Source organism: Polypterus senegalus, chromosome 6 (genome assembly GCF_016835505.1).
Source record: "Polypterus senegalus isolate Bchr_013 chromosome 6, ASM1683550v1, whole genome shotgun sequence".
Taxonomy (NCBI): Eukaryota; Metazoa; Chordata; class Cladistia; order Polypteriformes; family Polypteridae; genus Polypterus; species Polypterus senegalus.
The window spans coordinates 180,369,990-180,442,078 of record NC_053159.1 but is presented as its reverse complement, the minus strand read 5'-3'; the positions used below and the strand labels follow the sequence as shown (position 1 = coordinate 180,442,078).

The following is a 72,089-nucleotide window of genomic DNA, read 5'->3' as shown; positions in this document are numbered from 1 at the left end:
CAGGCATTGTCACGATGTAACTCCAAACACGGAATCAAAATTCAATGTGATATTGACTAAAAGTTAATTCCAAATACTGTTTTTACTGAAGTGTTATAGCAAAAGTGTAACTTTAAAAAGTATTTGCATGTTCATTTCAAAGCCAAATAGAACAAAAACCTATAATGCAATATGAAACACAAATTTCTTTTGATTTATTACGTTTTACTATGGTTAATTACTCTGTAATGTAAAATAGTTAGTTCTATTATGCATATGTAACAATTTCCATGAAAATTACAATCTCTTTAAATTGAACATCTGCTTCCAACAACAACAACATTTATTTATATAGCACATTTTCATACAAAAAAATGTAGCTCAAAGTGCTTTACAACAGGAAGAATAGAAAAATAGAAGACACAATAAAAAATAAAAATAAGTCAACATTAATTAACATAGAATAAGAGTAAGGTCCGATGGCCAGGGTGGCCAGAAAAAAACTCCAGACGGCTGGAGAGAAAAAATAAAATCTGCAGGGATTCCAGACCATGAGACCGCCCAGTCCCCTCTGGGCAATCTACCTAACATAAATGAAACAGTCCTCTTTGTACTTAGGGTTCTCACGGAAGGACTTGATGATGATGGTCACGTAGACTTCTGGCTTTCAGTCCATCAATGTTCAAGGGAAATCATGATGCTTTGAGTAGGTGGTGGTGGCGCAGGCCGCCACCACAAAGAAACCGGAAAAAGGAACAGAAGAGAGAGTTGGGGTCAGTACGGATTTTAGAGCCACTACGAATAGTTATTATGATGAACTGAACATACAGAGTATCAGTATTAAGTTAAAGTGAAGTTAGGAGAAGGCCATGTTAAAGTAATGTGTTTTCAGCAGTGTTTTAAAGTGCTCCACTGTATCAGCCTGGCGAATTCCTATTGGCAGGCTATTCCAGATTTTAGGTGCATAACAGCAGAAGGCCGCCCGCCTCACCACTTCTTTTAAGCTTTGTTCTTGGAATTCTAAGGAGACACTCATTTGAGGATCTAAGGTTATGATTTGGAATATAACATGTCAGGCATTCCGATATATAAGATGGGGTGAGATTATTTAAGGCTTTATAAACCATAAGCAGAATTTTAAAGTCAATCCTGAATGACAAAGGTAACCAGTGTAGTGACATCAAAACTGGAGAGATGTGCTCGGATTTTCTTTTCCTAGTTAGGATTCTAGCAGCTGCATTCTGCACTCGTTGCAAGTGATTTATGTCTTTTTTTTGGGTAGTCCCGAGAGGAGTGCGTTACAGTAATCTAGTCTACTGAAAACAAAAGCGTGAACTCATTTCTCAGCATCTTTCAATGATATAAGAGGTCTAACTTTTGCTATGCTTCTTAAGTGAAAAAATGCTGTCCTAGTGGTCTGATGAATATGCGATTTAAAATTCAGATTACAGTCAACAGTTACCCCTAAGTTTTTTACTTCCATCTTAACTTTTAATCCTAATGCATCAAGTTTATTTCTGATAACCTAATTGTATCCATTATTGCCAGTTAATAAAATTTCAGTTTTCTCTTTTAGTTTGAGAAAATTACTATTCATCCATTCAGAAATACCAGTAAGACATTTTGTTAGTGAATCAAGAGAGTCGGGGTCATCAGGTGCTATTGATAAGTACAGCTGTGTGTCATCAGCATAGCTGTGGTAGCTCACGTTGTGCCCTGAGATAATCTGACCTAACAGAAGCATATAGATTGAGAAGAGCAGCGGACCCAGGATAGAGCCTTGTGGAACACCATATCGGATATCATGTGTCATTGAGATGTGATTACCACAACTAACAAAGAACTTTCTCTCTGCCAGGTAGGGTTCAAACCAATTTAAGACACTGCCAGAGAGGCCCACCCATTGACTAAGGCGATTTCTAAGAATATTGTGATCAATGGTGTCAAATGCGGCACTCAGATCTAAGAGGATGAGAACAGATAAACGGCCTTTGTCTGCATTCACCCGCAAATCATTTACTATTTTACCGAGTGCAGTTTCTGTGCTGTGATTTGTTCTGAAACCTGACTGAAATTTATCAAGAATAGCAGGTTTTTTGAGGTGGTCATTTAACTGCATAATGACTGCCTTCTCTAGAATCTTACTTAAGAAGGGCAGGTTAGAGATGGCTCTAAAATTTTCAAAAGCAGAGGGGTCAAGATTATTTTTCTTGAGCAGGGGTTTAACTACAGCAGTCTTAAGACAGTCCATATACGCAAGCGGCAGAGCCGCAAAGTGGCTAGCACGTAGCGCCCACCCGGGTGTTTGTAAGTGAAGTGAGCAGCAGGCAGAGCCCCCTAGTATTTTATCAATGTAAAATTTTGGTTGGAGACCATTTACAATAATAAAGGAAATTGGAAAGGACATAAATACAGGTATGTTTTTCATAGCATTGTATATAAATTTTAGACTGGTTTAAAATACTAATTCCAACTATCCTACTCCGTTTTCTGAAAATGATTGTCCTGTAGACAAATGATGACAATTGTATTTGGATATAAGATGTCTGAAAGCCAGGTCCATGATATATGACAATGCATCCACTTCAAAGACTGATGAAGAACCACAGTGGAAATGTAGAAGTCAAATGGAATGGAACAGATTTACTGATAAAAAATAATTACAGCTAAATATAATAGGAGTAGTATTAAACAAGAGGAGCAGCAGCTCTGACAGCTGTTGAATATTTATGAATATTGGTCGGAGCCATGATTCCAAATCCAAACATACCAGTTCATAAAGTGTGGATTTATGCAAGTAGCTGACTGTGGTGTATTGAGATATTTTTGATTACTTTAATTCCTCGGTTTGGCCAGTGAGGTTATGAGTAAATTGTAATAGAAATGTAGCATACCTCCAACAGCAATAAAAAATGGGTCAGATTCTTCACTGCCCAGTTAATGGATTGATTTTTTAGTTTTTGAAAGTAGAGCTACAACCCATCCAAATAAAGACAGGCAAGAACCATAGTACACGGGTTCTTGTTCAGTTAATAGACTCCTTCATTGCTGTCAAACAAACACGCCACAGTGAATTTTTGTGGAAGTGAAGGGTATTGTTCTTGCAACTGATCTCATGTCAGTATAACATGCGACTGACCATTTACCACACAAAATGGCTGCTCCCAGTTTGCAGTCAAGAATAAGTTAAATAAAGTAGAATTTGGTTAGACAGTGAACCCTGAAGGACACCCCATCTGACTGGAAGTACTGTCTTCAGACATCTGCACAGGTTAGGTAACATTTTCAGGTTTACACAGCGTGCTAATGCTGGGGTTTGAACCAATAATCTTGCACTTCTTACAGCACAAAGTATTGGCCACAGGCAACACTACATATATGTCAAGCAGGCTTACACAAGCCTCTGGCACTAGAAGAATTTAATAACAATAACCTTTTGAAACAAACATAACCAGCTTCTTTGGAAACTGAGTGGCAGTTTCAATTTATACTTACTGTTGTAGCACCTTAAGGGTCTGGGATAAAGAGGAAACCTTTAAAGAGACAGCGAGAGCGGTGGCTTGATGATTGTAATGTTCTACTGGGAACCTCTAATCCCCAGATGTAATTCTATATTTTGGAATTAAATCTTTAGTCAGAGTTAAAGCACTGCTTCCTTCTATCACGTGATAGGCAATAATGCAAACAAAATCACACAAATAGAATAGAACTCATGAATAATAATAAATATTGCGAAGGAACCTGTGTGGTTTGCAAACAAAAAGGTGAAGTATGAGAAAACTGCATGAAAAGCTTGAATCGGCACAAGTAAACCGTTGAGTTACTGAAATGCAGTATGTAACAATAGTCTGGATGGGCATCACAATTTGGAAATGTAATATTTGCCAAAGAGGCAGCTACTGCATGTGTGGATTGGAGTAGAAAAGCAAAGCAATCAAGACGAGATGTAAATAAAGAGAATTAAAAAGAAGCAATAATTCTTAGTCATCAGAATGAAGAAATAAGTGTTTGTTTTGTTAAACAAGGCATTATGAGGATGGTAGCAATGTTGGATGGTAACAGTGAGATGGGGTTTTTAAATTTATTACAAAGTCAGTAGAAAAACTGTACAAACTAGAGTAAATTAAGTGAAAAGAGATGAGGAAGAAATTAGATCTCCCTAGTGGGGAAGAAGGTAGCTTAGAAAACTGAGAAAGACAAGAATTGGGAGCAAGACAATGTGTAAGTGAATTGTTCTTGCTAGTGGTTAAGGTGCTGTGCACCTAAGAAGGTATGACTTCTTGCTTTATTTTATTTCTGGTCAGAGTGTCATATAGTGTAAACAACTGTTAAAAACATTTTATTTTGTATACCATATGTCCATGCACTCATCTTAAGTTTATATAATCTCTCTATTATATAAAAAAAATCCTGGGATGAGACGACTTTTTCAGATAGATAATTTCAAGTCCCACGAGACAAGACTTTGTGCCAAGAGATTTAACCACTCCCAGGGCCGGAAATTTAAAGGCAAAAGAGTAGAAGACAAGTAGAACGTCATAAAGAGGTTAAAAAACGTTGGCACGATACACATGCACAGCAGGTTAGAGATAATGAAAGTACTAAAATATGAAAGTCTCAGAAAAATGATAGTACAGATTGCATTAACGCAAACAAATGTAAATTATTACTCTGTGAAATAACGGAAAAGCGAAAAGAGATCGAATATATGAACATGGGTGATATGACAGAAAAATATCGAATTGTTCGGCTTTAAACTTTAAGTAGGACACTTTTAGATTGTCTAATTTGTGTTTGCAATCTGGAGGGGAAAAGTAGTGTTCCCAATGAAAAGGCGTATCCACAAGAATTTAAAAGATTTGTGTTTGGTGAAAGTGAAATCCTCATATGAGAGCGGGAGAGACATGTAGTGGCTGGCACGTAGCGTAGGCCGGGCGGGTTGGCAAGTGAAGCGAGCAGGGGGGCAAAGCCCCCTAGTATATCTATAGTTTAAACCACATCTTGTTTAAAATATTCTGTGTTTTACATTTTAACAAACTATATAGTCTCAAACTCAAATCAAGTAGTTTACTTAAACCAGTTCCTACTTTTTGAGCTTGCTGTTATTTCTTACTTTATCATTTGTTCATCCAGACATTTTTAATAGGTATAGTCACGCCCTACAGAAAACTAAATATATCAGTATTTTTTTTTTAACCTTTTATACTATTTAAAAATAAGGTAGAAAAATCAAAAGTTATTTAAATGGCATCATGTTGGTAGTGTGCATTGCCAATGCCTTATGGTTCTAACCCCTTGGTTTAGATTATACACCCAGTGACACTGCCTGTGCAGAGCTTTTAATTGACTTGGTTTTTTTAAGATTTAGTCCCCTGAATTTCTTCCTTATTCCTCATGCCAGCTTAAGTGAAAAATTAAAGAAAACGTACCAAGTAATTGCAACACAAAAACTAACTTAATCAGTTTTAACACGAAAAGATGCAGACGAATGAAGAGAAGCAGCGGGCCGCTAGGGTGGAGAAAAGAAGAGCTGCTCTGGAGGCAGCAAGTGCATCCGCCTCTGAGCAAACGAATGCTAAACTACAGAGAAAGAGGATGGAAACTAGGAATGCTCAAGTCAAGTGCATTCACTCCACATTATCATGCAGTGTGCCGTTACTGGTTTACAGATATTGTATGATGGGCACAGTTTGCTGGTCATGGTTTGGCTCATTTTGTATCTTATTATTGTTTGGTTGTTAATTAAGGAAAATGAAACAATTAAGGGGTCAGAGTCTTCAAGAGCAAGTAAATTAAAATTAACTCAAAGAAGTTAATTAGTAGCAAAAACAAGTCACCTATTAAGAAAAGGGTTAGAATGAAAACCTGCAGCTGGAGTTGGGGACCCATAGTCATAGTAGTATTGTTATGAGTACAGAGGACAGTTTTCACGGGTTTATTCCATCAACTCCAGCTTTTATCCTGTATGCTAATGTCTTGATTGTTAATTTGATTGGAAATGTGTAATTTTTGTGCAGAGAGTTCCTCAAGTTTTCAGCTACCTCAAAGAATAAAGCCAGCCAAAGGTCAGAGTTTGGAGAAGTTGTTGCTCGTGGTTTATTTACACAAAAGTGCTAATTGAAATTGAGGCTCAACATTAAGCTTTAAAAGTGCTTGCTAAGCATGGAAACCTGGCATTAACCTTTGTTTGCCATTTTTAAAAACCCATATTTGTAGTAATTAAGATGCTCTGTAATAATATGTCTGCTTCCTTCTACTTTTAAGAACAGTTTCTCAGTAATTCACCAATAGTCCAGAACAATTCCAGGGCTAAATATTGACAATTGAGATTGTTCACCATTTTGTGGCAATTAATTGGTTTTGGCCCCTAGTTGCCAATAATATCAAACACTTTAGTGTTGCACAGGTGTTTAGGCCAAATCCAAATTCTTATGGCCAGTTTTCCCTCATTTTGTGTATTTAAATGTGTGTAGTACAAGGTAACAAAAAGCACACAAATGAAAGGTTTGCTGTGCTTAATTGATATATAAAAGTGCAAAAAATAACTGGTTTTGAAAAATAAGTTGGTAATCCTCCTACATGCTTAATAGGGAAATAATGCATCATATCAGAGAAGCTGTATAATAATGGAAGTGTAATGTGAGTGCAAAGCTGCCTTTCAGCAAATATATTCAAGAAGTAGAAAAGAGAAACTGTAAACTCATTTCCTTTTTTTTTTAATTTTTCAACATTGACCATTCTTGCATGTATATTTGTTCTTACTATGTGTTAATGTACCAGCAAATTGAATTTGGTATTCATTTTCAGAAAAAAAAGCAAAGATTCCCTTTTGCACAAGTTATATTTGAATTGTGAACACATCCATTATAATTAAGTCACTGCTGGCAATAAATAGCAGAAGTGAAAACAGTAGTTAATTGTAACATAAGTGTATATCAATTTTCCTCATAAGGCGTTTTGAAGAGACATTTTTTGGTAGCAAAAACTTTTTTTTTTAATTTTTATTTATTAATTTTATTACAATCAATACATAGCAATCAAGTTTTACAAAAAAAGAATTATGCTAAGAACAGATCGATCCCCACCCTTGAGAGAGAGAGCAAGCCAAACGTGTAAAATTTAAGGCTTTAAAAATACCTAAATCAACAAATTCTCTGTGCTTTATAAAATCATTTCAAAATATTACTGATTAGATCCTGCCATGTTTTGAAAAAGTCTGCACAGATCCTCTAACTGAGTATTTGATTTTTTCCAATTTTAAATAATATAACACATCAGTTTCCCACTGACTTAAAAGAGGAGAGTTTGGGTTCTTCCAGTTTATCAGAATAAGTCTGCGTGCCAACAGTGTAGTGAATGCAATCACAATTTGTTTGTCTTTCTCCACTTTAAGACCCTCTGGAAGAACCCCAAACACAGCTGTTAATGGGTTAGGAGGGATTGTGAGTCCAAGACTGTCTGAGAGGTAATTAAAAATTTTTGTCCAGAATAATGTTAATTTGGAGCAGGCCCAGAACATGTGACCTAGTGAGGCTGGGGCTTGGTTGCAACGTTCGCAGGTTGGATCATGCCCTGGAAACATTTTGAGAGTTTTAGTCGAGACAGATGTGCTCGATATATAATTTTGAGTTGTATAATTGTATGCTTTGTGCATATGGAGCTTGAGTGAATTCTCTGCATTGCTACTTTCCACTCCTTTTCTGATATATTAATTGAGAGGTCATTTTCCCAGTGTCCTCTTGGATCTTTGAAAGGAAGGGATTGTAAAAGGATTTTATATATTGTAGAGATGGAGTCTAACTCCTTGAAATTGAGCAATAATTTTTCCAGCGTGGATGAGGGTGCAAGATGAGGAAAATCTGGAAGGTTCTGTTTAACAAAGTTCCTGATTTGAAGATAGTGAAAGAAATTTGTAGCTGGAATGTTAAATTTGGAATGTAATTGTTCATAGGATGCAAAGACGTTGTCTATATAAAGATCTCTAAGCAAGTTAATTCCAAATTTTTCCAGATATTAAAACTGCATATGTTTGTGAGGGTTGAAAGAGGTGGTTCTTTTGCAGGTGCCACAGAAAGAAGCTTCTCCGTCTTAAAATGCTTTCTACATTGGTTCCAGATTCTAAGTGAGTGGAGCACAATTGGGTTATTAGTGTATTGCCGATAACGTGTGTTTATTGGAGCACAAAGCAAGGAATACAAAGAAGTACTGCAGGATTTTACTTCTATTGCGGTCCATGCCTGTGTATGTTCTTCTATTTGTGTCCAGGTTCTTATCGACTGTATATTTGCCCCAGTAATAAAACTGGAAGTTAGGTAGAGCCATGCCGCCTTCTGCCTTTTGTCTTTGTAGGGTCGCTCTTTTGATGCGTGGATGTTTAGAATTCCAAATAAATGAGGTTATTGTTGAATCTAATTGCTTAAAGAACGATTTATTAATGTATATTGGTATGTTTTGAAATAAAAAAAGGAGCTTAGGAAGAATATTCATCTTAACAGTGTTAATTCTTCCAGCTAGTGTGAGATGAAGGGTTGACCATCTATGCAAGTCTTGTTTAATTTTTTCCATGCAGACGACAAAATTTTGTTGATAAAGAGCTTTATGTTTACTTGTGATGTTTACCCCGAGGTATTTAAACTGTTCTGCAATGATAAAAGGAAGGGTGTCTAATCTAATATTATATGCTTGAATTCACCGAAAGAGTACACTTTTATTCAGATTAATTCTGAGACCAGAGAGCTTTTGAAATTCTGTGAGTGCTGCTAAGACTGCAGGCACAGAATTTTCTGGGTCCGATATATACAGTACCATGTCATCTGCATATAATGAGATTTTCTGTTCCAGTCCTTCTCTGCTAATCCCCTTTATCTGATCAGTATTTCGACAATGTATTGCCAGTGGTTCAATGGCAATTGCAAACAGCAGTGGTGACAAAGGGCATCCTTGTCTTGTGCCACGCTCTAGTTTAAAGTAGTCTGAGCAAATGTTATTGATGCAAACTGAAGCTTCTGGGTTAGTATACAGTAATTTAATCCATGCACAAATGTTCGGGCCAAACCCAAACTTCTCCAAAATAGTAAAAGGTATTTCCATTCAATCATGTCGAATGCTTTTTCTGCATCCAATGATAATAATATTTCTGGGGTGTTTGATTTAGTTGGTGAGTATATTACATTAAACAGGCGTCAAGATTTGAAGATAAGTGTCGGCCCCTAATAAATCCAGTTTGGTCTTGTGATATTACTGAGGGGAGCACTTTCTCCATCCTTCTAGCTATGATTTTAGAGAGTATTTTAACGTCGTTATTCAGAAGTGAAATTGGTCTGTATGATGCACATTGTAATAAGTCCTTATTTTGTTTTGGAAAGACAGTGATTAGTGCTTGGCGAAAGGTTTGTGGAAGAGATTGGTTATCTCTGGCTTCTGTAAATGTTGCTAATAGGAGGGAGCTAGCTGAGCGGAGAATTTCTTGTAAAACTCTGCAGGGTAGCCATCAGGGCCTGCTGCTTTTCCACCTTGGAGTGACTTTATAGCATCCAGTAATTCTGATAATGACAGAGGTTTATCGAGTTCCTCCACACTAAAAGCTCAATTTGTGGTATCTGTAATTTATCCAGAAATGCATTAGATTGTATATTGTCTTCTTTAAACTCAGTAGTATATAGGGATTTATAGTAGTCTCTAAAAGTGTACATTATATTTTTGTGTTCATGATTTTATCTCCATTCGTGTTAGTAATTACCGAGATTGCGTTATGCATATCTTGCTTGTGAATTTGTTGCTAAAAGCTTATTAGCTTTCTCCATGTTCATAATAATGATGTCTGGATTTGTAAATTAGTTGTTCGGTTTCTTTAGTTGTCAAGAGGTTTAATTCTGAATGTAGAGCCTGCCTCCTCTTATGTAGAGTCTCGCTTGGTAGTCTGGCATGTTCTTCATCTATTTTAGTAATTTCGCTTTTATCTCTGCTACTTTCTTCGCTTCGGATTTATTTCTGTGGGAAAGATATGAGATAATCTGTCCTCTTAAGAAGGCCTTAAGAGTTTCCCAGAGTATTCCTGCAGAGATCTCAGGGATGTATTTGTCTCTAGAAAGAATTCAATTTGTTTGGATATAAATTCAGTACAATTCTCGCCAGCTAATAGAAGCGGATTGAGACGCCATCTGCGGGTGAGTGTATGGGGCTTAGTAATTTCAGCTCCAAGATCATCGGAGCATGGTCTGAAATAACAATAGCATCGTATTTACAAGATTTAATCTTAGGCAAGAAGTTATTATCTATAAAGAAGTAATCAATCCTTGAGTAGCAATGATGTACTGGTGAGTAGAAAGAATATGTTCTTGAATTTGGGTTTAAAACCTCCAGGGATCTGATAAGTTGTGATCAGTTATAAACTTTGTAATTATCTTTGCGGTGTTAGTTGCCGCTCCCCTGTGGAGGAAGTCTTATCTAAAAGTGGATTTAGAACACAATTAAAGTCCCCAGCCATTATAAGTTTATGAGTGTTCAGATTGGGAATGGATGCAAATAAATTTTGTATAAATTCCTTATCATCAACATTAGGTGCATAAACATTTATCAAAATCATTTTACAGTTAGATAAGTCTCCCATGACCATCACATATCTCCCTTCAGGATCCAATACTACATCTGATGCTACAAATGGTACTGTTCTATGTATGAGAATTCCCACCCTCTAGTTTTCTTTGTAAAACTAGAATGGAACATTTGGCCAGTCCAGTCTTTTGCAGCCGAACTGATCCTTACTTAGTAAGTGGGTTTCCTGTAAAAATACTATTTTAGCATTTAGACCTGTTAGGTGAGAAAGTACTTTCTTTCTCTTTAATTCGTGATTCAGGCCTTTAACATTCCAGCTTACGAAGTTAACTGTCCCATCATGGAGACACTGATTCTGAGTTTTTGATGTCATTTATAGTCTTAACTGGAAGTGAAATAGTTTAGGTCTTAATTTCCTATTCCACCAAGAGTTGTTGCCATGCAGCTTATTATTACGTTGATAGTTATAATTATAAAGATTGAGATGATAGATTAGATATAGATCAAGCCTGCTCTCTTTCTCTTCCCCCCTTAACCCCCACCCTCCCTTTTTGCCTCCCCAGGTGAGGCTAAAACCCACTTCATGCAGTCCCAGTCCTCTGACATACCCAGAGACAGAGCACGTCCAAAGCACATCAAGCCCCCATGCAGTGGCGCTTTAAGGTTAAAAGATAGAGATATCTGTTACCAATATAGTCTTTAAAAGAGGAAAAAAAAAATAATAAGATTTTTGCACTTAATATATATATATAATCTTCAGTAATTTTAGTGCATTAAGATGATACCCCCAGATAATAAACCCAGGTGATGGTGTTAAAGATGTGTCCAAAATAAGCATAACAAGTCTTAATGCAGTAATAGCAATAACAGTAAACCAAGGGTATGATATTGAACAGTCTCATTTAGGGTACACATGAAATAATTAGAAAAGAAAAAAAAAGAGGAGGAAAACGTAATTAAGCACAATAAAACATAAACATTTAGCGCCCTAGTAATACTAAGTAATAATAAGTAATAAGTAAGTAATAATAAGAATATGAGAATATATGCTGATAAAACCCGTATTTTAAAACAAATAGATCAGACAGTAGATTATTAATCCTAGCTTTATCATTTACCGCCATGACTCACAATTATGTATCAGAATAGTCCCGGGATCAGCTTTCTTAATTCATTTTCTGCTTCCTCCTTGCTAGCGAAAACATAGAAATGACCCTGCCATTCCACTTTCAGTTTTGCCGGATACAGGAGGCCATATTTGACATTGGCTTGCCGTAGCCGCTGTTTAATATTCAATCAATCAATCAATCAACATTTATTTATATAGCACATATTCATACAAAAAAATGTAGCTCAAAGTGCTTTACAAAATGAATAGAGAAATAGAAGACACAATAAAAGATAAACATAAGTCAACATTAATTAACATAGAATAAGAGTAAGGTCCGATGGCCAGGGTGACAGAAAACAAAAAAACTCCAAAAGCTGGAGAAAAAAATAAAATCTGTAGGGGTTCCAGACCAAGAGACCGCCCAGTCCCCTCTGGGCAAAATATTATAGAAGGCTGCGCGTTTAATAGCTGTTGCTGGAGAGAAGTCAGGGAAGACACGAATGTGGCTATTTTCATATATAATATCTTCCTTTTTTCTGAGGAGTTCCATCACCTCTGACTTAAATGATAATCATTCAAAACGAACTATAAAAGATCTTGGTCGGGGTCTGACGGTGTTTGATCCAGACGCACGGTAAGCCGCTGCTATCTCAGATTCTGCTTTAAAGTCGCCCCCGATTATTTTAGAAAAAAGTTCAGTTGCGAATTTCACAGGGTTTAAACTTTCTCGATTCTCCGCAGGCCTTCAATTGCGTAATTGCGTAACTGAAGCCGCGGACCTCCCGCCTTTTCCAGGTTCAGGTAATCCTCTCCAATCGGCGAAGCATCCACATCTGCACTCACGACGCACCTTCGCCCCTTTTCCCTCTCAGCCGGCGACGATGTAGCGGACCGTGGTCCCGAGGAGTCTGTACTTTCGCCCATCTGATCCAGGTCTGTCTCTGAGAGGCCGTATCTCGAGCTAGGGCATGCTGATCGCAGCTTGGATGTAGCTTTAGTCTTCGATTCTTTCGGACCCCCCTTCTTGTTGGCCATGTTTATATGTGTTTACATATACTGTAGCGGTCCCTCTCGGGTTGAATAAATACAGGATATCTCAGAATAATAAGCAAATAATATGAAAAATAGCACCACTGCTAGCGGAGCTCCACTTCAGACGTCCATCTCTCGCATCAGACGAGACCAAAACATTTTGATAGTTTAAGCCAATGCCACATTCTATGACTTCTTGTTGGAGGGAATGTCAGACTTGACAACTGCAGTACCTGATGTTGTTGCCTGTTCATATTAATTTATGTGACTAGTAATGGCTGGGGCGGTCAAATCATGCGATTGTGTAATGACTTTCCAGCACAGTTTCATATTTCCATAGTATCACGAGTTGTCTCTGAGAAATAATAACATGCTGCCTGACGAAGTCGGTGCCCGAGTGAAGGTTTTACAGGTGCAGTCTTTTTTGTTTTTTTGTAAAACACAGTGAGCTTCTCTTCTGTTGGCGATGATCAAAAATGGTCACATTCCTTACTCCTCATTGTTGCATTATATGCATTGTACTTCTAGGTGAACATTTATTGGTTTCACCTCTCATGTACTCGGAGCTCGCCCCCACAGCTAAAGACAATATCAAACCTTTTTGATTTTATTAGGGAGATTTGTAATGTAGTTGGGCTGAGTCACTGGGTATGCCATGTTGCACAACCAACAGTCCTGGCATGCCATGAATGCCCCTGACTCACTGTGGCATGTAAATGAAGTTTACAACTGCACTTGCAATGTGATATACATGAACAGTCCTGTCAAGCCCCTTGTATACAAAATAGATCCTGACGAGTGGTAAATGTCTTATTTAAGATATACTTACTACTCACATTAAACCCCAAGGGGGACAGACCCCTGCTATTTGATTTTACACACGTTTATGAGTTGTTTGAAACAGGGCTGCGGAGACAATTTTGGGTACATTTTTGCCGACTCCGACTCCTAATAAATTTAAATTGTAATGGAAACAAAATACAGCAAGTTCAAATGTCCCATTTCACAAACAATAGTCACAATTAAGTACAATACTTTTCTGATGTAAGAATAAAGCCCAGTGCATAGTTGTGTTACTATTAGTGTAAAGTTCAGCTGAGCTATTATACACCCTGACATTCACATTTTGTAATCTGGATTATGGTACATCTGCGGTGGGCTGGCGCCCTGCCTGGGGTTTGCTTCCTGCCTTGCGCCGTGTGTGGGCTGGGATTGGCTCCAGCAGACCCCCGTGACCCTGTATTTAGGATATAGCGGGTTGGATAATGGATGGATTATGGTATCTTACAAAAATTGTTTTCATTTTATTTCAGATATAATGTGTTTAACAAGTTCATTTCAGTGTAAACAAGTGTAATGATGTAGTTGTAGGTGTGTGCTATGGCCTGATGTACTGTGTGTTCAGGGGTTCTCGTCTTTTGTTTTTAACTGGCCAATACGGTAGAGGGTCAACTTCCTAGCCAGTAGTTCTGTGGTAAATGATGTGTATGTTTCCTTCCTTCAATCAACATGGAAAATGCATTAGCATATTAAATACAGAAGAGTCTGGGTCAGAAGTACCGGAAACTAAGAAATCTGAGTCGAACAATTTATCTACCGACTTTACAGCCCTGGTTTGAAGCCCTGCTCCTGAGATTTTTCTCCATGTTTGATACCACGTGACAATCACAGGGGGCCAAGACCCCGAACCCTGCAAACCCCTCAGATGGAAATGTAACACCAATTAATCTACAGGCAGAAAATCTGAACACACTGCCCTCTAATAACGAGGATGGAGCAGGATTGCTGTTTACTCACTGATGATTACTTACCAGTATAACGCACAACAGGCTGAGCGTACGTTGCGGTTTATATGTTCCTGAAGAGACGATTTTACTTCGGTCTTCAGACTGAGAGTAAAATCTTCAACATTTATTGTCACCTTTCATATTCCCGTCCCAACTTTGTTTTAGAATGTACTGCAGGCCTGAAATGCTGGAATGGATGTAAATTAGTCAGGCAGTCATTGTCCAACCTGCTATATCCTAACACACAGGGTCACGGGGGGGTCTGCTGGAGCCAATCCCAGCCAACACAGGGCACAAGGCAGGAACAAATCCCGGGTAGGACACCAGCCCACCGCAGGACACACACAGGTGGGAGGAAACCATAGCACCCGGAGGAAACCGAAACGGACACGGGGAGAACATGCAAACTCCACGCAGGGAGGACCCGGGTCCCCTAACTGCGAGGCAGCAGTGCTACCACTGCACCACCATGCTGCCCCAGGATATATATATTAACAAATTAAGTGAGTTTGACCAGACAAAACATTAAATATCTTCATACTGTCTGCAATGAAATAAAAGTCAAAGTAAATTTAACAATCACCGCTTTTTTGCATTTTCTGATTTGGCATTGTACAATAATCGGTTACTTTCCAAATTCTTAGTTATTTATATAATTTTATCAAAATACGGTGTTTTTGATAATATTAATTCTTATTATATTAGTTTATTAATATTAGTTAATACTTCATTTCAGTACGTTTTCTCATTTCATAGGGTAATATTGATACTATATTCGTGCTAGCATTGGATATTTTATATGAGTAGTTATTTTTTTTCAATTGCTAATTATTGGATACTACTCTTTGGGTAGCATACTTTCAAAAATGTTATGTTTAAGAAAATTGACTAACAGTTAGTTATAAACGCAAACCCTACACCAATAACACATCCCATCGATGCCATTTTCAGATTACTTGATATGCAATGGGCTGTCTATAAAGCTATGTAGCCACCACAAGCCTTTTTGTGCTGATTGTAAAGTGTTGTTAAAAACACATTTAATGTCTGCTGTGGCATACGGCCAGTGTTCATGACTGGTCGGGACCCCCCCCAAATTCACTGTATATTCAGGGGGAGCAGCTCAGGACGTTGCAATAACTCCCCCTGGACTCTAGATGGCTACCCTCCTGGGTTGGAGCAGTGCCTCGGTTTCCCGAAGGGCTCCATGGGCATTAGAGTTGGGTGCAGCCATGTTGGGTCCCACAGGCGCCGCCAGGGGGTGCTGGAGCTGGGACTCCTGAGCCCGTGTGGGCAGCATATTCACCACACCCGGAAGTGCAGCCAGATGTCGGCAATCAAGCACCTGGAGCACTTCTGGGTGCCCAATAAAAGGAGCCAGCAACCACCACTCGGTGGCCAGAGTTGGGAGGAAGAGGACAAAGCTTGGAGGAGTGGTGGTGAAAGAGAGAGAAAAAGTTTGCGGTGTGTTTTTGGTGGTGCTTTTTCATACTTGTGACTGTGTTGTGCCTGTGGGGATTACGGGGAAAAGGTGCCCGAGAGGTGAAGAAAAATAAGTCTTTTTATTTGATACGTGCCTCCGGTGTGAATCTGTGTCGGGTTTTTACACTGCTAACACGTGGAATTGCATTCTGTTTATCACAATTACTTTTGAATCTGACTCACTGTTACAAAAATATTTAATAAACAAAACAATATTTCTTGGACTGTGGTGGGTTGGCGCCCTGCCCGGGATTGGTTCCTGCCTTGCGCCCTGTGTTGGCTGGGATTGGCTCCAGCAGACCCTCGTGACCCTGTGTTTGGATTCAGCGGGTTGGAAAATGGATGGATGGATATTTCTTGGAGGAAATTAAAAAAAAAAAAAAATAGAAATGCTCCAATTTTCAAATCAGTTCACATAATGCCCGAACACACCTGAATGTTACACCAGGTGTACATTTTCTAACTTGTTTTTCTTGCAGATTTGTTAATTCCTGATATTTTGTGTTAAGCATCTCATATTTACCAAATCATAATACGGAAATATTAAGAGTACATTTACTGCAATTGCCTAAATGTATGAAACTGAACCATGAGACTGCCATTGGGAGAATTGTTACGTTTGTGTTTATTGTTTTCTTTCTTTTTCAGCAGCAAAGTTTATCTGATGGCTCCAGCAGTGGGAACAATTACCTTCCGTTCAAGTCCTGGTACTGAGAATATCTGATGACAGTCATGCCAAGCACGGAGAACTACAATTATGGACTAAGAAACATGACACTGACTTCCACAATGGCTATACCTCCATCGATGTCCATTGACAAGCTGTTTCCAGCTTTACTGGAATGCTTTGGAATAATTTTGTGTGGATATATTGCCGGAAGAGCAAACATCATAACATCTTCACAGGCCAAAGGGCTTGGTAATTTTGTGTCCAAATTTGCTCTTCCTGCTTTACTGTTCAAGAACATGGTGTTGCTAGATTTTGCAAATGTCATCTGGTCTTTCCTTTGGAGCATTCTGATTGCCAAAGTGACTGTGTTTGTTATTGTGTGTGTGCTGACATTGTTAGTTGCCAGTCCAGACAGCAGGTTGAGCAAAGCAGGACTTTTTTCCATTTTTGCCACTCAAAGCAATGATTTTGCTTTGGGATATCCCCATTGGTAAGTAGATAAAAGTCATTCTGAATTTATCGTTACATTTTTTTTATATTTAGTCCGTTTTTTCTGAATAGTTTTAACATCCTTATGTTTTGTGTGTGTGTGATTTCATTTATAAAAGTCAGAATTGGCAAGTTGATTCTTTGTTTTGCTGAATCGTACTTGATGTATTGAAATGTTAGTGGTGTTTCCTATAACATTTATGGTGAAATTTTGTTATCTGAGCTAAAGGAGTGTCCCAGTGTACAATTACAGTGTAATAAAATCTGTGTGAGAGACATATTGTAAACATTAAGACTGTGTCTACTTTAAACATTGAGCACAAAGCAGAAGCCATCCGTGGAGGTGGCAGAAGTGGAACACAGGGCACTCTCACAAACAACACCCACACTTTTGAAAATTAACCTGATCCCATAACTTTTGTGATATGGGAGGAAAAATTCTGAGTATTCTGAGAAAACCTATGCAGGCACCACACGGACTGGTGTTGGTTGGATTTGCCAAGAAAATGGATTACTTTAAGGGTAGTAAGGATTTGCAGTGGATGACATTGCTTCTTCACAGTACCTAGCTCCTGGTTTACATTCTTGCCAGTGTGCCTTGGAGGTAACATATTCTTTATATGTGAAGTGTCTTTCCTCTGTTGTCTTTAGTACTAGGGTGTTGTACCGTGTTAGCCATTATGAATATAGAGAAAATCCAAGCAAAATGACACCTTTTATTGGCTAACTATAAAAATATTACAATATGCAGGCTTTCAACGTAACTCAGGCCCCTTCTTCAGGCAAGATGTACTTTCCTTACCTTAATCTACTGAACTGGGGCCCTAAGGCTAAAGTCAGTGTACTACTTGGGTCCCTGATGTTAGGATGGTGTTTAGGGTTTTGGTTTATATAGTCTGCCCTTTATCCATTCCTTACCTTAACCCCACTGGACTCGGGCCCTAAGGCTAAAGTCCACTTCTTGCCTGAAGAAGGGGCCTGAGTTGCCTCAAAAGCTTGCATATTTTAATCTTTTTAGTTAGCCAATAAAATGTGTCATTTTGCTTGACTTTTCTCGGTTTTCTTTGATATTTTCCACAGTATACCTTCTGCAACTAAAAGAATTTGTTTTTTGTTGGGAATGTAGACAGACTTACAGCCCCAGGTTTTGTTCTTGTATTCTTGTATTCTCCCTGAAGCTGAAGGAATAAACAGCCGTTCTCCACAGCCTTATAGTAGAATAGCTGCTTCAGAGAATAGATGGATGATTTGGTTGAGAGAAGGACAAGGAGACTGTGAAATGCCCAAGTGCAAATGTTTTTACATAAATTGATGTTTATAATGGGCAGCACAATGGCGCAGTGGTAATAAGAAGACCTGGGTTTGCTTCCTGGGTCCTCCCTGTGTGGAGTTTGCATGTTCTCCCTGTGTCTGCATGGGTTTCCTCCCACAGTCCAAAGACATGTGGGTTAGATGCATTGGCGATCCTAAATTGTCCCGTGTGTGTGTGTGCGCGCGCCCTGTGTTGGGTGGGATTGGCTCCAGCAGACCTCCGTGACCCTGTGTTAGGATATAGCGGGCTGGATAATGACTGACTGATGTTTTATAATGTATTATTTTATTATTAATAAGGGAAACAGCAATTTTGAAGCAGCTATCGGTAACAATTTCTTATACTATTATAAATTTTAAAAACTAATTCTCAACAGATTTTAAGTTTTTAAAAAAATCTTCTGCAAACTGTTTATTCAAAGTTAAGTAGACCCAGCAAGCAAACATCTTGAACATGTTCTCACTTGCTTTTTTTTCCCAAAAGCTTTTGTCATTGTGTGAGGGGGTATTTAGGTAGAAATAGAGCAGATTAGTGAAAATAAAACACAGTTAGCTTTCTTTTTGTAAAGTATTTATGTGAAATATTTTTACACAGACTTAACCCACACCCAGGAAAAGCTGAGAACAAAGGCACTTGTGTTTATATTTTTTCAGAAAGTATCCAACTGTTGTGCACCTCTCTCTCTTTCTCTCTCTCTTTCTCTCTCTCTCTCTCTCTCTCTCTCTCTCTCTCTCACTTTTTTAATCTTTTGAATAAACTTGAAAAACTCCAAACGTGTGTAATCTTAGGTATAGCATTGCTGATGTGTTTATGTGTGTGTTTATATATATATATATATATATATATATATATATATACTGCTCACAAAAATTAAAGGAACACTTTAAAGAAACACATTAGATACATCAGATCTCAATATGAAGTTGGATGTCTATACAAATAACGACAGGGCAATGTCTTAGGAACAAAAGGATGCCAAGTCTTTTAATGGAAATAAACGTTTTCTGCCTACAGAGGGCTCAATTGTGTAGACACCCTAAAATCAGAGTGATATGAAGATGTGGCAGGCTAGTCCATTTTTCAAAATTTAATTTCTGCTACTCAAAATGCTTTTCAGTATCTTGTGTGGCCCCACGAGCTTGTATGCATGCTTGACAACGCCGGGCATGCTCCTAATGAGACGACGGATGGTGTCTTGTGGCATTTCCTCCCAGATCTGTATGAGGGCATCCCTGAGCTGTTGTACAGTCTGAGGAGCAACCTAACCTGCCGGTGCCTAATGGACCGAAACATAATGTCCCACAGATGTTCTATTGGGTTTAAGTCAGGGGATCGTGAAGGCCATTCAATTGTTTCAATTCCTTCATCCTCCAGGTACTGCCTGCATACTCTTGCCACATGAGGCCGGGCATTGTCGTGCATTAGGAGGAAACCAGGACCTACTGCACCAGCGTAGGGTCTGACAATGGGATCAAGGATTCCATCTCGATACCTTATGGCAGTCAGAGCACCATTTCCTACGCAGTAGATGTCTGTGCGTCCCTCCATGGATATGCCTCCCCAGGCCATCACTGACCCACCACCAAACCTGTCATGTTGAACGCGCTGCAGGCAGCATATCGTTCTCCTTGTCTTCTCCAGACTCTTTCACGTCTATCACAGCTGCTCAGGGTGAACCTGCTCTCGTCTGTAAAAAGTACAGGGCGCCAGTGGCGGACTTGCTAATTCTGGTGTTCTTGAGCAAATGCCAGTCGAGCTCCACGGTGCTGGGCAGTGAGCACAGGGCCCACTACAGGACGTCGGGCCCTCAGGCCATCTTCATGAATGTTCCTGATTGTTGGGCTAGAGACATTCATACCAGTGGCCCTCTGGAGGTCATTCTGTAGGGCACGAGCAGTGCTCAGCCTGTTCCGCCTTGCACAAAGGAGCAGGTATCGGTCCTGCTGATGGGTTGAGGACCTTCTACGGCCCTGTCCAGCTCTCCGAGAATAACAACCAGTCTCCTGAAATCTCCTCCATGTTCTGGAGTTTGTGCTGGGAGACACATTAAACCTTCTTGCTGCAGCACGTGTGGATGTGCCATCCTGGAGAAGTTGGACAACCTGTGCAACTTTTGTAGGGTTAGGGAATCGCCTCATACTGCCAGTAGAGATGATTACTCAAGCCAAACCTAGCACGAGTGGAAAACCAGCCAAAAAAGATCAAGAGGGAGAAACTTGAAATGACCTCCACATGTAAAACCAGTCCTGTTTTGATGGTTTTCTAATTGTTGCCACTTTAGTGCACCTGTCGTTAAGTCCATGAACACCAATACAGCTGAAAGTGATTAACAATGACCTCAGCTGCTTAACCAACCAAAAAATTATCAGACAGGTTTAATTGATTTCATGCCAGGCCCAATAAAAAAAGTGTTCCTTTAATTTTTGTGAGCAGTGTATATATATTATGTATGTGTGTGTGTGTGTGTATATAACCTACCTACCTAAATATAACAAACTTAAATTTGAACAAACAGCATTGAGAATTTTATGTTGCATATATTTTACACATAAATATTATACAGTATATATATATATATATATATATATATATATATCTCCATCCATTGTCTAACCCATGAATCCATATATATATATATATATATATATATATATATATATATATATATATATATATATATATATATATATATATATATATATACTAGAGAATACCAAGGCTTTGCAGGAGAAGTAGTGTGTTAAAGAAGTTATGAAAAAGAAAAGCAAACATTTTAAAAATAACGTAAGATGATTGTTAATGTAATTGTTTTGTCATTGATATGAGTGTTGCTGGCATATATATATATATACACACACAGACACATATATACACATCTATACACATATATATACAGTTACACTTATATACACTTATATACACTTACATACTGTATATATACACACACATATGTACTGTATGTATATATATATATATATATATAGGGTGGGACTCGATTAAAAAATTAATCCAATTAATTAGAGGCTGTGTAAGAATTAATCTTGATTAATCGTATGTAATCAAGACATGTAAATTTGCCCCAAATCGCAAATGTTTTTTTTTTATTTAAAACGGTTTTAGTGGGCGACAGAATCAAATAATAGACATGTACATGAATATGGTAAACTGAAGCTGTTTTAATTTCTGGAAAAAAAAGCCTTTAAACTGCATTTGAATTCAAAACAGAAACAAAAATATCATCCCTGGTTAAAATTGGGCAGACTTAAAAATAAAGTGGTAGTTTAAGTAGTTTAAGTACATTTTCAGAATAGTATTGTCTTTAAATAATAATAACCAAAATTTCACCATAAAGTGCAGTTTTTCTTCTTAAAAAATAAGTCAGAAACATAAAAGGTAATTTGACCAGCTTACTCTTTAAACTCTGAGTAACATTAGCCAAAATTATTTTGTACATTAGGCTAAAACAGTGTGATCATTGAACATTTTGTAATTAGATGTAATTAGAATTACTAACGGTCACGAAGTCCAATGATCCCCAGTAAGAGCCACAAAGTCCGCTTTCTGTAATGCATCTAATTTTGCTTGCTTTTCAGTGTGCACAAAACCATGCTTTTATCAAGGCTTCGGGAAGTCGAAATGATCAGTCGTAGGAACGCGCTTTATTCCGACTCTAACATTTTTGTAGCTGTGATGTGTGCATCAGTGTAATGGATGTACCAGGAAATCATGCATTGACAAAAGTTCCCGTTTGCTTGGAATTGAAAGTGTGATTAAATGCGTTATTTTTTAACGCGTTATGGAGTACATGCATCGAAGCTTCTCAGCTGTGCTTGTGCTAAGAAAGGGAAAATTTTAAAAATAACGTAACATGATTCTGCGTTAACCTAATATTTTTCATACGCCCCAAACCAAGGAGAAGCGAAGGTAAAATGAATCGGGTAGCGCGTACATAGTCAGTACACCCCTCTCGAATCGAACCTCGAATGTCGGCGTTAGAGGCTAAGACTCTACAATTAGCCACAGCGTGTGGCTTGTCTATGCTAAAGTATGTATTGTAGATCGGGGTATATATATACATTTATATATATATACCCGTGTATCGCAGTGGAGAAGTAGAAGTTATGAAAAGAAAAGGGAACATTTTAAAAATAACGTAACATGATTGTCAATATACAGTAATTGTTTTGTGAGTGTTATTGAATGTTGCTGTCATCAAGGATTTGATTATCATTATTTCTTTCAATCAGGCTCGTATTTGTAGGATGTGTTCAAGTTACATTCCGTGTTTGTCAATCGTTGTAAAGATAAGAGGTTTCATTCGATTAGTTCCTTACTGCATCAATAAACAGCTCGTCTTCCTTTTTATCTGTGATGTGACAAACTGCATGCACTTTTTTTTTTTTTACACTGTCTTCCTTTAGCAGGACATTCACTTTTTCCACCGTGTGCTTTGTTTCCGCAGTAGCTGCACTTATGAATATGATTCTATGTATAAGACGCTTCATATTTTTTTGCTGCCTTCTCAATTGTGTAATTCGGTTTTTGTTCAGCACTCTTTGGAACTGTTGCTTTTTGTCTGTGCACTGCGTCAGTTCACGTGAGCCGCTTGGTGTTCTTGCATCGAAGGTTCCCAGCTGTACTGGTGCCATGTCGTGTAATGTCAGCTAAGACCCGGCACTTAAAACTTTCTCTCGCAGTTTCAATGAGTTTGTGCCAAACACCACCCTGACCATCTCATCTTCCTCTGCATAAGCACAGTCCTTCACACGTGAACATTTACTGGCAGTGTTTGTATTGGATTGCCGCTGATGGACGGCCTTATATGGGCAGGCACTAAATTACAAACGCTAGTGGTAGCCTATGAACTTAATTTAATATAAACTTACGGTTCACGCCGTGCTTTGTTTCCGCAGTAGCTGTACTTATGAATATGCTTGTATGCCTCATTTGCTTCATAATGTTTTTCTGCCTTCTCAATTGTGAAATGGAGTTTTGTGCTCATCGCTGTTTGGAGTTCTTCCTTGTGCTCTACGTACTTACGTAGGAGGCGTGATGATGTCACACGAAACTCCGCCGCCCATCTCAACTCAAGACTCCATTACATTATATGGGGAAAAATAGCTTCCAGTTATGACCCTTATGCGTAGAATTTCGAAATGAAACCTGCCCAGCTTTTATAAGTAAGCTGTAAGGAATAAGCCTGCCAAATTTCAGCCTTCTACCTACATGGGAGGTTGGAGAATTAGTGATGAGTCAGTGAGTGAGTGAGTGAGTGAGTGAGTGAGGGCTTTGCCTTTTATTAGTATAGATAGATAGATAGATAGATAGATAGATATATATATATACTGCATACTGCATAATATTTATGTGTAAAATATATGCAACATAAAATTCTCAATGCTGTTTGTTCAAATTTAGGTTTGTGGGGTGTGTTATTTTCATTTGTTTATTACTTTATTACTTCCTGGGTCCTCCCGGCATGGACTTTGCATGTTCTCCCCGTGTCTGCGTGGGTTTCCTCCGGGCACTCCGGTTCCCTCCCACAATCCAAAGACATGCAGGTTAGGTGGATTGGCGGTTCTAAATTGGCCCTAGTGTGTGCTGGGGGTGTGTGTGTGTTTGTGTGTCCTGCGGTGGGTTGACACCCTGCCCGGAATTGGTTCCTGCCTTGTGCCCTGTGTTGGCTGGGATTGGCTCCAGCAGACCCTCGTGACCCTGTGTTCAGATTCAGCGGGTTGGAAAATGGATGGATATAGTTTATTCCTCTTCCATTTAAATTAGTGAATGGGCCACACAATATTTTCAATCACCCATCCAGTCCCCCTGCTTTTATGGCATTTTAATTCAAATTTTTTATGTACTGCTTTTATGTTATAAAAGTGGTTCTTCTCAATATTGAATTATTGCTGTTATTTAATTATTTATTGATACTACCTGCTTTTGTGTCATATTTTCTTTCATCAGTTTAACCTGTAGATCTTAATTGGCTACCCTGTTACAGCATGGTGTCTTTTATTTATACAACTTCTACTGTTGTAGGTAAACAGCTGTTATTCCTAACTTGCCACTGCAGGCATAGTTGGCTTTAAGTGCTGCTTTAATGGATCTGCATTGTTCAGTCTAGACTTGTTAATGTTGCAAGAAAAGACAAGAGGAGAATACGGCCGCTTCATTTGCCATTTACAGTTGTTTACAGAACTAATCGATACGTACTGTATGTACCATCATAGAGTTTTTTCTTTCCTTACTTAGAATTTAAAACGGGCCTACAACTTTAGGTCCGTATATGCTCTGGAGTATTACTATATTCTGTGAGGTGACATAGGGCAAATACTATTTAATGTCTTATATAATATATTTATAAAAAAAAAAAAAAAAATTAAAGTTAGGAATGTAAATTAAATATCTTTAAGTACCAAAGGGCACATGGGTAATTTTATTTCATGATTAAAGGTACACTCCACCCAAAAGTTATCATACTAGCTTGTAGTGATTGTTTTTTTTTTTTATCTCATGTTTTCTTGTGCTTGTTACTAGTGCTGCAGAATCCTCATCAGCTATCCAGTCATATTTTTAAATTGTACTAAATGCATGCTTTTTTGCTAAAATATTCTTAGTTACTTGTGGAATATTCAGCACACATTATAAATATGAAACTAAAGCCTCATGGAAGTCCCTTTTTGAATTTAAGACGAGACTCTTGACCAGCGAATAAGAGGAAGGGGCAGGTGTTCAACTCAAAATGTTGTGTCCTGTTTATAGTCAGTTTGTCATTTAATTGTTAAACGTAATAAACTGTACGTTACTGACCTTCTTTATCTCTTTATTTCAGTTGATGCACTGTATGGGAACACATACCCCGAGTATCTTCAGTACATTTACCTGGTTGCTCCAATCTCTCTTATGATACTAAATCCAATAGGGTTTGTGTTTTGCGAGATTCAAAAGTGGAAAGACAATCGTACTTCACAGCAGAGCAAACTAAGAATTATTGGAGTGGTGTTGCTTCAGGTTCTGAAAAATCCCATTGTTTTCATGGTCATCGTTGGAATCTCAATGCACTTTATCCTGGGCCAGAAGATTCCTGCTATTATTGAGCAGTTTGTGGATGGACTGGGAAATTCCTTTGGGGGCTCTGCCCTATTCTACCTTGGCTTGTCTATGGTGGGACAAATTAGAAAACTTACAAAATCTACCTTTGTATCTCTTATCCTCCTGATAACGGCAAAGCTGTGAGTATGGATACCTAGTTAAACACATGTTCATTTCTTTTCACTGATTTAAGAAATATGTGTATTCTTTCGGCTGCTCCCGTTAGGGGTCGCCACAGCGGATCATCTTATTATGTTAGTAAAATGTGGATTATCAAGCGTATATCCGAGAGAAATATTAATATACATTAGTATTTGTTATGGTTTTATTTTTAAATCAAGCATACAGTTTAAATATCAAGAAATAATTTTTATAATTACATCATTTAATTTAGAGTGGAGCGTATGTTCCAGAGTTCTTTGGAAACGAAGTGGTTGTACTAGCAGGTTAACTGGCAGACTGTGTTGCACAGTATATGAATTGTGTCTGACAGCCATGTGATTTGCGGGCCAGGTCTTTTTAGCTATCACACTGTAGTGCCATATTGATTGGGCCCCTTCTGCACAAGCTGCCCCTCTCCTAGAAGTGACGACTGTTCAGTATTTGTCTTTTTGTGGCAGTCAATGCAAAAAGAAACCCTTTTAGTATTTTCAGTTTGGATAATCATTGACACTGCTAGTTTCAACATCACACTATATCTTTATATTTAGTTCAGATAATAATCTGCACATAATGTGTGTAATATTGTCCATGTAGCTTTTCAGAGGGTGTAGTAACACAACGAGTTCCAACTCTGCTTTAACACATACCGAGGGTTTTTAAGTAATCAACAGACATTGGGACACCCATGCAAATTGTTGCTTCAACTTGCAAGGCTTCATTTACTTTAATTGCTGCAGAATATCTGTAGTTTGTAACCTATTAGTTCCCTGTAGAAGCCCTATTTGTAATGTCCTGAAATTTCCTTTTTTTCAGTTTTTGCTAACCTAAACTTTAAATCTAAACCTCTGAGTTTACTGCTTACCTTTCCAACATTTTAGGTCACTCATTGCACTTCAGCTGATTAAATCTGAAGAACAACTGGGGTGTTCTAAAACTTTTGACTGGTAGTGTATATCATATTTGCCTGCTGTTTCGTAGTATCTGATCAGCAGTGTTAATAATGTCCCAAATGTGTCTTTTGTAAAATGTGCTAGTATTAAAACTAATAATAAATATAAATGATATACTTAGCACTTGACTATCGTTGCTCACCAATGTAGTTTTAATGTAGTGGAAATTGTTAGTCACAAACCCACTTATATTTGGATAACAGGTTTATCTATCTATCTATCTATTATATAGTGCCTTACATATCTATCCTATCTATCTATCTATCTATCTATTAGTAGCGTTAGTCTTGAACCTTGGAAATTGTCTGGTTACCCTGACATGTGTAAATGTGTTCCCTCTGAAAATTCTTGGAATAGCTGTATCAAGAATATCTTGATTTGCATATTTTCACAGAGTGGATACACTCTCAAGTTTATTGCTTTGCTGCACATTGTGTATTTTTTGTCTAAAAATCCCCAGATCAGCAGCTCAAGATGTGGTGGGTTGGTTTATAGGTAGACTTTTATTATACCAGAAGGAAATTTGTTTGCAGCAAGAAAATATAAAGCTTGTTATTACAGTGTGGCAATTAAGACGTGTCTTGCCGCCCCAAACCCTTAACACAACTTTTATAGACACAGTCCCTGGTGCAAATAAATTAATTTATTTTCGCAAATAACTATACACATGCACCACAACTCCAGCACTACGATCTTCCCAACTGTGACTCCCCAGGCTTTATTATATTGCATCCAGGATGCACTTCCAGGTCAGGTGGGACATCCCCCTCCAGCAGCTCTTCCTAGTGGCACCTGAGGACCCCATGGTGTCTGTCCACCAAAAAAAACAACTCTCGTGCATCCCAGCGGATGTCTGAAAGGGAAGCACGGCAGAGGGAGTTCCCCACCCAATGTACTGTGGAGGAATATGGTACTAGGAAGCAATCTCTCACTGTCCAGTCATTATAACGGACCTCCGACCAGGACAAATGCCACTAATCAAACCCCATCGGGATGCCCATCGACCCACATCCTTCCTTTTTAAAAAGCACTCCACTGCCAGATAAGGTACCATTTCATCCTGGCCAGGATTCCAGCCATCCCATGTTGTCTAGTACAACTGATACAGAAAAATTAAACAAGCTAATATATGATAGCGCATTATTATATCTTTATATGAACTCCTGAAGTCATTTGTGTAGAAAATCTTAATAGTAATCTTTATGAAAGCATTATTTTCAGACTTTAATTTTGAAATCCAAAATTGAGCGGATAGTAATTTTGCAGCTTTGAGGCTATGGATCTGCACTGGCAATCGGAAGGTTGATGGTTCAAAACCCCTAAGTGCCAGAAGTGATTCCACTCCGTTGGTCCCTACATGGCATGCTTCTTCTTCTTCTTCTTCTTCTTTTGGCTGCTTCCATTAGGGGTTGCCACAGCTGATCATCTTCTTCCATATCTTTCTGTCCTCTTGTTCTGTCACACCCATCACCTGCATGTCCTCTTTCACCACATTCATAAACCTTCTCTTAGGCCTTCCTCTTCTCCTCTTGCCTGGCAGCTCTATCCTTAACATCCTTTTCCCAATATACCCAGCATCTCTCCTCTGCACATGTCCAAACCAACACAATCTCCGTCCAACTTGAGCTGACCCTCTAATGTCCTCATTTCTAATCCTGTCCATCCCCATCACACCCAATGCAAATCTTGACATCTTTAACTTTGCCACCTCCAGCTCTATCTCCTGCTTTCTGGTCAGTGCCACCGTCTCCAACCCATATAATATAGCTGGTTTGACTACCACCCTGTAGATCTTCCCTTTCACTCTTGCTGATACCCGTCTGTCACAAATCACTCTTCTCCACCCACTCCACCCTGCCTGGACTCTCTTTCACTTCTCTTCCGCAATCCCCATTACTCTGTACTGTTGATCCCAAGTATTCAGAAAATCATAATAGTAATAAATACTCAAATTCCAATTATTGCTACTGATCACCTGTTTCAATTCAAAACAGTTATGTTTCCTGTTATATTGTTTTTTATTCTGACCATCAACGAAAGCCAAATTTCGTCACTAGGGAAATGAAGAATTGATCTACGGCCGGAATGTTTTACTCAATGGCAATTTTATGTTGCATATTCAAGAGTAAGCAGGTCCAGTGAACTAATCATGTTAGTTAGTTCGGTAGGTCCTCCCACGCACCTTGGTGCATTGGGACAGCAAGTGCTCTCCAATGGACTCCCATCAGCAGGGGCGGTCCTAGCCTGTTTGGTGCCCTGGGCGAACACCCCCTGTAGTGCCCACCCCCCCAGCGTTCTAATAAACACTGAGCAAAATCAGTGCAATAAAACAAACTATTGGAAATGTAATGTCTAACAGAGACAAAATCAAATTTTACATTTATACAGCACCAAAATACTTTGTTATAGTGTAAAGAATTTTCATTTTAGTACCATCTCCAGTCATCCATTCACCAGGTCACTAACAACTACATAAACCTTTTTCTCTCAGAGCTGCAGTCAGTTTCTTATTTCGGTTTAACTTTCCCCGCCTACCACTCTCCACTACGCGAGTCATTTGCATTAGTAAGTTAGCACGGCAACATATATATCAATACAAAAAAACTCTTACTAACTCAAATCATTTTATCAACATGTTCAAAAATCTCATTGACGATATTTTACCGTTTTAAAGCCTGTAATGTGCACTCCAATTATGACGATTTTACTAACCTGTGATAAAGAATAGAGAAAGCATACGCATTGAGCTGGCGTCAGCTTCACACTGTGCGGCAAGAAGCAAGCAGCAGGTGCACCTCGCAAATGGAGGGTGCCCTTGCTCCCTGCAAATGGGCAATTGAAAACCGATTGGTGCCCATGAAATCCCAAAAAATTCACTGGCATGATATCAGGGCAGCATGGGCGTGGGGTTGGGGGGGATTTTTTTTTTTTGGCCAATGCCTAAGATGCCGCCGCCCTGGGCAACGACCCATGTCGCCCATATCAAAAACAGCCACTGCCCATCAGCGTCATCCAGTGGTAGGTTGGCAGTGTTCAGGTTTCCCAAAAAAGTTGTCTTTTAAGTGGTATGTGGCCTGCCTGGTTTTCTTGTCCGCCTTAATGTTATCCAGCGCATGGAAATTTTGGAATGTGTTAAGTGTGAAGACGTAGTATGTGTTCGACGAGAAACATCCTGCGTTCTGTAATGATGTCCTCCAGTGACCGTAGAATAAAATAACAGTAAACTTATATTAGCTCCTAGGAAAAAAAACCACAAATATTGTATACAATAATGTGCTTAGTTACATATGAAATATCTGATTAACTGACAACACTGTAACTGAGGTATGACGTCTTAGAAAATGTTTCTGGTGAAGCAGAGTAATACAACTAATATTTATGTAAGGATGGACACTCTTCACATTGTGACTTACCAGCCTTGGCACAGTCTCTATCCAAATGGTTAGGGGTGCCAGATCTATTAATCATCGGTTTATCATTTCTGTAAACAACATAACATATGCATCTCTACGATTAGGCAGAAAGAGTGCACATACTTGAGGGTTGTCCAGTTTATTCTGTAGAGACTGTACATTTCCCAATGTAAAGGTCTGTAAGGTTGTACCCCCTACACTTTTTTCAGTCTATTTTCCTCCATTTTGTGTTTTTTGTTTTTTTTTTTTTCTTCCCGATTACTCAATTATTACAACTTGTTACTGAATTAAAACTAGAGGTCAGGTCAGATTTACTTCAGGTACTCCTTTCTATATGCAGTCCATGCACGCTGATTAGGAAGGGTGGCATGAAGACCCAAGTCAGATGAAAATAAACCTTATGAATTGATTGCCTTGGATGAAACATTGCTGAACACAAAGTTAATAATAAAAAGGATAGGATAGGATAGATGATAATTAAGAGAAAAAACTTAAAAGAATGCATAGAGTGAGACAATTCTGCTGCTGGTCACTACAGATTCTGTGGCTTTTCCACACTACATCCTGTATAAACCCAGCTGTAAGTTTGAATCCTGTGCTGCTCTACTTTGGCATAGCTTAGCATTTTTTATGTTGTGCATCATACAGCCCAGTATCCCAGTGCTTAATTTAGGTATAATAAGTATTGAATACTATGAAAAATATGAGAACAGTATACAATTCTTTCAAAATTAAAAAAAAAAAAAATGTCGCCACTGTACTGTTTAACTGTTCTACTTAACATGGTGGATATGAATTCCACAGACAGATGAGTTCAAGCCACAGTTCTAGCTATTTCTGCCTAATTGGATTGCTAAACGGTTGTTGATCTGTGGAAATGACTGTGATGTTTATAATCTGACTTTCTTAAATACCTTGCCTCTTTCTATGGCAACTTGTCACAATTTAAAATCCTGCCTGCCATAGGCTCTCAGCTGACTGTATTAAGGAGGTAACTACAGGTTTTCTTGTGTCAAGAACTTTATCACACACACAAATAAACATAGGTATTTAGTCTCTTGATCACCATCTTATTTCAAAGACACTTTACAAGTACGGAAATGTAGTAATTCAGATGTCTTAACTGTATAACACAATGTTATATATTACGTTTCTATTCTTGTGCTTAACAGTGTATCCTTTTAGCAAAATTAAACTGAATACAAGATTCTCAGTGTAATCCCAAATAATTGCATTTTCCTCAGCTTTTTTAGTACAAGACAGATAAACTGTTTTTATTCTAATGTTAAAATCTCAGATTACCTTAAACTTGATGGAGAAAAAAAAATCTACATTTTTGTTTCTTTTCTCAAAATAAGCAAAGTGCATTATTTATATTTTCTTAACATTTCACTTTAACAGCTGTCTTTTATTTTATTTCTCCACAGCCTTGTGATGCCACTTATATGCAGAGAAATGGTGGAATTATTAGACAGGAACAGCAGTACAGGAAACCACACAAGTCTGTCAAACTATGCCTTTCTCTATGGAGTCTTCCCAACTGCACCAAGTGTAGCAATCTATGCAAGCCAGTATAACATGGAATTAGAAATAGTGAGTATTGAAATTACTACGAGGACTTGCACTTGTTACATTTCCATTGACCAAAAAGGTGTTTTTATATACAATCAAATGAAAATACACTAGGTAACTTGTTAACTTGCTTCCATCAAACTAACTTTTTGTGATTAAAAAATGATTTGCATAATGGCATAATTTCCGGGAAAAAATAGAATTTTTCCTTACTGAAAAAAAATTGTTTGTTTCCATCCTGAATTTGAGATATATATAAATGTTGGTGGTATCCTCTTACGAACACCTGCTTTCACTTAAACCAACAGCTTTTTATATAAGATGAGATCTGCTGTTCAAATGCCCAGGTGTCATAGACTAACTTAGTAAGTTCTTCTCTTGTGCCATGGCAGATTATACTGCTAGAAATAACCATAAAGAGACACTTCTTTTGGTGAGAAGCAATATATGGGTATCCTGTAGCTTTGAGAAACTGGTTCATCTACATTAAGGGACACAGCATATGACAGCAAAAAAACTTCCCACATTTAAACCTCGCTCATATATCCCTGCACACGAGTAACATGTTACGTAATGGAGCTATGCCTCGTGTGGCTGTCACCATTCCCTTGACATGCCAACAGCTTACGCCAGTAGTGTTGAGTATCTTTGTTCCTAAATCCCATTGTAGCTATAATTTCACAGCTCTAGAACTGAGGTTGATTGTTTTCTGCCATAGCCCATCTAATCCATTAACATTAATCTTGACCTTCTCAGCTCTCTACTTCAAATTGCTGTTTCCTACTAAAGTAATATATTCGGTCACGTGTAGATACAACAACACAACAACATTTATTTATACAGCACATTTTTATACAAAAGATGAAGCTCAAAGTGCTTTACAGAATGATGAAAGAGAAAAAAGACAAAATATATCAGAAAATAAAATTAAGCAATACTAATTACCATCAAAAAAAAAAATCAAAAAACTCCAGACGACTGGAGGAAAAAAAAAAATCTGCAGGGGTTCCAAGGCCATGAAATCACCCAGTCCCCTCTAGGCATTCTACCTAACATAAATGACCTCAATCAGTCCTCATTGTATTCAGATATTAAATAACATTTTTTTTTTTTTGTGAAAATCGAAGGAGGACATCTTTGTCTGTAATTTATCTAAAAATACTTGGCTGGTACTGTTTCACTTCCTCATGGTGCTATTGTGCAACTGTTTTTTTTTTTATATATACTTTTTGTTAAATTTCTCCGCATACAGTGTGGATGTTGGTGTGTGCAATATATTCTTCTTCTTCTTTCAGCTGCTTCCGTTAGGTGTCGCCACAGCAGATCATTTTTCCAAATCTTTCTGCCCTCCCCATCTTGCTCTGCCACACCCATCACCTGCATGTCCTCTCTCGCCAAATCCATTAACCTTCTCTTAGGCCTTCCTTTTTTCCTCTTACCTGGCAGCTCTATCCTTACTATCCTTCTCCCAGTATACCCAGCATCTCTCCTGTGCACATATCCGAACCAACGCATTCTTGCCTCTCTGACTTTGTCTCCCAACCATCCAACCTGAGCTGACACTAATGTCCTCATTTCTAATCTTATCCATCCTCGTAACACCCAATGCAAATCTTAGCATCTTTAACTCTGCTACCTCCATCTCTGTCTCCTGCTTTCTGGTCAGTGCCACAGTCTCCAGCCCATATACAGTAACATAGCTGGCCTCACTACCGTCCTGTAGACCTTCCCTTTCACTGTTGCTGATACCCATCTGTCCCAAATCACTCCTGACACTTCTCCACCCATTCCACCCTGTCTGCATTCTCTTTTTCACCTCTTTTCCACTCCCCGTTACTCTGTACCGTTGATCCCAAGTATTTAAACTCCTCCAACTTTGCCAACTCTACTCCTTACATCCTCACCATTGCACTGACCTCCCTCTCATTCACACACATATATTCTGTCTTGGTGGTCCTACTGACCTTCATTCCTTTCCTCTCTAGAGCAAATCTCCACCTCTCCAGGGTCTCTTCAACCTGCTCTCTACTCTCGCTACACATCACAATGTCATCAGCAAACATCATAGTCCACGGGGACTCCTGTCTAATCTCGTCTGTCAACCTGCCCATCACCACTGCAAATAAGAAAGGGCTCCGAGCTGATCCCTGATGTAATCTTACCTCCGGCACTCCTACCACAGACCTCACCAGAGTCACACTTCCCTCGTACATATCCTGTACAACTCTTACATACTTCTCTGCCACTCCCGACTTCCTTATACAATAATGTATGAGTATGTATGTATGTATGTGTAAATATATAATCTCACAAAATGCTATATATCCATTTTAGTCCAAAAAATACCTTTTCTGATTGGCTGAAAGTATTTGTACTAATTTTTCACTAAAACAGAAGTAGCATTTGTCAATTCTAAAGTGAAGGTGTTTTAATAAGCTGAACAGTAAGTTATGGTTCCAAAAATTTAAAACAATATTTATTGAATTTTCCACAAAATTTTTTCATATGTATTTATATAAGGTGGTGACATAAATCGACATGTGGATTTTGAGATATCAGTAGATTTCAAAAATGATATCTGTCTTTTTTTTTTTAAGTATGTCAGGATGCAAGTCCTTGGACATAATAGCTTGAAAATAAATTGCTCAGTACCACTGAACCACAGTTAGTATCACTGTAAATGTCACAATGTATATATTTGGAGCTAAATACAGTATTGTGCAGTGCAGGTGTATTGATTCTGAGTTTTTTGAATTTTAAAACATCGTGGGTATTAATTGTGGATTTTTTTTTTCTTGGAAGTACAGTATGACACTCCTGTGTCACATTTACTTTTGATTAGAGTAATTAATAGACATATTGTAACAATCTGTATAAACACAATTTATTATTATTCTCTGTTTTCAACAGGTCACCTCAGGAATGGTAATAAGCACATTTGTTTCTGCCCCTATCATGTATGTATCTGCTTGGTTATTAACTATTCCTTGGATGGACTCCCAACTGCTTCTCTCAGCACTTCAGAATGCCAGCTTTGACATAAGTATAATCACTTTATTTGCTTTGGTAGGTGGCAAGATTACTGTCTTTTCTTTTTTTATTGAAGGGTATAGCCAGGCTGCAGGATTGCATAATATATAAATATATATTCAAGCATTTTCTTTGTTTGTTAGTAAACTTTATAAAATGAAATTAACCCTAGGTTACTTACAAATAAATTGCAACATTTTCTAGATTATACAGTGCAGTATTTAAGAGTTTTTTCATTTTTCTTATTTAGCTTGTACATTGGAATCCTGTTGGTGTTAATTCTCTGTGTGTAACAATAAAAAGGAAAATAACTCAAAAGAGAATGTAATTGTAAAAAATATACCAGCCTGCTGTCAAGTAAGCGTCTAGCTTTTGTCCCTAACTTCTGATTTGTCTTTCTGGTTTACCGCTTACCCTGTCAGTCTGTCTTTGTTACCTGGTAAAGCTAATTATGTGGGTGACAGGAGCAGGAGATATAAACTGAGTGTGGGTTTAGTTTAATGTTCTAGTGTTGTGCCGTGTTAGTCTTTGTACTGTAAATGCATCGTGTTTAGTGGTTTCTTTTAGTGTTTCCCTCTCTTGCCTGTCTTTTAAATTCTTTGTCCTCTGTTGGCTTTTTAGGAATGTTGACTTTTGTTTTGTCTGCTTTGTGTTCTGAATTTTTTTTTTCCCTCATAACAGGCATTAAATATCTTTTACCATTTGATCTGCTATTCTTTGATAGCTTCTTTAGTTCTTCTTGTTCCTCCAGAGCCGTATCACAGATTGTGCTTTGCATTTCCAACCTTGACTCATGGGGCTTTGATCTGCCCGCCTCTCTGCCCTCGGTTTCCATGCCAGGGAGGCCTCGATTGTACTGTACTGAGCAGATAACTGTGCCATAGAGCAAGGTCAGAAAAAGGAGTAGAGGCTAGAGGAATTGTAATTAGATAATTTTGTGGTACTGAGATCACTAATATTAAGTATTGTAATTTGTGTTTTCCAAGAAATTAGGAATTAAAGCATATAACAAAAATATTAGACAAGTCAGCTGCATCCTGCCACATAGTAATATACAGAGTGTAAATTTCTATATTGTAAAGTGGTGTCTGAGTCTTTTTTTTTTTTTGTGACCTTGTTCTGCGGAAGAGGACGCACGCCTTTTACAGTATACACAGTAACTGCTAATGTGCAGATGAGGGGGATTTATTGTACGTCCCTTTTATTGGAAAGCAAAAACAAAGTTTTAGGAGTGAGCACTGTAATGTAAATAAACTGCCACACAGAAGCAATGCACACTTCTCAGTCAACTAAAAAAAGGTTGAGGTCAGCACATAGTTCATGACCTGTATGTCAGCAAAGCAAAGTCTCCAATTTCAGCCTCAATTATTGAACGAAAGGGTAGCACTGCCTTGTGGATCCTTAAACTATATATAGATCAAAAAATCCTTTTGATTGTTCTCAGTGTATTGATCATAATGTGTGCAGTTTTTATCCCTTTACCATCTCTAATCAACACCTCCAGCATTGGCAACCTTGAAACACCTATTGCTCAAAACAACATTTTGTGTAGCAATAATGAGGAAGAAGCAACACTGAATTACTAATAACACTGAATTAGTAATATTATTCTCTAGTCTGTATATAAATTATCAATGAAATTTTATGAGCAAAATGCATCCAGAATTTCTTCCCAAAATTTTAATAAAATCTCAGTCCTTAACCAACAATTTAATGCCCATCATATTTTGGAATATTTAACATTTTAGCAGCCAAAATAAGGAAATGGTCACAAGGTGTAAGAAGTGCACTAAGTGTACAACTTCAGCCCTACTGTCATCCAGACAAACAATTGTCAGTTGAGACTAGTATTCAAAACTATAACTTCCTTATGGATTTCTCGGTGTGTTCATGTATGCTAATAATTTAAGAAATCACAAGAGCACGCGCACTTTGTGTAACTGATACTAATAAATGACATGTGCAGTATAGCATTATGTAGGTTTGTATTGAAGTCTGTCAATGAGTATAGTTTGGACATCACTCATCTCTGAGGGTGTCTTGTCTGTGCCTACAAATACTAAGAAATACTTTTGTGTACTACACAAATGATAATCAATTAGGATTCATCCAATTATAGAAAAGTTTAACAAAAAAAAAACTTGAAACTTTGTGTATTCATTTATATGATAAAAAAATAACAAAAAAAAAAGGTTCTCCCTGCCCTGTTCTCCACAAGCCCCCTCCAGCGGTGGCAGGTGCCACAATTTCTAGCATTCAAAAGACTTTGTGAGTAGTTGTATGTCTCCTGAACTAATAAAGATATTGGAATGATAAAAACATTGATTTTTTCAGCATAAAGAGAGAATTCTTTTTCAGTTAGATGCTCTGAAATCAGTCATATATTCTTTTACTTTATAGCCCTTTAAAAATTAATTATCAGATCATCCATCCATCCATTTTCCAACCCGCTGAATCCGAACACAGAGTCACGGGGGTCTGCTGGAGCCAATCCCAGCCAACACAGGGCGCAAGGCATGAACCAATCCCGGGCAGGGCGCCAACCCATCGCAGGACACACAAAGCCACATCCACACACCAAGCACACACTAGGGACAATTTAGAATCGCCAATCCACCTAACCTGCATGTCTTTGGACTGTGGGAGGAAACTGGAGTACCCAGAGGAAACCCACGCAGACACTGGGAGAACATGCAAACTCCACACAGGGAGGACCCGGGAAGCGAACCCGGGTCTCCTAACTGCAAGGCAGCAGCGCTACCACTGCACCACCGTGCCACCCCTATTATCAGATCACTTACTTAATAATTATATTATTCATGCTGTAGGGACTTTGTTACATAAAACACATTTAACAAATTAGCTTTTCACAATTTTTCATATCTTATATCGCTGGTGGAGCAAGATTAAGAAAAAAACAATCTATATGATAATGCTCCACCCACAATTTAAATGGTTATTGTATTAAAGCTAGTTTTTCAGACACAGAAGCTGATAGGGCAGAGAAAATACAGTGCATTTATTATTGGTAGATGCACTATATTGCAAAATATACTGGGACCCCCGTCCAAATCACTGAATTCTGGTGTTCCAAACACTTCCATGGCCATAGGTGTATAAACTCAAGCACCTCGGCATGCAGATGGCTTCTACAAACATTTGTGAAAGAATGGGTCGCTTTCAGGAGCTCGGTGAGTTCAAGTGTGGTACTGTGATAAGATGCCACCTGTGCAGTAAGTCCATCTGTGAAATGTCCTCGCTACTAAATATAGTCAACTGTTAGTGGTATTATAACAAAGTGGAAGCAATTGGGAACAACAGCAACTTGGCCATGAAGTGGTAGGCCATGTAAAATCACAGAGTGGGGACAGCGCATGCTGATGCGCACAGTGTGTAGGAGTCGTCAACTTTCTGCAGAGTCAACAGCTACAGAACAGTGCGTAGAGAGCTTCATGGAATGAGTCTCTATGGCTGAGCAGCTGCATCCAAGCCTTAGATCACCAAGTGCAATGCAGAGTGTCGGATGCAGTGGTGTAAAGCCCACTGCCACTGGACTCTAGAGCAGTGGAGACGTGTCCTTTGGAATGATGAATCACGCAATCTGATGGACGAGTCTGGGTTTGATGGTTGCCAGAACAATGGTACTTGCCTGACTGCAATGTGCCAAGTATAAGGTTTGATTGGGGGTTTGGGAACGGGTTGGTTATGGTGTGGGGTCGTTTTAGTTCTGCTGAAAGGAAGTCGTAATGCTTCAGCATACAAAGCCGTTTTGGACAATTTAATGCTCTCGACTTTGTGGGAACAGTTTGGGGATGGCAACATGACTGCTCACACACCAGTGCACAAAGCAAGGTCTATAAAGAAATGGATGAGTGAGTTTGGTGTGGAGGAACTTCACTGGCCTGCACAGAGCCCTGACCTCAACCCGACAGAACACATTTAGGATGAATTAGAGCGGAGACTGCGAGCGAGCCAGGCCTTCTCGGTATCAGTGCCTCACTTCACAAATGCTTTCCAGGAACAATGGTCAAAAATTTCCATAAACACACTACTGAACCTTGTGGAAATCTTCCCATAAGAGCTGAAGCTGTTATAGTTGCAAAAGGAGAGCCAACTCCATATTAAAGCCTATGTGTTAAGAATGGGATGTCATTAAAGTTCGTGTGTGCGTGTGTGTAAAGGCAGGTATCCCAATACAATAGTGTACGTACCGCTGTTTTAATAACTTTAATTTTCATTATATTCATCACAACTTAAAACATGAATTGTCTTACTCTTAAAACCCTAAGGAAACTCTCTTTAAATATCTTATATTTTTTAAAAGTCATAGTGTTTGGACTGCTTATCAAAGAGAAGTGCGATAAACCTGAGTTCTCATGTAGAACGCCACCTGGGTGAACCTCTGTGGACTGACCCATGATCTTTGGCTCAAGCTGGATAATAAGGGAAATGTACACACTTGTAAAGAAGTTTCTTTCAGCTTTCAAAAACCTCCCATCACACTTCATTATATTCTACCCCACTTTCATTTGATGTGTCCTAGTAATTGAGAACAAAATGTGTAAATCAAATGAATCAGGAGACTAGACCTTGGAAGGATAGAGTGAGACTGTGTTATACAAGAAGCTAAAAGACATGCTCTTGTTCCATAATTTGTGTCATTGGTCTTAGAAGCAGGAAGTATAACTAATGCAAGGTAAATATGCCCTTTACTATTATAACATATAATAGTAATATTGAAATATATCTTTGTAGGTATGGTCTGTAGCAGTCATGATTCTAAGCAAGAAGTTTAAAAGGCTCCCTCATTTGTTTACCACAAATTTGCTTCTCGCACAGGTGAGTATTTTTCCAGAAACATTATGTTTGAAAAAACAATGTACATGTTTACAGAACTTGAGTTAAAATGACAGCCATCTATCACTGTAATACCCACCCTAGGAGACCCAGGGTTGTATCATACTGATCATGACACTTGTAGAGTGGTAAAATCTGGCATGATAGCCGAATTTGTAAAATGTTAAGTACAAAACAAAAAAGTTCACTGTGCTGAGAAAAAACTTGAACTGTAAACATCCTGTACAGTAGGTGTGTGTGAGTGGGCCATAAATAAAACAAAAGGGCTTCTTATACAGGGCAGGTTCTTGTTCTTCCCTCCTGCAAAACCCTGGTTAGGATTAATCATGTTATTAATCATACATTCAGTCTTTGGAGTTGTCATAATAGTGCCACACTGCCAAAAGTATAAAAAAATCCTACTTTGCTACAAATTTATATCTATCTGTGTTATATATTTAAATGAATTAATTGATTTATGTCGCTCAAAAACTATAAAATATACCAGATGTCGCCATATTGATAATTACTTCTCTCTCTCTTTCTTTTCCAGTTTCTGGTCTGCGTTGGAATGATTTTGTGGAAGTTTATCATCAATCAAAATAACTTTATTGGTCAGGTTCTGGTATTCATTTTGCTCTACAGCTCCCTTTACAGTACTTACCTATGGACAGGTATGCTATTTTGTGTGTAGAATACATATAATAGATGCACTGTATTTATATGAGAATTCAGAGATATTTTGCTTGAGATTGCAAATGATATTGTAGTCAAAAGTTTTAAGCTGTGACCACAGCAAAAAATCTCCAACTGCTTAAGAGTGGCTGACTTAACACATAAATAATTGCCATGAGCAGTGAAATGCTATAATTTCCAACTCTGTCACCAGTTACTTAAGCAGCAAATTAAATTATTCATGCTTTGGTGTGATTTTCTTACATTATTACAATTGTGTTTTGATTACTGTACACAGTAACCAAAAACCTTGTTCAGGTTAGGTCTCCAAATTACAGGAAAGGCATAGCTGCGCTAGAGAACGCCCAGTGAAGAGCAGACTGATTTCAGAACTGAGAGGTATGAGCTATGGGGAAATATTGAAAGACCTGAACCTTTTTTAATTTAAGCAAATACAGATTAAGAGATGACATGACTAAAATTATAAAGGGAATCGCTGCAGTGGGTTGCTGCTGTTACTTTAAAGTAAATGCTTTGACAAAGATCCATGTAGATGTAGTAAGGGTAGATTTTGCACAAACGTAAGAAAGTTTTCTTCAAATAGAGAACCATAGACATGGAATAATGAGTAAGGTAGTATAGATAGTACTATGGGAACCTTCAAAGCTCAACTTAATATTTTAGAGAAAATATGAGAATAGGGTTGACGAACCTGTTGGGTTGAATGGCCTGTTCTTCTTCTTTAAATTCTTCAACTGTTGAAATATTTATTGGTTGTAAACAATACCTGCAAGATGGGGTCCTGAAACAATAATAATGGAAAGTTGTGAGCAATTCTTTTGAGTTGCTCTTATGTTTGTTAAAACATGAAGGAACTGGTCTATGAAAAGAAAAGCAAGATGAACATATAATTCAGTCAAATCTGCTCTTTGCCTGACTGCTGCTTGTAGGACAGACCCATAAAAAGAAGATGTTTAATTACTATGACTGTATGTCCGGCTGCCTGTTTCTCTTTCTCTCTGCACTTGAAATGACTGTGTACAGTGGCACCTTAAAAATGTCATTGATAGGGGCTACGGGCTTGGGACACGTGCAGGTTTCAAGAGGCTAGGTGTAGAGTTGAAAACCAGATGAGGGATTTGGCCTTGACCACCTCTTTTACTCCTACATTTTGGTGTAGCAGCCAAGATACTGCCGGAGGGTCCATCCATGAATAAACTATACATCGGGGTGCCCAAGACGTCGATCGCGATCAACTGGTAGATCACAAAGGTAGTGCAGGTAGATTGCGTTGCGTTCAAAAAAAAATTTTTTAATGTTAGTCTATCATATATCCTCCCTATGGCATTTGCCACTTGATTGACATACAGGGCAGCCAGTCTGAGATCTCTTTTCTTCTAACACACTGGTCATCCCGCACACACAATCAAACACGTGAGCTACTGCAAAACTCTGGCTGTGATCTAGTTAGCCTTCCAATTTATATCGACTAAAGAAGAGATTTTAAAAAAAATAAATTGTTTGGGAAGGTATGGGCTGGATGTGGAATTGGAAGAGGATATTTTTTCTCACAATGTCACAATCGAAGTGCATTTGTCTGATCTGTCAATCTATCATTGCTATTCCAAAGAAGGAAAATGTGGAAAGGCACTTTCGAACTGTTCACAAAAACTACGAAACTGACTTTCTTCCGAAAAGTTATTTGAAAAAGAGAAAGGAGAGGGAACTAAAATCGCAGTTAATTGGACAGCCGTCACTTTTCACTCAGCTGAATTCAAAAGCAAAGACAAACACACCGAAGCATCGTTCCGGGTGAGTCACTCGATCATTAAGCATAAGAAGTCATTCCAAGAGCTACCTCCTTGACTGCATTATTCGGCTCTACTTATTTATGCGAGTCAGCCTTTTCCCACATGAAGATTATCAAATCCAAATATTGTAGTGACCATCTTCAGTAGTTTTCAATGAACCTATTCAGCTGCACTTTACTACAAATACAGTGCATGTGACAAACATGTAGGCTTTCCAGCTTTCTGCTTTGTAAAGTTCTAAATGCAGATTAATGGTCTTGTTCTTGTATAGATTAATATTTCAAATGTGTTTACCTGCAAACATTTTTTCTATTCTGAAACATGCTTGAAAATTGCTGTTAGTAAAGTGTTTTAGCTTACCTTAATATGGAGAAATGTCATACTATGAAAGGTTCTTCGAACTTTACAGCAGTCCTGTATGAGTTCACTTATTTCTTCACTTAAACCAATAAAAATAGATACATTTTACACAACATTTGTTTTAGTGCTTTCCTGGCTATTTTATTTTTGTTTTGTCTGAATGCTTACCTCATTTTATCTTACTTCTCATTTGAACTTGAACTACCATCAATTTTTGTCTCTTTAGGGCTAATAGCTCTTTCTTTGCTGCTGTTAAGGAAGGATGATGAGCCGAAGATACGCATGGCAGCTTTCATAATTGCAGGATGGGGGTTAGTATGATTATTATTTTTGATAATATTTCACATTAATGTACTGTATATGTTATGATTTCTGCTTTTTATAGAAAAGCAGGATGGCATAGTGGCAGATGCACTGCACTATAAACCATAAAATCGTCCATTCTGTCCCCTTCACTGACTCACACTATGCCTTTGAGCAAGTAACTTAGCATGCCTAAAAATGTATAGTTGTGCACTTTTTTTTTTTAAGTACATTTGGATAGTGTTTAGTATATATTAGCATTTTATATAATGAAGAGAGAGAACTTTTCGTTCCCAGGGGAATTTTGGCTTTTTACAGGAGCTCTTTAAATAAATACATACATAAATAGGTAAATAAGTAAGTAAGTAAGTAAATAAAAAATAAATACATACGCTTTGGTCTGAACACACCAGAATGACTAAAACAAAAAAAAATTAAAAAGAAAGAAAACTCCTGACTTGGCTGTCTCAGCCACGGTGAGGCATTATGCAGGCGTATTGCTGTTGGTATAAAGGATCACCCATACTTTTTCTTGATACACTTCTGCTGAATAATTAATTGGCTGAAAGCCCCCAGTGTTAGCGTATCAGAAAGAAGATATGCAGCACCATTCATAATGGCACTCAGTTTTGTTTTAACTCTCTCCTTTGCCACTACCTCCTGGAGACCCAGTGTGTGTCCTATAACTGAGCTTGCCCTTTCCATTTCCAGAAATAGTTTTGGTAAGATCAGCCACCTAGTCTCCAGCAGCTATTACTACAAGCAGTTGCACGTCAGTCCTTTTTTCAAATATTGAATCTAAAACATACTGTTAATTTTCTCTTGCACTTACAAAATATTCTAAACCCACTCACCTTATAAAATAATTTTTTCATTAGCAATATACTGCAGTGACTTTTTGAGTATGAAAACTTTTTTGACTAAAAGCCAACCAACTCTGTCTGACAGCTGTGTGCAGCCATCCAAAGGGTGTGCAAAGCCAATGGCAATTATTTTATTCACATAATCTTGTCAATATTATGCTGGAGGTATACTTCTTAAGTCTTGCCTTTAAATGCAGATTAATTAGTTTTGTTACTTAAAATCTGGAGCATTTGCTCTTTATCATGATAAATTATGACTTTTATACCTTGTATATACACAGGTTGTTTCACAGTTGAAGACTAATTTAACTTTGTGTGCCTATGAAGTTAGCAAAAAATGTAGCATTTTTCAATTTTTCTGTCTTTTTTTTTTTTTTTTTCTACATTTTTAAATAACATGCTGTCTTAGAATGATTTTAGTCAAATAATTTTAAGAGAAAATGAAATGAATAATCCTATTTTATAGAATCCCAGCCTTCATCGTGGGCATGCTTCTAATTGCGGGACATAAAAATGAAGAGACACTGGATTCTGCTTTTTTTTATGGAAAACCTCAGGTAGGATAAGACACATTTTTGACACGCTACAAAAAAATGACATACACAACCAAAATTAAAACTTTACAAAGTGGGTGAACAGTACTGCTCCAAAGCATATTAAGTAACCATTAATTTTCAGTGCTTTACACAAACAATGTTCAAAACAGTCTCGTGTGTGAACTCCGGTGTTTAATAAAAATACCTTGAATAACAATCCTTGTAATGCATTGTTTCATTATTTTTTAAATAAAACCGGTTTATTCTAACATGTTTCCTGAATGCGAAATAAGAGATTCCTTTAGTTCAATATGTTATGTTATATTCTTTAGTATCTGGTTAATAATCTGGTCATCTGGTCTCTCATATTTACTTTGAAGAGTTTTTGCATTTTTTTTTTCCTCTTTGAAAATTGATTGTCTTGTTCCAGATTGGAAATTTTTCATAATCTGATGGCTTCAGGCATTGAAGTAACATAATTTTATTTAGACTTGGCTATTCCACAACACTGTAATTATTTGGCAATTTGTTTTTGTAATATTTAGGATGACTGTGATGCTGGAATTTTCTTTTTGAGATCATTTTAGGTTTAGGTGTATGAACAGAGAGCCAGAAGTTCTCCTTTAGGTTTTTTCATTATTTACTTTTTCATGTTATAAACACTCGTAACATGGTAATTTTTAATTTTGGGGATAGTGTATTTAAAGCTCTTTTCCAATATTTTGCATAATGTTGGAAAATGAGGAAGGGGGGATGGATAATAAGGTGTGGTTCAGAGGGTGTTGGTCATAAAGTCTTATTTAATACGTGGATGCTCTTCTTTAGCCTGCATATGCTGTTCATGTCCAAGTGTCTGTTGATGGTGAACTAATTTGATAGTGTGGCTCTAACTCAGTTCACACCTAAATTTTGGATATGCTATGTCGATGACATATTCCTCATATTAAAAAGTGACCAGCTGAATGAATTCCACAGCCACATTAACTCAGTGTTCTCTGCAATCCAGTTAACTATGGAAAGAGAAATGAAGCAACACAATAATTTCCCCGACATCTCCATTGAAAGAGTGCAACACCAGTTTGATTACGAGTGTTTATCACAAGGAATGTTATGCAGACAAAATATTACATTTTTCTAGCAATCACCCCTTATCACATACATGGAGTTGCATTAAGACATTGTTCAGAAGGATTTACACCCATTGTAATATAAAGGAAATGGAAAAGAATGAATGAGGCTATCTTTTCCATCTTTTCACATCATTTAGCTATGAAGTAATGCTTACATAGGAGATGCCAGAGACTGACCTCCGCGAACAGTTGTCTCCAACCTGAACCCCCTTTCCATCTGGCACAGCCTTCTTTATCACCATGGTGCATCAGAGAGTACAGTGCGCATCCTTTACAGATCTGGCATCAAAATAGCGCATAAACCTATGGTCAATCCTTTTTGATATCAAAAGCAGGAAATTGGAAGCATAGAGAAGGAACGCAGTATACAGTATACTATACAGTGCATGCCCACTTGTATACGTGGGTCAAACATCTAAAACACTCGGAACACATATACAGACCATCACAATACGGTCGGGCAGAAGGACCCACAATCTCTGATATATGCACATAACAGTTCAGCTGGACACATGATTAACTTGGACATAGTGTGATTAAAATTCAAAGCTAATACTACAAGTGACAGAGAGCTGGCTGACTGGTGGCTGTCGTAAAAAAAAAAACAAAAAAAAACACCATCAAAAGACACTTGGACATGAACCCAGCATATGCAGGCTTAAAAAGAAGAACTTCCACATATATTAAATAGGATTTTATGACCAACACCCTATTAATCCACCCCTCTCCTTAAACTCACTTAATCCCCCTTTACTCATTTGCTATATATTGCTTTTGATTCCTGTATGTCTAATCATTTTCCTCTGATGATCCCTGGTAGGAGTTGAAAACTTAACAGATTTCTAGGTACATGTGTGTATGTGTATGTATATATGTATGCGTGTATATGTGTGTGTGTATATATATATATATATATATATATATATATATATATATATATATATATATATATATATATATATAAAAATATTTTTATATATATATATACACACTCACCTAAAGGATTATTAGGAACACCTGTTCAATTTCTCATTAATGCAATTATCTAATCAACCAATCACATGGCAGTTGCCTCAATGCATTTAGGGGTGTGGTCCTGGTCAAGACAATCTCCTGAACTCCAAACTGAATGTCAGAATGGGAAAGAAAGGTGATTTAAGCAATTTTGAGCGTGGCATGGTTGTTGGTGCCAGACAGGCCGGTGTGAGTATTTCACAATCTGCTCAGTTACTGGGATTTTCACGCACAACCATTTCTAGGGTTTACAAAGAATGGTGTGAAAAGGGAAAAACATCCAGTATGCGGCAGTCCTGTGGGCGAAAATGCCTTGTTGATGCTAGAGGTCAGAGGAGAATGGGCCGACTGATTCAAGCTGATAGAAGAGCAACTTTGACTGAAATAACCACTCGTTACAACCGAGGTATGCAGCAAAGCATTTGTGAAGCCACAACACGCACAACCTTGAGGCGGATGGGCTACAACAGCAGAAGACCCCATCGGGTACCACTCATCTCCACTACAAATAGGAAAAAGAGGCTACAATTTGCACGAGCTCACCAAAATTGGACAGTTGAAGACTGGAAAAATGTTGCGTGGTCTGATGAGTCTCGATTTCTGTTGAGACATTCAAATGGTAGAGTCAGAATTTGGCGTAAACAGAATGAGAACATGGATCCATCATGCCTTGTTACCACTGTGCAGGCTGGTGGTGGTGGTGTAATGGTGTGGGGGATGTTTTCTTGGCACACTTTAGGCCCCTTAGTGCCAATTGGGCATTGTTTAAATGCCACGGGCTACCTGAGCATTGTTTCTGACCATGTCCATTCCTTCATGACCACCATGTACCCATCCTCTGATGGCTACTTCCAGCAGGATAATGCACCATGTCACAAAGCTCGAATCATTTCAAATTGGTTTCTTGAACATGACAATGAGTTCACTGTACTAAAATGGCCCCCACAGTCACCAGATCTCAACCCAGTAGAGCGTCCTTGGGATGTGGTGGAACGGGAGCTTCGTGTCCTGAATGTGCATCCCACAAATCTCCATCAACTGCAAGATGCTATCCTATCGATATGGGCCAACATTTCTAAAGAATGCTTTCAGCACCTTGTTGAATCAATGCCATGTAGAATTAAGGCAGTTCTGAAGGCGAAAGGGGGTCAAACACTGTATTAGTATGGTGTTCCTAATAATCCTTTAGGTGAGTGTATATGTGTGCATATACATATACATTGCCATACTTGTCAAAGTTTATTCACGAAGCCAGTCCAGGATAAGAAGAATACATTTATTGACATGTATATGGATCTACTCAGTGACTGACTTACAGATGCTGGTTACACTTCTTACATGTACTTGTCAGTTGCAGAAGTGCGTGATTAGTTTCACATCTTGTGTCCTTGGTAATTACTGATAAGCAGAACACTTGGAGTCAGGATTCTTCTACACAAGATTATACATTATCAATCTCTTATCAATGCTTGTCCTTGAAGAGAAGTAGCAGTGGGACTGGGTCACAGATCAAGAGGCTTTAATTTAAAATGCTTTCTAAGAGTACTAATGGCAAAAGCTAACATTTAACAAGAGTAGAAGTCATTCAATATAATCAATATGTGAAAATCATATTAATTAGTAAAAAAATCAACTCTTACAGTATATATTGTGTGTATGTATGTATTTTTTTATATACATAATATATATAGTGTATATTTTGTATGTAGTATGTATACAACAACAACATTTATTTATATAGCACATTTTCATATAAAAAAATGTAGCTCAAAGTGCTTTACAAAATGAAGAATAGAAAAAAAGAAGACACAATAAAAAATAAAAATAAGTCAACATTAATTAACATAGAATAAGTAAGGTCCGATGGCCAGGGTGGACAGAAAAACAAAAAACTCCAGACGGCTGGAGAAAAAAAATAAAATCTGCAGGGATTCCAGACCAAGAGACCGCCCAGTCCCCTCTGTATAGTATATTTATGTGTATATATGTATATAAAGACACCACTTTGTGTCTTTTCAGTATATTATCTTTTCTATCTATTTAAAAATTATTTTGGAAGGGATGACATCTCTACCCTTTTTGAGTAGAACAATTTTTTTTGCTTAAAATAAAGTCAGTTCATAAATTCATTATTCTCTATTATTGCATATTCATTACGTAACAGTTTTTATATAAGAAGTATCTCTCTTATACAGATAAAACAGTTGTTTCATCCGTTTCTGAATTAATTTTTGCTTTTGCTGGGATGGTATTTTCCTTTAACATCTTTGGAGTATTTTAATTAATTTTGTTTTGCATTGCTCCAAAATCCTCTGCATGCCAGGCTTTTTCTCTCAGTTCTGTAATCTTTTCAGATTTTGCGTACACTGGGTAGGCAGTGTAGCATAGTGGTTAAGACTTTGGACTAAGGTATTAGACAAAAATAACAGTAGTAGTAATAATAATAATGCACTATAGATCTCAGACCTAGTCTAGAGACAGTATCTTGGGCCATACAAACTCTATGCACACTCCCTTCCTTTTGGCCTATTTCTATCACAGATTGTCACTTTTTCAGTTCCACTTTGAAGTTCTGCTTCTTTCTCTTGCACTTCTTTCTGATTTTTTTTAACACTTTCTTCCTCTTTATCATGTTTACTGTATTGTTTCATTCACATTTTGCTTTATTTACATTTCTAGTTTTAACTCTGATTTTGTTTACCTCTTGCACCTATAGAACCTATTTATCTGCTGTTGTCTGATTCTTGTCTGTTGCTAAACTGCTGCATTAGTTGACTAAATATCAGTGGGCCTGTCACTCTGCAGCATTCTACGGCACACAACTTTACTTCCTGTGAGCCTTGATGTCCATACGACTAGAAAACCTGTCATTAAACAAGATGCCAAGGAGCACTACATTATAAACATTATATTTAGGCTTCTGGAAAAGTGTTGAGGGTTTATTTCTAGGTTTTTACATATATTATTTTATACAATATTTATGTATTTACACAGCTAACAATTTGTATTACTTTTTTGTATCTGTTTGATTAATCCAGTTTCTGCAATTGGGTACTTTACATTTAGGAGTTGTTTTTAATGATACAAGCACTAGATTCCTGGAAATCACATGGTTTAGTAGAATAAGGTCACATGTTGTTCTTTCATTTCTGTTCATAATATGTATTAGTTATACTTCCCGAGAACCAATGATGTGTTGAAGAATAGACATTGCTAAGATAAAAAGTAACATTATTCTCTACATATAATGTAAACTGGTGTGAATACCTTCCTTATTAGTGGATCTACTTGGTGACGTGTATAATAAATGGGCATCAGGCCAGTTGATTCCAGTTTTTTGATGATTCCTGCTTATATTCACCTCCAGTGGTGTACAAGTTCAGATGGGCAGTTTTTTTGATTACTCTAACTTTCTTGCAGAGTCAGTAATGGAATAATGAGTTTAATGAAAATCACCATTTAATGTATACAAAAAATTTAAAGAGCATGATCACATTTTTCTTTCTCCCTCTACAGATTATGAGTACAGCAGTTGTTCTTTTATGCAGTATAGTTGTGGCTGGCGTATCTCTAATGTTCCTGAGTCGCAGCTACCAGGATTCAGATTACCAAGTGCTTGATCAAACATCTTTACCTGGAACAAGTGAAGACCTAAGACCCCTGGACAATCAAGAATCTCCTCAAGTCAGAGGAACTGTGTCATCACCACAGCTTGAAGCAAGTATTCAAGAAGGTATGAATTATCTTTTGATGATTGTACAACTTTGAGAACAAATCAGGAGTTTACCAGACATTATTAAGACATAATAATGACATTTAAGAGTAGAAGATGCTTCCAGTGCACAAAGTACTCCAGGTGAGCCCTCACAAATGCATTCTAAAGCTTACGTTTTATGTAACACACATATAAAAAGCTCTGTTTGTATTAAAACACACTGTGATTTAATTGCATTTTCCAAATGGACCATCTCAACTATATCCATGTGTTTTTTCTCTTTTCCACTTTATAAAAAAAACAAAAAACTGTTTCCAAATTACTCATATTTCACATTTTGTGTTGCAACTTTCTAAGGTGTTTGTTTTTTCTTGTTCCGCCCCCACCCCTAAGACTTTTACTTAACAGATCTGAATCATGCTTATTTTACAGGCTCCTGCTTTTCAGAGTTTACTGTCCATTAGCATACATTAGTGTAAATAATGAACTCCTTGTTGACACTCACACCGACTCTGGTAATTGAAATTGCTTACATTAAAGAAGTGTAATAGCAGTGAATGTTTATCTACAGTATTTGTATTCTTTGGTTTCACTTGTTATAGCATTTATTACCTGCCTTGTTAAGTTTAACACCAGAAATTATTACTGTTTACAGCCTCCGTGCAGACCTGCAAAGGCAAAACATGGCGCTCCTGATATCTGTGCAAAAGGATGAAGGTCCAAGTCTTTAGAGTCCTGGGGCTTCCTGTCTTGCTCTATTGTTGTGAGACATGGACGCTATCCAGTGACCTGAGATGAAGACTGGACTCCTTTTGGTACTGTGTCTCTCCAGAAAATCCTTGGGTACCACTGGTTTGACTTTGTGTTGCTCATGGAGTCCCAAATGAAGCACATTACCTGCATTGTGAGGGAGCGTCAGTTAAAATACTACGGCCATGTGGCGTGTTTCCCCAAGGGTGATCCGGCTTATAAGATCCTTATTGGCGAGGACCCGAGTGGCTCGACCAGACCAAGGGGTCACCCACATAACACCTGCCTGCGGCAGATAGAGGGTCATTTACGGAGGGTGAGACTGGACTGCAAGTCTGCCTGGGGGGTTGCCAACTGGGATCCCGAGTTGTTTCATCATGTAGTGGGTGCGGCAAACACACTGTACCAGTGCATGCTTCCCAACCTGGCTTAACTTGATTAAGTTTTAATCAAAAACCTAAAGTGCAGTCTTTCAAATGTGAACTGTCATGTGGAAATTGCTGAAATACAGTGAAGTGCATCTGATCAGTCAAGCCAAGTTGAAGGGGGGAAAAAAAACCCTGAGTTGGGTTTGAGGATATGAACAATGATTTCATGTTTTTTTTTTTTTTAAATCCTTGTGTGCAAATAATAATAAAGTTCCGTATTATTTAAAAAATAAACACATTTTCTCTGTTCTCTTCTTATAGACAGTTGCCCCTGTGGATTGTCAAATGGTAAAACGTGCTGTTCTTCTGCACCTGTGCCTGATATGATTGCCTGTCGTAGCAGAAGTGATGCTCCAAATGGTCAAGCAGGTATGATTTCAAGTTGAACTAAAGTAAATTAGATATCATACCTACTGGTTTTCCTTTTTTTCCAGCTGTCAGAGACTAGAAATTTAGTTTTCTAATGATTACTACTAAACCATATTTAAAGAGTGAGCATTTACATTGACATAGCATGCTGAATAGCATGGAATAGGATGTTAGGTGAGTGTACATACAGTACATATATTTTTCAGCCTGCTTAAATCACTTCATAGTCATAGGGGTACTGGAGTCTATCCTAGTAGAATTGGGTGTAAGGTAAAAACACCTTGGATCAGGCAACAATCCATCTTGGGGGCCCACGTACTTGCACATCTGAACACACTGTTACCAGGGCCAATGCTGAAGAAACTCGCAGTACACAGAGTAAAGCCCTGGAGAGACGTGGAGAGAGTGCACACACAGACGATGAGCAGGCTTGGGTTATGATTGGAACCAGTGTTGGGGTGTAACATGTTTAAAAGTAATGTGTTGCGTAGTCAGATTACTTTTTAAAGTAACGCAGTACTTATTTTATTGAAGTAAAAATGCCCACATTCTTCCCAACACTCTAAAAAAAAAAAAAAAAATTACGTCATGGACACGTGTGAAGAAAGAGGGTTAAGCACATGAGTCAAATGAAAAGAACTGAACAGAAGTTAGAGGTGTACATTTAATACTGCATGTGATGAGGGGTGTATTTAATCTGTTCAGTTTAGGGTCACATGGAGCCAGTGATTATCATAGCACCCACGAGGTCTAAGGCAAGATGTATGCATGGCAGAAGGTACACTGTTCCTTTGCAGAAGATCAAACGCTCAGCCAATCAGAAATGATTGTGCTGTGTGCAGTCCAGTAACAGAGGCCTATAAATAAAATGGCAGTTTAATTTTCATTCAGCCGTTTTCTATAAATATGTTGAAACTGCATGATCTGGTGGCACAGTGGCCAGTGATCATACAGAGAATCTTTAGGAGCTGGCTTCGAGAATGGTAAAAGTGAATGGATGTTATTTACTTCACAGCACACGAAGGACTGTTTATAAAACACAAGAAAATTACCAAATTTGACCACATTTTTGGTCAGTTTCATGAAGGTTCATATATGGGTTTAGAATTTAGTAAGAAATGCTGGCAAGTGTTTTGTTTCAAACAAAAGAAGAAAAAGTAACAGAAAAGAAATACAGTTTGTAATGTATTACATTTTATAATAATTAAGTATAACATTTTTAGTGACTTTTTGCAGTTAATGATTGTTGAGTTTTTACTCACATTTTATGAATATTTTGTCCATTTATGTGTAATTCTGTATATAATGTGCATCTTTGTTTAGATGTTTGTTTGAACATCAGTTATTTAAACATTGCATAATCATGAGAATACTGTTTTTAAACTAGTATATATTTCAAGATTTAATAGTAATGTTTCTTAAGATATAGTAAAATATATGTATTTTTTCCTGTTTGATGTATCACTTTAGCAAAACCATAGTCCCTGCACAGTCCCTGCTCTTCACCATCTTTTGCTACTACCAGTCTTCACTGTCTTTTTTTTTTTTTTTTGATGAACAGGTCAATGTGTGAGACACTGTGAGTCACAGAGCTGTTTGCTGGTGTTAGAAGAGCAGAAATTGCATAACACCGATAGACAGCTGGCCAGACATGTTCTCCTCTGTCTTTTACTTATTGTTGGACTTTTTGCAGTAAGTGAGGAATTTCTGAAATACAATCAAATGTTATACAGTGAATATATTGCAGAGAGAGATACTTTTCTTGACATATCCCTGAAGAGTTACTTTCATGTCCATTTTACAAAGTTACTCGGTCTGTTTTAACAACCAGACACAGTCCTGGAAAGCAACATATATAAGAATTAGAGATGTTTGGCAACACAGAAGCATGTCATTGGACTGCAGTTGTCCATCCATAAGCCCTCATATGTTGTTTCATGTTCAGTGGTGGTAATGCTTTGTGTTTGAGGAAAAAAACAAAAAACCTCACGGTTATGTCCTGATCCACTAATTGGTACAACCAAAAGACACACCCTCATCGGTATTTGTAACTAGTAGCTCACCTTTGCTGCAGACTGGAGGAACTATAGTGTATGCTTAAGGATTAATGATTACAGTTCACACAATTAGATCATTAAACTCTAGACAGGAGTTGCTTTCAAAAAGTGCCAAACTTCTTGTTCGTTTAAATTTTTTTTTTTACTAATTTTAAACACACAAGCAAATTTGTGTCAAAACAGTTGAAGACAATGGCATTTTTGAGTCAACATCTAGAGCCAAACTGAATTAAAACATTGTAGAAAGGACTAAACACCTGTAAGTGCCAGTGATTTAAAGTAATTCTACTTACAAGAGTGGGCCATAACTTTACACATTACTGTGATGAACTGGGAAATCACTACAGGAAAGGTGTTATTGTAGTTATTTCTGCTAAAGATGACCTAACCAGCTGCTTGTGCCCATGAGACATTTTATTTTTTCAAAGCTGATGGGATATTTAATAACTTAATTTGATAAATATTTGACATTTGGATTATTCATTCACTTAGGATCCCCTTTGTGCATCCATCCATCCATTATCCAACCCGCTATATCCTAACTACGGGGTCACGGGGGGGTCTGCTGGAGCCAATCCCAGCCAACACAGGGCACATGGCAGGAAACAAACCCTGGGCAGGGCGCAGACACACACACCCACACACCAAGCACACACTAGGGACAATTTAGAATTGCCAATGCACCTAACCTGTATGTCTTGGACTGTGGGAGGAAACCCATGCAGGCATGGGGAGAGCATGCAATCTCCACCACCGTGCCGCCCCCCTTTGCGCATCTTTTTGAAAATTTTCAATGTGAAAAATTTGCCATAATGAAGAAGATAGGTGGACAGTTCAGGATTGCCAGACTCCAGTGCCTAGCTACAAGGCAGGTAACCAGCCCCAGACACAGCACACATGCAACAGCACTAACGCATACTAGGCCAATTTAGAAATGTCGGTAATGTGGTATAGTGGGTCCACAGATTGGACAGTAGAGGCCAATTTTAAATAAATAATCATGCCCCAAGATGGTGTAGGCTTTAATCGGGTGCAGCTGTGCGAGAGTGTGTTTCACTCCGTGGTTAATTGGGGAACTGGCTGACTGCACTGCATAACACGTGCTGAGGTGGTTGGCTCAGTCCAGACACCTCAATGGATAAAAAAGACATTTCAGCCCAATGCAACAGTGGCCAAAAAAAGCAAGTCTCAGTTTCTACTGTTAAACCTGCAGCACAGTCTCTTAACAGGGTGAGTGGCGGCAGAAAAAGCATTCGTTAAAGGACAAAACAGAACCTTGAAATACCGGCTGTGGACTACTGCAGACTGTGCCTCTGCCATGTGCAAAAACCCTGATTCACAAAAGAGTGGGTACAATATTGGTTATTGTCTGAAGTTTAGCAAAAGGTGGTATTAGAAAAATAAATGAAAATATGGTCTTTCTGTCCTATTTGGAGCCCATTTTGTCTAAAATAAATTTTATACTCAACAATAGGAATGTCATATCTGTTAGGTTTGGTGTTAGTAATAATTTTATGGTTTAGCAATGACTTATCTCTTCAAGTCCTAAGGGATTTTTCTTCTTTCAAATAAATACGAATACTACTTTGTATCATGGACTTCCACAGGAAAACATAAGGGTTGTCAGCTGAGGGCCTTGCGGCAAGGAGATAAACATATAGCAAAGTTTGCAACTGATTTTCTCAAGATGAAGGGACAGAGTGGTTTTTTTTTTTTTACTTCAAAGTCCCTTCCTAAATCCCACAAAAATTTTGTATAAGGACTGAGCAGTTTATGTCAAATACAAAAAAAAAAAATCCTCATGTTTTGGTGGTGAAATTGATTAACACGTAGCAAAAGGCCAGAGTTTCTACACTGTGATATGAGTGATATCTTAGTATCAAAATTTGGTTGCATTTGGTCATATTTATGCAATATAAGGTTTTTACCCCCTGCTCACTTCGCTCATCAACCCCCTGTCCTGCGCTACGCGCCAGCCACTTTGCATCTCTGCCACTCGCTTTTGTGGACTTCACTTTCACCAAACAACAAATCTTTTAATTCTCGCAGATACGCCTCTTCATTGGGAGTAAACACTACTTTTCCCTGATGCCTACATGAATTAGACGATCTACAAGTCTCCAACTTAAAGTTTTTAAATCCAAACATTACATTCGATCTCTTTTTGCTGTTCCATTATTTCACCGAGTAATAATATTCATTTGTTTGCGGTAATGCGATCTTTACTATAATTTTTTTGAGACTTTCGAATTTTAGTACTTTCATTATCTCAAACCTGTTCTGCATGTGTATTGCGCCACTGTTTTTGAACCTCTTTACTACGTTCTACTTTGTCATCTACTCTTTGTCTTTTATTTCCAGCCTCGGTTGTGGTTAAGTCTCTTGGCACAAAGTCTCTTCTTGGAGGACTTGAAAGTATCTCTCTGAAAAAGTCACGTCTCGTCCTAGGATTTTTTTTATACAGTAGAGAAATGTCAAATTCAGCCATTTTGTCTTTCAGGGAAGTGTAGCCATAATATCCTAATGTCAGTTTACGGAAAATGTGCCATGCCTGTTTTATTAGCCTGTGACTTGGTTTGCCAGCCTTTGTACGTCTGGTATAATGCACAGGAAAATTTAGTCCGTACAAGAACTAGGTTGAGGGAACCACATTGGATTTGAAGGAGCAGTGCCATCTGATTTATAAGGAACAATTTCATTAATGTAATTTAATTGATCCAAAACATGGCATTTCAGTTTTATACATTCCTATGCCATTGAAATTGCTCTGGAAGATTGTAACACAATAATCCAAACTAAATATTTAACATGACATTTTAAATGACATTGTATTATTTATTAATAGTCACAAAAGCTAGTATTATAGTCGCACTGGATTAATTTATATATCATACTTTTTCCCCTTTAGAACCTCTCTAGTTGTTTGTGGTGGCTGTTTAATCAGGAACCGGGACAACTTTATGTAGAGCTGCAGTTCTTCTGTGCCATTTTTAATTATGGCCAGGTATTTGCATCGTTTTTAATGAAATTTTACCCAGTATGATGTTTCTGTTCTGTGGTGTGTTAATGTTTATTAGCTAATCAATTGTCCATTATTATCTACCTTTTAGGGCTTTATTACGTTTGGCATTTTTGGATTGGATAAGCATCTGATAATTGTGCCATTCAAAAAAAGGTCAGTGCTGAAATCCTTCCTTTTCATGACAGTTTGTTTTTTGGATAAACTAGAAGAGTAACCGTATACTTGGAATGATTATTTGTTCTTCTAGAGTAATTTGTCATAAAAGTTTGTTTCTCACCAGAGGTATTTAAAGGTACGGAAATCACATTTGTACAGTAATGAATATTCAACATGCATTGGCCATTTAACACTAGAATTACCAGAGGCTACAAGAACTCATAAATCTGGCCCACCTTAAATCCGTTCGCACTTCTCCGTCAGTGTCTTTTGTCCTGTAAACGTGCCGATTAAGACAAGCAGCAAGCAGCCTGTAACTTCTAACTTTTACAAGTATAGTACTATAAATGTACATGGTCTGTTACAGACACAAACCAAATTTATGTGTGTACTGTATAATAATAACAATAAGAGCAGCTCACTACTGAAAACAGTAAATATAGGAGGCAGTGGGGATCGAACCGGGGACTCTAGATTACAAGTCAGCATATCTTACTGCTACGCCACGGAAGCTGTTGGATCGTCCTTGAACCTTTTGTGAAACTGTTTATTTGATCTTTGGACTTCAGGCTTCATACATTCTATAGTTTATGCCTACATTTTGTAACATTTATTACTAAAATATGAAAAAGTTTCTGTTTTAACAATGTATTTACACAGATTACTGTAGAAACGTAACACACATGAAATGCATGTGTTCCAGATAACGATGTATTATTTCCACTCTAAAACTCCAGCAGTTCACTCACTCCCAGATAATCAAACAAGGCATGAGCTGGGAGAACATTGTGAACATTCTGCGACGGTGGGGGATGGAATAGCGGGCTGCTTGTCTTAATCAGGACGTTTACAGGACAAAAGACGGAGACGGAGAAGTGCAAGCGGATTTAAGGTGGGCCGGATTTACGAGTTTTCTTGTAGGCTCTGGTAATTCTAGTGTTAACTTGGTGTATGTGGTGAAAGTGGCAGGCTGTTTCTTGGCTAGTTGAGGACTAATTCATGTTGGTGGTAAGGTAAATACTCACCTGAACTGTTTCAGTTTGTGTTCTTTCTTTTTCACATGTTGTTTTTTAGAGTATATACAGTATATTTTACAATTATAGTGCAACATATATAAGGGTGGGCAAAAGTATATTTGCAGTTATAAGTATGTGAGGCCGGCAATTTGAGCAATGAGATTGTACCTGAGTGCACTGTGCCACTGTGACATTCTTTTGAGTCAATAAAGTTAATAAAGCTATTGCAATAATCATAACCTGCATATCTTTTTTTCCATGTAAACAAATGTAAACCTACTTTTGCCCACCGCTGTATAATAATAAAATTTAATTCCATGCTGATTTTTTTTCATTTCCTTGTTTAGTCTTTTTTTATGTTTTCCATATTAATTCAATGGAAACAAAAGTTTTATACTGCAAAATTGGAAGCTTTCATTGTTGAATTTTTTTTTTGCACTTACTTCAAAAGTGTGGTGCCATTTTTTCTTAACACTCTCCACACTTTTTCTCATTGTAAGGATTGCAGGCCTGTTTATGGGTAAAGAAAAGGTGGATGAGAACGAGTCTGCGGTGTCGGAGGAAATTAGGATGACCTGCAGACAATTTGTCAGGTATCATAAAGACCAGTGTGTCCGGGATATCGTACAGCAGAGAAGGTACGTTACTAATATGTGTGCTGCTATCTGTCCTGACTTAGCTTTTTTTGCAGGCATTTTGCTTTTCATTGTGCAGTTCATTCCAGGAAAGCAACACTCCACTTAAACAACTGACCCAGTCAATCAGTCAGAGAACTCACCAGGGTTTGTATTATGAGATGATCCATGTTTGATGTGTGGACTCGATTTCACATTCTGCTTTGGTGAACATAATTGATTTGTAATAAATGATTGCTATTATATGTTTTTCAGTGGCCAAATTATTAGGTGTAGTAGCTTGCAAATGCAAACTGCTTGCTCCTACACAGTCAAGAGGTTTAGTTTTTACATTTCAATCAGCAAGATGTATGATTTTTGGGACGTTAGCCATGGCATTTTCACACAATGCAGTCTCTAGACTTTAGAAAAAATTGAGTCATAAGAAAAAAAGTCAAGTGAGCAGTAGTGTTGTTAATGACAAGTCAAGAGAGTGGACAGGCCATTTGAAGCAAACAGAAAACCCTCAAATAACTGCTCTTTACATGTGCAGAATGGCATCTCTGAATGCACAGTGTGTTGGATCATAGAGCATATTGGCTATACAACGCAGGAAATCATACCAGAGTTCACCCTTGTCACCTAAGAACAGGAAGATATGGCACATAATCACCAAAACTGAATGATTAAAGATGGGGAAAATTGTAGTCTCATCTGACAAATGTAATGTTTAAGGCTGTGGGGTCAGAATATGGCATGTATGCCATGAATCTATGGATCCATCCTGGTTTGTGTCAGCTGTACAGACTGATGCTGGGAGTTGTAACAGTGTGAGGAATGTTTTCTTGGCACACTAACCCAAATCTAATTAATGCGCTAATCTACAGGTTGAGCATCCCTAATCTGAAATGCCTGGAGCCAGCCATTCTTGCATATTATCCCCTACCTGATTGCATCCCTGGGGAGTTCAGTGAGTGTCCAGCGAATATTTTGAATGGTTCAGAGAGTTTTAAGGGAATGTATAACTTCTCCTGATTTGGATTAAAGTCACCTCCCGTTACAAAAACAGTGTTTTCTAATAGACATGTTATTCTGTCTGCCCTGGTTTTCATCCCTTGAATTATACGTCTTTGTTCTTGTTGGAGTCCCATTTCACACCTTCTGGCTCAAGAAGTCTGCAGAGGGGACTCTGAAGAGATGTCAGTTCAATTCTGATTTACACCTTTGTGTTATCAGATGACATCCTGGAGGTTTTGTGCAGCTGGATGTCTACATCCCTGTTAAATGTGCTTTCTTAGCAGCCCTGGTGTGCCACTAAAGCCTAGCAGAATCCAACATCTCATTACTGTTTAAACATTCTGCTTATGCACATTATATTAGCCTAGCTGTTTCTGAACATCTCTATCCACTTCTGCTCATTTTGGTAAGGGTAAGAATTGCCTCCATAATGAGTACACAAAGAGGTGTGGTTTTCAGCTAACATTTGTCTTCCCTCCAAAAAACATTTGTGTTCTTCTTTGGTGCAAACTGATTAAAGCAAAACCATGTTCATAACTTGGTAGCAGCTTGCACACGGACAGTGCCAGACTAAAGCCTACACTGTTGAAAAGTCTGACTGAGGTACCACACACTCAGAAAAATGGCACGGAAACAAAAAGTTCTTGAAGGACCCTCTTATTTTTGCCAGAAACAGATGTCATCTTCCCACCTATCACCCCTTTTTTATTGATTCTGTGCCATTTTTTTCTTTGTGTTATTGTGCAGAATCATTGCTGGAACGTTGAGGTGACTTTTGGGCAGAACTTTAAACTAAAACTTCTAAAATGACACATCTGTCGGAGGGGTGATGGATTTCTTGTAAGAGTGTGAGATCCAGTTTAAAAAATTTCCATACGGCCCACACTGTAATACTTAACTTGCTTAAAGAGAGACATATACACTTAATTTGTCCCTGAGGGAAACTGGGCTTTTTACAGAAGCTTTTTAATTAAACAGATACAGTGCATCCGGAAAGTATTCACAGCGCATCACTTTTCCCACATTTTGTTATGTCACAGCCTTATTCCAAAATGGATTAAATTAATTTTTTTCCTCAGAATTCTACACATAACACCCCATAAAAACAATGTGAAAAAAGTTTAGTTGAGGATTTTGTAATTTTATTAAAAATAAAAAAATTTACAGCCTTTTCCATGAAGCTCAAAATTGAGCTCAGGTGCATCCTGTTTCCCCTGATCATCCTTGAGATGTTTCTGCAGCTTTATTGGAGTCCACCTGTGGTAAATTCAGTTGATTGGACATGATTTGGAAAGGCACACACCTGTCTATATAAGGTCCCACAGTTGACAGTTTATGTCAGAGCACAAACCAAGCATGAAGTCAAAGGAATTGTCTGTAGACCTCCGAGACAGGATTGTCTCGAGGCACAAATCTGGGGAAGGTTACAGAAAAATTTCTGCTGCTTTGAAGGTCCCATTGAGCACAGTGGCCTCCATCATCCGTAAGTGGAAGAAGTTCGAAACCACCAGGACTCTTCCTACAGCTGGCCAGCCATCTAAACTGAGCGATCAGGGGAGAAGGGCCTTAGTCAGGGAGGTGACCAAGAACCCGATGGTCACTCTGTCAGAGCTCCAGAGGTCCTCTGTGGAGAGAGGAGAACCTTCCAGAAGGACAGCCATCTCTGCAGCAATCCACCAATCAGGCCTGTATGGTAGAGTGGCCAGACAGAAGCCACTCCTTAGTAAAAGGCACATGGCAGCCCGCCTGGAGTTTGCCAAAAGGCACCTGAAGGACTCTCAGACCATGAGAAACAAAATTCTCTGGTCTGATGAGACAAAGATTGAACTCTTTGGTGTGAATGCCAGGCGTTTTTGTTTGGAGGAAACCAGGCACCGCTCATCACCAGGCCAATACCATCCCTACAGTGAAGCATGGTGGTGGCAGCATCATGCTGTGGGGATGTTTTACAGCAGCAGGAACTGGGAGATTAGTCAGGATAAAGGGAAAGATGACTGCAGCAATGTACCAGAGACATCCTGGATGAAAACCTGCTCCAGAGCGCTCTTGACCTCAGACTGGAGCGACGGTTCATCTTTCAGCAGGACAACGACCCTAAGCACACAGTCAAGACATCAAAGGAGTGGCTTCAGGACAACTCTGTGAATGTCCTTGAGTGGCCCAGCCAGAGCCCAGACTTGAATCCGATTGAACATCTCTGGAGAGATCTTAAAATGGCTGTGCACCGACGCTTCCCATCCAACCTGATGGAGCTTGAGAGGTGCTGCAAAGAGGAATGGGCGAAACTGGCCAAGGATAGGTGTGCCAAGCTTGTGGCATCATATTCAAAAAGACTTGAGGCTGTCATTGCTGCCAAAGGTGCATCGACAAAGTATTGAGCAAAGGCTGTGAATACTTATGTACATGGGATTTCTCAGTTTTTTTTATTTTTAATAAATTTGCAAAAACCTCAAGTAAACTTTTTTCATGTTGTCATTAATGGGGTGTTGTGTGTAGAATTCTGAGGAAAAAAAATGAATTTAATCCATTTTGGAATAAGGTTGTAAAATAACAAAATGTGGAAAAAGTAATGCGTTGTGAATACTTTCAGGATGCACTGTAAATAAATAAATAAATGTAAGAGGGATGTTCAGAAAGTTTCCACAGTTGTATATTTTCAGTGGAAACCGTGAAGGCAAAAACATTTTTTGCTGATGCCATTAAAAACTTGGTACTGTATGACGCTGAGAAAATTGCATTGCAAAAGAAGGTGACAATGTAGGAAAGCTTATGACATTTGTTTTTGAAATTCTTAATAGAGTTTAAAAAAAAAAAAAACCTGCAGAAACTTTTTGAACGTCCCTTGTATGTCCACACTAGTATGGTCATTTAATTGTGTTCATTTAATCAAGAGAGCCATGGCTTTCAGTTTAATCTCATATTGTAGATATTGGATCCACTTGGTCACAAAAGCCTTGACATGGCTATCATGCAGTTTTGCAATTGGGGTAAGCCAATCAACAATCAGTATTGTCGAATTCTGAACAATGCAGTTACTTTGGTATGTGTTTCATCTCATGTCTTTCCCATCTGTCTCTGTCTGTCTCTCATGTAGTGCTTTTCAAATCTATCATTCATATACTATCTTTGATGTCTCATTTTGTCTCTATCCTCATGCTTTTGATATACTCTCTATTATAAAATACTTCATTTGCCATCAAAGTACCTTTCGCATCACACTAACATAGCACCTTTTTCATATTAATTGATCACCCCATGAAGCACCTGTCATATTTATCTATCAATTTATGTTTGCAGAAGCTTTTTGCATTGTTGCAAAGTAAAATGGTAACACTTTAGTTTAGGTGTCCTTTGTAAGCAGCCATAAACAGTCTGTAAACAGTCAGTTTATTAATTATATGAGGTTTGCTGTCTCATGAAGAAAGAAAATAAACAAACGAATGGGATTGTCTAACCCGCTGAATGTGGTCACGGGGGGAACTAGCATAGAGCATAAGGCAGAAACAAACCCTGAACAATGTGCTGGTCCATCTCAGGACTAACGCACAGACCAGGGAAAATTTTGCTTTGCCAATCCACCTAACCTGCATGTATTTGGACTATGGGAAGAAACCGGAGCACCGGAGAAAACCCACGCAGACACGGGGAGAACATGCAAACTAACATAGAATAAAAGTAAAGTCTGATGGCCAGGGAGGACAAAAAAAACAACAAATAAAATTAAATCTGTTGGGGTTCTGAGGCCACGAGACCATCCAGCCCCCTCTAGGCATTCTACCTAACATAAATGAACTCAATCCGTCCTCATGGTTTTCAGGCTTCGGATGGAAGAATTAGACGATGACGGTCATGTGGACCTCTGGCCTTCAATCCAACAATATAGGGACTGCATGATGCTTTGATCAGGAGGTGGTGGCGCACGTCGCCACCACAGAAAACCGGAAAAAGAACAGAGAAAGTAGGGGTTAGTACGGATTTCGGAGCCACGAAATAAATAAATGCATATACAGAGTATCAGGGTTACTTAAATGAAGCTATGAGAAATCCATATTAAAATAATGAGTTTTTTTAAAGTGCTCCACCGTTTTAGCCTGGCGAATTTCTATCGGTATGCTATTCCAGATTTGTGGTGCATAACAGCAGAGGGCCGCCTCACCACTTCTTTCATGTTTAGCTCTTGGAATTCTAAGCAGACCCTCATTTGAAGATCTAAGGTTACGATTTGGAGTGTAAGGTGTAAGACATTCTGAAATATAGGATGAAGCAGATTATTGAAGTCTTTGCAAACCATAAGCAGGATTTTAAAGTCAATTCTAAATGGCACAGGTAACCAGTGTAGTGACGCTAAGACTGGTGTGATGTGCTCGGATTTTATTTTCCTAGTTAAGATTCTGGCAGCCTCATTCTGCACTCATTGTAACCGATTGATGTCGCTTTTTTGGTCGTCCTGAAAGGAGTGTGTTACAGTAATCTAGCCAACTGAAAACCAAAGCGATCTTGCAGAGTTATAAGGGATCTAACTTTGCTATATTTCTTATGTGGGGAAAATAATGCTGTCCTACTAATCTGATTAATATATGACTCCCTCCGTTTGGACTAAAACAATCATTTGGGCCAGATATTCTAGCATCAGAATTTAGAAGCGGTTCACTCCAGGTAGGATTTGATTCTTATCTCCAGGAGCTGCAAATCAGCAGCACAAAGCAATAAACAGCTATGCCATCCCAAAATATCTTGCGCACATTGCTATATATTGTATTGTATTGTAAGACCTGAATAGAATAATATGCTTAATATGATCTAAGGTCACAAGGGTATTTGTAAAGCATATAACTAAAAATGGCAATCAGATATTTTATAATACACTAGCAAAATACCCGTGCTTCGCAGCGGAGAAGTAGTGTGTTAAAGAAGTAATGAAAAAGAAAAGGAAACATTTTAATAATAACGTAACATAATTTACACACAGACACATATATATATATATATATATAGGGGTGAGACTCGATTAAAAAAATTAATCTAATTAATTAGAGGCTGTGTAATTAATCTTCATTAATCGAATGTAAGCACACATGAAAATTTGCCCCAAATCGCAAATGTTGTTTTTTAATTTAAAAGGGTTTTTTAGTGGGCGACAAAATCAAATAATAGACATGGACAGGAATATTGTAAACTCAAGCTGTTTTCATTTCTGAAAAAAAAAATGCATTTAAACTGCATTTCATTTCAAAACAGAAACAAAAATATGATCCCTGGCTAAAATTGGGCAAAAAAAAGTGGTATTTTAAGTACTTTAAGTACATTTTCAGAATGGTATTGTCTTTAAATAATAATAACAAAAATTTCAACATTAAAGTGCAGTTTTTCTTCTTAAAAACATAAGGCAGAAAAATAAAAAGTCATTTGACCAGCCTCACCTTTTAAACTCTGAGTAACCTTAGCCAAAATTATTTTGTACATTAGGCTAAAACAGTGTGATCATTGAACATTTTGTAATTAGATGTAATTAGAATTACTAACGGTCACGGAAGTCCAGTGATCCCTAGTAAGAGCCACAAAGTCCGATTTCTGTAATGCATCTAAATTTGCTTGCTTTTAAGTGTCATACAGCTGTTGAATTTTACTTGAAATTGTCTCTCGCCACGGTAGTCGGAAAGTTGGATCACCTGATGCTAACTGTAGCACATTTTCTAACCCCCTATCTTCCACCACTGTTAGTGGTCTACAGTCCAAAGCAATCCATTTTGGGAGAGAATTTGTAAGTTTGACCGATGTTGACCTGCTAATTTTGGTCCTGAAGCCAGTCATTTCATCAGGTTTGGGCTGCCGACACCTTTTGTTGGTACTCGAACTTGCACTGCTAGTGCTAACAGCATACACAGTTTCTGTGCTCGCTGTAACATGTTTTGCATTTAGATGGAACCGTAAGGTTGAAGTGCTTCGGTGGTCTGCAAACTCCTGTTTGCACAAAACCACGCTTTTATCAAGGCTTCTGTTGGGTAGTCTTTTGAAATGAAATTTTCCTCCAATCAGTCCTAGCAACGCGCTTTCTTCCGACTCTTACATTTTTGTAGCTCTGATGTGTGCATCAATGTAATTGGTGTACCAGGAAATCATGCATTGATAGAAGTTCCCCTTTGCTTGGAATGCAAAGTGTGATTAAATGCGTTATTTTTTTAAAGCGTTATAGAGCACAAGCATTGAAACTTCTCAGCTGTGCTTGTGCTAAGAAAAGGAAACATTTTAAAAATAATGTAACATGATTGTCAATGTAACCTTTTGTAAGTAGTGCTGGAGTATTCAGAGTGTGGAGAAACTCTAGAGACAGCGTGTGCATTAACTTGTGGATTTTGCTGTGAGTATTTGGCGGCAGCGTCACAAAGTTGCTTCTGCAAGACCGCGTTAGCTGCGTTGCTCAGCTCAGAGCGAAATGAGGTGAATGGGAGAGGAGATGATGACGTGACTCCCCCACCCGCCTCAACTGTCAATCCCCCCACAAACACAGTCTCTCTGAATTTGCATAGCACAGCCCTTCACCAGCAATTTTAACTTAGTTACAAAGTGATCAAAATTCTCGTTTATACCCTGCGTCCTCTAATTAAACTTGTATCCCGCATTATTCGTGGGCATAACAAATGCCAGCGGCAGCCTGTCTATGAACTTAATTTAAACTTTAGGTTTACACCATGCTTTGTTTCCGAAGTAGCTGCAGTCATGAATATGCTTGTATGCGTCACTGTGCATGACAAACGGCAGTGGGAGCCTGTCTATAAAATTAATTTAAACTTACGGTTTACACCATGCTTTGTTTCCGCAGTAGCTGCACTTATGAATATGCTTGTATGTGTCACTCGCTCGCTTCTTATTGTTTTGCTGCCTTCTCAATTATATAATGCATGTTTTCTTCAGCGCTTTTAGGAGCTCTTCCTTGTTTTCTACGTACTGCGCTCACCATCAGTTCACGTGATTACGTGGGAGGCGTGATGATGTCACACGAAACTCCGCCCCCATGGCCATCGAGCTGAACTCCATTACAGTATATGGAGAAAAATAGCTTCCAGTTATGACCATTACGCGTAGAATTTCGAAATGAAACCTGCCCAACTTTTGTAAGTAAGCTGTAAGGAATGAGCCTGCCAAATTTCAGCCTTCCACCTACACGGGAAGTTGGAGAATTAGTGATGAGTCAGTATGTCAGTCAGTCAGTGAGGGCTTTGTCTTTTATTAGTATAGATACCTAAGTTCATACACAGTTTTTCAGGACACTGTGTTACAAATAAATTAGTAATATTTAATAACCTCATATATAAGCATGAGTGCCGTATGTGGCAGGGTAATGATTACCCAGGGCCCACTTGGTATCGGGGTAACCTTGAAGCCTGGGATGAAAAGTATGTTTTCATGTATAGGGCCCAGAGTTCTGTGCCACACTCCTGTACTGTATATAAGACATTTTATAAAATGTCTTTTGCAACATAGCATAATTCATGAATTTTCATTAATAACATAATTAATGACTTAATAGCTGCTTATAAAGGACACCTAAATTATTTTGGAGTTATCCTCAAATATGGTTAGGATTTTGAATCTTAACTTCCCCCTTTCAAGTGTATTGCACTTTGTACAAAAGTCCTGTCTTGTAACGTTAAGTTCCAGTTGTACAGTGTGTTATAAAATGATGTACAGCACACACAACGGGGCACTTCTATCCAAAAGTGACTTTTGCTGCACAGTCCCAGCACCGTGTCATCAAGGCCATAGTCTCTAATCAAAAGAAGTAAGAGTTGAATTCTGCAACTTGCATCTCTGTGGAGGATGAAACCTACTAGTATTGGAAGGTCGTCAAAATCATTTTTGGTTTAATATTGAGACTGTGCAGCAGACACTGAAAGCTTTGGGGACGGGTGTGAGCTTTTCTCCTGGGTGTCTCTTTTTTTTTTTCCCCGCTTCTTTTTGCATGTAAAGTTTGCAGGCTGGCTTATGGGGATGAAATGGTGCCTTTTTAATGATGCATCTAACAATAATTCAGTACCACGTTACTATTTTCTGATGCATGTTCACAGTTTTTTGTTTTGTTTTGTTTTACTAAATCCAAGGTAATTTTTTATTATTTTTTTCAGTCTTTGCTTTACTGCTTGTTTGCTTCTCTGACTCTACTTCCCTACTTTCCGTCTTTTTGCTTTTTCCTCATGTCTCCTTTCGTGCCTAGCAGTGCTGCTGCCACCTTTACAGAGCAAGTGGGTGAATCATTCCTTTGATATGCAGGTGTGGCATCAGGACATCCGCCGACATCTTTTGCGGTTGTGACCTGGTAGACTGGCTTCTTCGTGTCGGCTTGGCACACGATCGAGGAGAAGCAACGGAATATGGTGAACAACTGTTACAAGGAGGCGTTCTGCAGCACATATCAGGGCAATATGAATTTCAGGACGACAGTCTGTTTTATCGTTTTAAGAAGTTAAAGAGAATGGTGTGATGACTGAAGAGCTGGGGCATCTAAGGAAGTATTATTGTTTCAATGGCACCAATTGGAGTGCTACACAATCTTCAGGTACACTGTGTCAAGCTTGAATATGAGGACTGTGCATATAGCAGCACTTAACAGAGCAAAAGAAAAAAATTCACGCCTTTGAAATTTAGATATTATTCACATTATGCACATGTTTAAGCTTTTAAAGACCAAGAGATGCAGTTGCCGGTCAAACCAAAAGTGGTGTGTTACTCCATGTATGTTTACACAGATTTTGAATTTAAAAACTGAAGAAAATGCAACGATAGAAATGTATTCATAATATATTAAATATTGTTATTTTACTAGGTGAAAAGTTTCAATATTGCACTCTGGAATGTGACTTTTTTTATTTCCCTTCCCTATGCGTTGGACAGGGTATTTAAAACGATAAAATAATTAATTAATATAAAGAAATGATGGTGCAAACGCTACACTTGTTACTTTTATCATTTCATTTGTTGGTGATATTAATCCATTAACTGTCGGGATCCCCACTTGGGGGAATCGTGTACTTTAAATCCACCTAGTAACGCCATCTGTCAGTCACGTAGAAAAACAAGATGTTCACGTGCCCTGTGAAAGGGAACCTAAAGTCACTTCGTGCATGTGGTGTGTTGAGCAGCACAAGCTCATTTTTTCCTGGTCCAGTTGCCGTTTTTTATCGGAAAAATGAAACCTGTTTTTTTTTGAAAGTAGAAAAGATGTTACCCACCGAGGCTAATTTTGGTGAAAGTGAATTTATTTTGATTCTTGGTGAGTGTTGAACATGATAATGGCACTTTTTCAAATCACTGTAATTTGGATGGGTACAATGGACCCAAAATGGGGTACAATGGGGCTCATAGCTGTTACTGACTAGAATTTCAGCAAGTGCAGGATATTCAAAATGAAAGAGCAGATTTCAAATAAACTGTGTAAGCCAGAAACACATTCTGCACATCAATGGATAGAAGAAAGTTCAAAGTTTGGTCCTAGGGTCCTTGAGGCTGCTTGCACTCAATATGAGCCACCATGTGTAGCGCGACAAACATCAAAACGGTAGACCATTTCTTGCCACACATGAGACAACTGGTCCCTAGTTACTGAATTCAATTTGATGTCACAAATCTTTCTTTAATGTACCCCCATAGATAACAATTGCAGGGGGTAAGGTCTGGAGACCTGAGAGGCCATAAACCACAGGTGTCGAACTCCAGGCCTGGAGGGACGCAGCAGCTACAGGTTTTCATTCTAGCCCTTTTCCTCATCGGTGACCAGTTTTCACTGCTAATTCACTTTTTTCCCTTCATTTTAATATCCCTGTTTTTAAGGATCTGCAGTGTGCTGGCACCCTGCCCAGGATTTGTTCCTGCCTTGCACCCTGTGTTGGCTGGGATTGGCTCCAGCAGACCCACGTGACCCTGTGTTAGGATATAGCGGGTTGGATAATGGATGGATGTTCTTAAGTATTCAGTCCTCCTGAATTGATTTGTTTCCTCTTTAAATGGCAGCCAAACAGAAATGAGATGTGAAACGAGCCAACAGATGACCAGCTTAACCTGGGGCTTCAGACTCCAACCAGTTTCTTAATGAGAAGCTGATGCTTGCTGTTCATTAAGCCCGTTATTTAATTCAGCAGCTTGTTGCTGCTCACATTTCCAAAACTGATGATTTTCTGTTTTTTTCTAAGAACACCGTCAAGATGTTTTGACGACCTGAGAGATCAGCCTCACTGAGTCCTTCACCTTTCTTTATTTTCAGATATTGTGTGATGGGCACAGGTGAGCTGCTCATGTGGCCGCTTGTTTTGTGTCACATTATTGTTTGGCTACTCATTAAGGAAGAAGAGACAACTAAGGGGCCTGAGTCACGTTAATTAAAAGAAGTAATTGGCAGCAAAAACTGGTCACTAATTAAGAAGATGGTTAGAATGAAAACCTGCAGCCACTGTGGCCCTCCAGGACTGGAGTTTGACACCCCTGTCATAGACGATGAGCAAGGTCTTGCTGTCCACCTCTTCCAATCCATCATCCTGGAATGGTGGTGTTCAAGTAACGCCAGACATCCACACAAAATGATTTCTCTTGTGGTGTTGTCGCCATTTTACTATAAACGAGAAACAGCGCCCGGTGGCATTCATTGGTACTTTTAGGCTTGCTTTTAAACTTTGAACTTTCCTCTATCCAATGATGTGCGGAATGGGTTTTCCGTCTTCTACAGTTTGTTTGAAATACATTTTTGAAATCTGCTCTTTCTGTATTTTGTAATTGAGTTTTAACAGGAAAGGACTCGATTTCTAGGCATTCCCTAAATCCTCACACAATCGTGTTCCTGTTGACATCAGAACATCCACATTTCACTGCATCTGACGCACAGAAATTGGCAAAGAGAGAAAATGTGCAGTGTGTAACAAAAATGCAAGAAAATGCTGTAGATGCAATATTGGATAACACATGGAATGCTTTCAAGAATGGCGTCAAAAATAGGTGGGGATCGGACTAAAATTTGAAATTTCAAGAAGAAAATGCTGGTGCTGTAATTGAAAATTGATGTTTTTCTTACAATTCATATGTAGATGGACAAAAAAAAAAAAAATGGCAGTTAAAAGGTTAAATAAGTTAACGGCCCCAGAACGTGCTTTTCAGATCATTGAGTCGTTGGCAGGTTGAACTGCTCTGAGATGTCGTTTTTGAAGTGTCTCCTTTCTCTGTTACACCTCTTCCCATATCAATCACAAAATGGCTTGTGCTTGTGACCCAACAGCTATGGTTGATGTTGCAGCATTCATAAAGTTAAATGAACCAGCGTAACGGTATTTACTTCGACGTTGGTAATTCATCCAGTAACTAATCGAAAGTCCACTTTGTTAAACTGGTCTTCTATGAGCACCCAAGTGCTGCCCCAAAAGACCTAAGCCCCCTACATCCTTGGAAATGAAAAAACTGGTTCTGCACTGACATGTAAGGAAGCTTATTTCAGCCACTGCAGTGCTGATGAAAATTAAAAAAACAATTTATGAACACGTGGTTTTTCCAAAATATTGTTAAATCTTCATTGATTTAAATTTGAGGGAATATTAGCTGTGGATTTATCACATTCTACTAGCATGTATTTCAAAAATTTAAAGTGAGGCACAGTGATCATCAGCCTTAGAGGACAGTAGTCATTGCAGCAGAAAAGAAGATAACAAGTAACATTTCTGGAGGGCTCCTGTTTTGAGTAATTTAGTAGGAAGTGTTGAGCCCCTTTGCTTTGAATGACGTCGGCACATCTGCGCCCGCAGGACTTCACGCGCTCCTCACGCTGCCCTGGTTTGATTTTGGACCACTCTGCTTCCAGTCTCTCTTCACAGTTCAGGAAGTGTAGATAGATAGATACTTCATTCATCCCAAGGGGAAATTCACATACTCCAGCAGCAGCATACTGATAAAAACAATATTAAATTAAAGAGTGATAACAATGCAGGTAAAACAGACAATAACTTTGTAAAATATTAACGTTTTGCCCCCCAACCCCAAGGGTGGGACTGAAGAGTCGCATAGTGTGTAGGAGGAATGATCTTCTCAGTCTGTCAGTGGAGCAGGACGGTGACAACAGTCTGTCACTGAAGCTGCTCTGTCTGGAGATGATCCTGTTCAGTGGATGCAGTGGATTCTCCATGATTGACAGGAGCCTGCTCAGCGCCCGTCACTCTGCCACGGATGTCAGACTGTCCAGCTCCGTGCCTACAATAGATAGATAGATACTTTATTAATCCCAAGGGGAAATTCACATACCGACTTCCTCACCAGTTTGTCCAGCCATGAGGCGTCCTTCTTCTTTATGCTGTCTCCCCAGCACACCACCGTGTAGAAGAGGGTGCTCGCCACAACTGTCTGATAGAACATCTGCAGCATCTTATTGCAGATGTTGAAGGACGCCAGTCTTCTAATAAAGTATAGTCGTCTCTGTCCTCTCTTGCACAGAGCATCAGTATTGGCAGTCCAGTTTATCATCCAGCTGCACTCCCAGGTATTTATAGGTCTGTACCCTCTGCACAGTCACCACTGATGATCACGGGGTCCATGAGGGGCTTGGGCCTCCTAAAATCCACCACCAGCTCCTTGGTTTTGCTGGTGTTCAGTTGTAGGTGACACCGCACATTACCAACCAACTCAGGATCCCAGATTAGGACGCGAGTGCAGCCATGCAGCAGGTGACACCTCAGCACCACACTAGTTCAGATGGAGTAGAACCAGTGGGAGGTTTTTTATGGTAGCTGGAGTGCCAATTCTGCCACCAACCCCCA

The 72,089-nt window shown here is 38.4% G+C and overlaps 1 protein-coding gene across 4 annotated transcripts; it reads left to right on the top strand.

Annotated features, from left to right (window-relative positions):
- The first annotated feature begins 16,965 nt into the window (after positions 1 to 16,965).
- On the top strand, positions 16,966 to 68,920 carry gpr155a (G protein-coupled receptor 155a). Of its 4 annotated transcripts, XM_039757664.1 has the most exons (16): positions 16,966 to 17,105; positions 25,249 to 25,648; positions 31,461 to 31,626; positions 34,516 to 34,671; positions 39,391 to 39,474; positions 40,025 to 40,145; positions 42,544 to 42,628; positions 43,950 to 44,040; positions 49,680 to 49,896; positions 51,318 to 51,425; positions 52,987 to 53,117; positions 56,391 to 56,486; positions 56,593 to 56,657; positions 58,177 to 58,314; positions 62,234 to 62,294; positions 67,576 to 67,722. In XM_039757664.1, the coding sequence occupies exons 1-16, from the start codon at positions 17,078 to 17,080 to the stop codon at positions 67,615 to 67,617; spliced, it is 1,989 nt and encodes a 662-aa protein (XP_039613598.1). In that variant the 5' UTR covers positions 16,966 to 17,077; the 3' UTR covers positions 67,618 to 67,722. The 4 variants fall into 4 exon arrangements, with proteins under 4 accessions (XP_039613598.1, XP_039613597.1, XP_039613600.1 ...); XM_039757663.1 differs by lacking the exon at positions 62,234 to 62,294 and having other exon boundaries at positions 67,576 to 68,920; XM_039757666.1 differs by lacking the exon at positions 62,234 to 62,294 and having other exon boundaries at positions 67,523 to 67,677.
- The last annotated feature ends 3,169 nt before the right edge of the window (positions 68,921 to 72,089 follow it).

Coding starts and splice junctions, on each gene's coding strand:
- gpr155a (XM_039757663.1), top strand. CDS start 17,078: ATGATTTTGCTTTGGGATATCCCCATTG. Junction 25,649..31,460: donor CTCCTGATAACGGCAAAGCT/GTGAGTATGGAT, acceptor ATTTCTCCACAG/CCTTGTGATGCCACTTATAT. Junction 31,627..34,515: donor ATAACATGGAATTAGAAATA/GTGAGTATTGAA, acceptor TGTTTTCAACAG/GTCACCTCAGGAATGGTAAT.